Here is a 71,894-nt window from a genome sequence, read left to right as displayed (position 1 = left end):
AGGAGCAGGAAAAAGCCATCAACAGTCTTTGTCAGCTGTAAACCCTGTGAGCTACAATAATGACCATCATGGCAAGATATGCCCAAAGGTGCACAGGGGCATGGATGTTGTCTTAGTTAGAGTTTCTATCGCTGTGAAAAGACACCATGACAATAGCAACACTTACAAGGAAAACATTTAATTGTGGGGGCTCTCATACAGTTCAGAGGTTTAGTCCTTCATCCACATGACAGGGAGCATGGAGGCAGGCAGGCATGTGCTGGAAGAGTAACTGAGAGTCCTATTGATGGAGGAAGGTCATTGGTTAATAATAAAGAAATTGTTTGGCCTCAAAGATTAAAACATAGGTGGGAGGAGTAAACAGAACAAAATCCTCGGAGGAAGAGGAAGTGAGCTCAGATGCCGTGCAGCTCTCTTCAGGCCAGACACGATGAAGCAAGCCACCAGGTCAGACATGCTGAATCTTTCCTGGTAAGCGCACCTCGTGGTGCTAAATAGATTATTAGAAATAGGATAAGAGGCTGAAACTAATGGGCCAGGCAGTGTTTAAAAGAATACAATTTGTGTGTTGTTATTTCGGGGGTATAAGCTAGCCAGATGGCCAGGAGCCGGGCTGTGGGAAGAGGCCCACAGCTCCCACAACAGAATGGCGCCCAGACATATGGACAACTGAATCCACTGAAAGCCTGAGAAGGCTTGGGAAAGAATAGAGTAAAGCATGTTTTCTTGGTAGCAGCAATTTCTTGGGTCTGCTCTGCTTGCTAGAGGCAAGCAAGCGCTCTCATCTAAGAGAGGCTTACTGACTCAGCTTTAGCTGCAAACCTTGCAGCTGCAAGGTTTTAAGAGGTCCTGCCACGAAACACTTAAACGGTGTTGATGAAAAGCTGAACGTATGCTTTTCAGTTTTCAGCCGTAGCAGGAAAAAAGCTGTGCCATTTAAAAATGCCAGCTTTCTGGGCCGTCCCGCCAGGGCAAACTCTGATTGTATGAGGCAGGAGGGCCGGCTACAGAGAGAGGACTTGAATGTTGTCTGTTACAGCTCGCTTGCTGGCAGGGACTGTGAAATGCCATAGAGTTGTGGTTATAAACATGGCTACAGCCTGTATCTCCTCCATGAGGCTGGAAAGCTAAGGAATGGACTGGATCCAGCCATCAAAGCCATGGCTTTAGTCCTACTAATATTGCATGGTAAATTAAAGACTCATGTGGTCAAAAAAGAGAGATATACAGTAAAAGAAAGATTCAAAGAAAAAAAGAAAACTTTTAAATGATTTACAGTGTGTTAAAAATATATGCAGGCTAAAAGTTAAAGTTCTTAAAGTAAAAATCAAAAAAAGGAAGAAAGAGAGTAGTTGGGTGTGGTAGTACAAACCTTTAATCCCAACACTTGGGAAGCAGAGGGAGATTGACCTCTGTGACTTTAAGGTGTGGTAGCACACGCCTTTAATCCGAATGCCTGGGAGGCAGAGACAGGAGTATCTCTGAGAGTTCAAGGACAGCCTGGTCCACAGAGTAATTCCAGTACAAAGATATACAGAGTACCTGTCTCAAAAAGCAAAAGTAAAAATAAATGAAATAGAGGTTAAAATAAAGATGGTTAAATAAAGATGGTTAAAATAAAGAGGTTAAACAAAGATGGAAAATACACAGAGAATTTTGATACTGTACACTATTATGCTCTGTTTGAATTGTTTGAATGCTGAGGAAGGAGCAACAGCTGCTAAAAGATATTTGCTTATAAATGCTGCTGAACTAATCCAACATATATATTTTGAAAATACCTTGACTTCAGAATTTGGATCTAAGGATACGATACTTTGGAAAAGAGATTCTTCTTTTGTTTTCACAGACGATGAGACCCTGTGGATTGTTTCTATTCCAATATGGTATGACAGACCACGCCCTCCTGAAAAGTTGCTGTGAATACCTTCAAAAAATTACTTCACTCGACTGCTGACTGAGATGAACCTAGCACACAGGTTGTACCCTGAAATACCTGATTAACAGTGCCCCCATACAGCAGGAAGCAGTTTGGAGAGAAATAACTGCACCCATATTCCCAAATATTGTTTATAAATGTTCTTTTACATCTAAAGGGGGATATGATATAGGACTTTTCATGGCAATGAGACACTCTGCTCCTGGCAGCACCAATCTACTTCAAGAAGAAGATGGACATCGAAGAGGCTCCTTATGGAGTTTGATAGCCATTTGGGCAAGAAACTGCTCTTGCCTGGACTATTGCATAAACTGGACACAGAGAACCCGCAGAGAGAGGACTACTGAACTTGCCTAAAGGTGAGATGATCTTTCGGGGTTCCTGATTCATGAAGGAGTCTGCAAGACATTCTGCAGGACACAGCAGATAGTGACTGAACGACTTTGAAATTTCCTGCTTCATGGAAATGTCTCTGAATACTATGGGCCTGTAGGCCAAAGATGGATGCCCCAACGGTACAGAGAAACCTTGGGTGACTGTCCAGGCAGCAAGATGTCTCTGTCATTTCTAGAGTTTGAAAGTTGCTTATTTCTTGTTTACTTAGGTAATATTATGTCCTTCTGGAGTCTTTGATGGAGTTGAAGAATAGATAGTTATAGTTATAGTTTTCCTTAGTTATGATAAAGATAAAATAGATGTAAATATTGTAATTTTTACTTGATAACTGTTTTGTTCTATGTAATTTTGCTATGTTAAAGTTAAAGCCTTTCCTTTTTGTTTAAACAGAAAAAGGGGAAATGATGGAGGAAGGTCATTGGTTAAGTAATAAGAAACTGCTTGGCCTCATAGATTAAAACATAGGTGGGAGGAGTAAACAGAACAAAATCCTCGGAGGAAGAGGAAGTGAGCTCAGATGCTGTGCAGCTCTCTTCAGGCCAGACACGATGAAGCAAGCCCACCAGGTCAGACATGCTGGATCTTTCCCGGTAAGCGCACCTCGTGGTGCTACATAGATTATTAGAAATGGGTTAAGAGGCTGAAACTAATGGGCCAGGCAGTGTTTAAAAGAATACAATTTGTGTGTTGTTATTTCGGGGTATAAGCTAGCCAGATGGCCAGGAGCCGGGCTGTGGGAAGAGGCCCGCAGCTTGCCACAACATCCAATGTCTTACAGATATAAGGAAGGCAACTGAAACACTGGTCAATATCCTGAGCATAGGAAACCTCAAAGCCCCATGGTGACACACTTCCTCCAACAAGGCCATACCCGTTCCAAAAAAGCCACACCTCCTAATAGTGTCACTCCCTATGAGATTATGGGTGCCAATTACATTCAAACTACCACAGATATTATGGGGTAACCAACAGATTTCTGGTGGGAATTAAGGCTTCCATGGGAGGAATCACTTGTCTAGTATGGTAAATCTGGCCAAGAATGCAAGTCAGGGAGCTCCCAGGCCCCGGGAATAAGCTACTAGTGTTATTTTACTGAGTGAACACAGTATCAAATTACCCTGGAAATTCTCATCTCATTCTCCGTAGATCAGTATAGCTCTCAGACCCCATCAGAGATGTTTCTCTGTGTAGTGAAAAACAATGAATGCATTAAGTCACAACTGGTCAAGGAGCAGAGAAGTGGGAAGGGGAGAGGAGCCACAAATGGGACATCACATCCAATTGCCTCACCCCACGGCTACAAAAACATTAGCAAAGGAGAGACAAAACGTCTCTAAGATCCAAATATCAGAGAGTATCTTTCTAACATGACAGGGTCACTGTGCCCATGAATTTATAGCATCTATGGTTGTCTGTACAAGACCCAAGCAAGCCCAAGCCAGTCAATATTCTAGTGCAGGAGAGAGGGCCATTAAGTTCGTCCCCCTAACTGGCAAATAACGACAGTCAATGACTTCTGGAGAAGAGAGAAAGCCAGTTTTCTTTAAGGGGGTGGCCCCATTCTCCCGTGGATAGTAGCATGCCCATGACTATATAGGCAGGAAAATTTGGATTCAGTAGACTATTAAAAAAAACAAGAGGAAGTGGTGTTGGCAGAAAGTGTAAAGTTCAGGGACCAATCTGGAAAGATATAGGGAAAAGAGTAGGGGGGTGAATATTATTAAAATACATTATGTGCATATATGCAATTTTCAAAAACTTGATAAAGTTTTATATTTAATTTTTTTCTGCTAACCTATGTGGAGATATATGTCTGGGCTACATTCTTTTTCTTTATTTGCTTTTTATTTTTTTTCTATTTTCTCAAACAACTTTAGTAATTACATTTTAAAACACTTTGTTGATTACCTACACTTATTCGTCAATTTCCTGACATAGCTAAAGAAATTTTATATTTGAAATCTTTTTTTTATTGAGAAAAGGGAAAAAAAAGTTTCCCCCTCCTCCCAGCCTCCCATTTCCCTCCCCCTCCTCCCACCCTTCTCCCCCTCCGCCCACTCCTCTCCCCATCCCTCTCCAGTCCAACGAGCAGTCAGGGTTCCCTGCCCTGTGGAAAGTCCAAGGTCCTCCCCCCTCCGTCCAAATCTAGGAAGGTGAACATCCAAACTGGCTAGGCTCCCACAAAGCCAGAACATGAAGTAGGATCAAAACCCCGTGCCATTGTCCTTGGCTTCTCATCAGCCCTCATTGTTCGCCATGTTCAGAGAGTCCGGTTTTATCCCATGCTTTTTCAGTCATAGTCCAGCTGGCCTTAGTGAGCTACCAATAGATCAGCCCCACTATCTCAGTGGGTGGGTGCACCCCTCGTGGTCCTGATTCCTTGCTCATCTTCTCCCTCCTTCCGCTCCTCATTGGGACCTTGGGAGCTCAGTCCAGTGCTCCAGTGTGGGTCTCTGTCTTTATCTCCATCCATCAGCAGATGAAGGATCTATGGTGATATGCAAGATATTCGTCAGTATTGCTATTGGATAGGGTCGTTTCAGGTTCCCTTTCCTCATCTGCCCAAGGAACTAACTGGGGGCCTCGGCTTGGGCTCCTGGGAGCCACTCTATGTTCAAGTCTCTTGCCAGCCCTAAGGTGGCTCCCTTAACTAAGAATTGTGCTTCCGTGCTCCCCTATCCAGCCTTCCTTTATCCCAATCATCCTGTTTCCCCAAGTTCCCCCCATTCTCCCCTTCTCACTTTTCTCTCCCCATCTTCCCTTATCCCCAACCCACCCCATCCCCAAGATCCCACTTTCCTCCCTGGCAATTTCGTCTACTTCCCATAGGCAAGAGGACAACTGTATGTTTTTCCTTGGGTTCACCTTCTTATTTAGCTTCTTTGGGATCACCAATTGTAGATTCCGTGACCCTTGTTTATGGCTAGAAACCAATTATGAGTGAGTACATCCCATGTTCATCTTTTTGGGACTGGGTTACCTCACTCAGGATAGTGTTTTCTATTTCCATCCATTTGCATGCAAAATTCGAGAAGTCATTGTTTTTTACCGCAGCGTAGTACTCTAGCGTGTATATATTCCACACTTTCTTCATCCATTCTTCCATTGAAGGACATCTAGGTTGTTTCCAGGATCTGGCTATTACAAATAATACTGCTATGAACATAGTTGAACAAATGCTTTTGTCATATGATCGGGCATCTCTTGGGTATATTCCCAAGAGTGGTATGGCTGGGTCCATGGGTAGGTTGATCCCGAATTTCCTGAGAAACCGTCACACTGATTTTCAAAGTGGTTGCACAAGATTGCATTCCCACCAGCAATAGATGAGTGTACCCCTTCCTCCACAGAGGCGCTAAAAGTATACAATGGAAGAAAGAAAGCATCTTTAACAAATGGTGCTGGCACAACTGGATGTCAACCTGTAGAAGAATGAAAATAGACCCATATCTATCACCATGCACAAAACTCAAGTCCAAATGGATTAAAGACCTCAAAATCAGTCCGAACACACTGAACCTGATAGAAGAGAAAATGGGAAGTACCCTACAACAAATGGGCACAGGAGATCGCTTCCTAGGTATAACTCCAGCAGCACAGACATTAAGGGCAACATTGAATAAATGGGACCTACTAAAACTGAGAAGCTTCTGTAAAGCAAAGGACACTGTCACTAAGACAAAAAGGCAACCTAATGACTGGGAGAAGATCTTTATCAACCCCGCAACAGACAAAGGTCTGATCTCCAAAATATATAAAGAACTCAAGAAACTAGACTTTAAAATGCTAATTAACCCAATTAAAAAATGGGGCACTGAACTGAACAGAGAATTCTCAACAGAAGAAGTTCAAATGGCCAAAAGACACTTAAGGTCATGCTCAGCTTCCTTAGCAATCAGGGAAATGCAAATCTTTATTTGCTTTTTTTTCCTTAAAGGGATAGAGTCACACTGCTACTCACAGTGTCCTAAAATTCTGATTATCAAGCTATTCTCCCGCCTTCACTTCCTGAGTAGGTGGGATTCCATCTAGGAGCCATCACACCTGTCTTTTTTTGTATTTGATTTGTTTAAAATAAGAGTTCTTCTATGTAGACTTGGGGAGCGTGCGACTTCCTATGTAGATCAGGCTGGTCTTAAGTTAGTGTTGATTCTGATTGATCTCTACCAGGATCACCTGGTGTGAATGCCTGAAGCATTAGAATACATGAGTCAGGTTGTGTCTCATCCTCAATCCTTGTGCCTCTACTGTTGCTTTGACTATCCTGCATGTTTTGCATGTCAGTATGAACCTTACAATCAGTTTCTCAGTTTCATCAAACATCTTGCTAGTATTCTCATTGACATTACACTGGTACATGAACAAGTTTGTGGTAAATTTGCATTTTAACAATCTTTAGTGTGCTAACTATGGAATAATGTATGTCTCCATTTCTTTAAATCTCACTTCGTTTCTCTCAGTCCTACCTATTGTGATTTTGATTGTACATGTCATTTTTATTCTCACCTGTACTAGGAGGCTGCTTGTTCATTTTCCGGCTGTACAGACTCCCTAAAATAATCACACAGAAACTATATCATTTAAATCACTGCTTGGCCAATCACTTAAGCATATTTCTAGCTAACACTTACATCTTTGGCTAACCCATTTCTATTATTTTATATTTTACCATGAGGTTCGTGGCCTACCAGCAAGATTCCAGCTGGCAGCTCCTGTCTTTCCCCTCTAGCGGCTCCATGGCATCTCCCTGACTGGGGTCCTCTTTCTCCCATCATTAAGTTTAGTCTTCCCCGCCTAGCTCTGTTCTGCCCTGTTAATAGGCCCAAAGCAGTTTCATTACTAGTCAGTGGTAATCACAGCATACAGAGGGGAATCCCATGTCATTCACCTAAATAAGTCTTTGAGTGTATCATTGTATATTAATACTTAATTTTTAATTGCTTGAAAGTGGGATTAATTTTTCTATATTACTCATGTACCTTGTGTCAATGCTAGGGGTACTGGCTGAGTTTTAAAATTTTTATTATTTTTTTAGAGAATTTTGCACAATGGTTTTTGGTGATATTCATACCCTTTCCCCCAACTAATCCTAGATACCTCCCCTTTACAAATAATCCAACTTTGTGTCATTCAAAAAAAGCTCACCAAGGACTGACAAGATTGCTCAGTGGGTAAAGACACTTGCTGCCAAGTCTGATGATCTGAGTCCGACCCCTGGAATCTGCATGATGGAAAAAAAAATTACTGACTCCTGAAAGTTGTCCTCTGACCTCCACACACACACCATGACAAAGCCATGCACTCACACATACAAATAAATGTAAAATATAAAAATAAAAATTGGCTTTGTGGGAGCCTAGCCTGTTTGGATGCTCATCTTCCTGGACATGGATGGAGTGGGGAGGACCTTGGACTTCCCACAGGGCTGGGAATCTAGACTGCTCTTCAGACTCAAGAGGGAGGGAGAATGGAGTAGGGGGAGGAGGAGAGGAGTGGGAGGAGGGGGAGGGAAATGGGAGGCAGGGAGGAAGCGGAAATTTTTTCAATAAAAAAATAAAAAATTTAAAAAAATAAAATAAATAGTTCAACAAAAAATAAATAAAATAAAATAAAAAACCTCAAGACCAATTTGTTCTGCCCAAATATTCCCCCTGGAGTGAGTTTGACTTCCCAGGGTCTATACTATCAGAGAAAACTGCCTCTCCTTCTTCCAGCCACCTATTGTTCCTGGACTAGCAGCAGGACATCATGCCCAATTATCCTTGATTATACAGAAGTCTTGTGCATGTCTTAACAACCTCTAGGAGACTGAATGCTTCATCTTATTTTGTCATTTTTGCTATTATCTCTTAGAAGCCTTTTCTTTTCTAATGAGGACCAGAAAGAATGGATGTGGATGAGAGGGGAGGTGGGGAAGAACCAGAAAGAGTAGAAGGAGGGGAAATTGCAATCAGGACATATTGTGTGAGCAAAGAATCGGTTTTCTTTTTTTCTTTTTTAAATGTTGGGATGGATGTTATTAGGGCTTCTCACAGTGTAAGGGTCAGTCTATCTTCAGAACAATCACAGTACAAGATGTACATCACCCAGATTGCCCAAGAAGTCTGAGCAGCTGAGTCATATTGCTTAAAATACACATATTCACAATAACTGGCAGACATTGATTTGTCTCACACAAGAATGTGTTCGTGGCTGCAAAGCTGACCACAGCACCAAGTCTTCTGCCTACCCGCTTCTCCCATTTACCTGAAAACCCAACTCAGTCATGTCTTCCTGGCCCCTAACTCACTATTTCCGATGCTCTCTCTGAGCAGCAGGGGCTAGACTTTAGCTCAGTCATCATGGTAGATGCTTCACGGAAGCTAGTCAACCCCTAGGCCAGCTCCCTACTCTGTCGGGGGAAAGAAAATGAGAGGTCCTACCTCATGATCAGTTGACTAAAGAGGGGTTCATTTGGGAAAACTTATTCCCCTTTGAGAAGCTTCATTGTCTGAGATTCTAACAAGAAGGCTGCAGCTTAGGCCCCTCTGGCCTCACACCAACTGTCTAGACCTCCACAGAGGAGGTGCGCACTTGTGGCATCCAAGTGTCTGCCAGAGATTTCTAGAGATCCTGGGCAGGTTGATGGCTGGGCCTGTTGGAAAGTGGTGACTCACTCTCCTATACAACCCGGGAAATGAGTCTCTTGGGCAGGAGGTGATAACCATCTGCAGGAGGACCTCTGGGCCTTGTTATTGTCGTCTGGCTCTAGAGAACCAGTCGTGCTTTGATAGGAAAAAGGAGCACAGAAGGAGCTGACAGGAACATTTCCCACACAGTTCAGTTCATGCAAAGAATCTGGTTCTTTCTCTGCTCTTGAACAATGATACGTAGTCTCAGCACTGTCGGTAAGAAAGGAAAAGGAAGAAGAAAAAGTCAGGATGTAAACACACACAAACAAATTGGAGGTCATGAGATAATGCATGTCTAGGGATAGGGGCAGCCATGAGAACCACAGATAACCAAGGTATTCATTCTAAGTGGTAAGTTTAAAATGAACAACAGACTTAGTCAAACTCAAGAGAAAATAGTGTTTGAGAGACAGGCTATGAGGCTGCCTTACCCAGGTCACACAACTTCCTCAGTCCACCTGCTTAGGAAGGACAAGGAGTGACTGCAGACTGTGTTCAGGACTGGCAGTGACCATTGGTCACCTGTGTGCATAGACAAAGGGCAAAGGTGGAGGAGGCTACATATCAACCAGACGTCAGACTTAGGCCCCAGCTCACAGAAGGCCCAGGGCTACCACCACCAGGCCTGTTCACACTCTTTTCTCATGACCCAACAGTAGCCAGACTCTTGCAAACGCAACCTGGGGAACAGAGCTGCAAAATTCCCTTGTCCAGAAGAGAATTCCTGCCTGCCCACTAGCACGGTTCTTGTTTCCAGCTAGCCATTGTTATTTGTTTTTGTTTGTTTTTTAATTTATTTATTATGAATAGTATTCTGCCAGAATGTATGCCTGCATGTCTGAAGAGGACACCATTATAGATAGTTGCTAGCCACCATGCAGTTGCTGACACCAAATTCAAGACTTCTGGAAGAGCAGCCAGTGCTCTTAACCACTGAGCCATCTCTCTAGCCCCTTGTTATTTGTTTTTAAAGAACACAGCATAAGCTTATCCACCTGAACCAGGCTGAAGCCTGCAAAAGCCTACTGGGAAGGGCCCCCTCTACAATGCACAGATGTGTACTGTCCCCCGGGGCTTGCCAGATCTACAAGCCCCTCATCAACCTGTCCATTGGTTCTCACCCTCCCACTAGACTAACCTAATGTCAGCTCTGCAGACACTGGCAGCCACAGGTGACAGCCAGAGGCTCTGATTTCCTACTTCACTCAGGGCCAAGATAAACTGTCTCTCCCAGACTGAGACACAGTGACACTCTCTTCCAAATGCAGTCTATCACAGAGCACAGCCCCAACCTCAGTCCTTGAGGGCTTTCCAGACACACGGTTCTCAGCTAGGCAGGTAGGTGAGATATAGCTCAGAAAAGAGGGGGTGCAGAATGAATCCCAGAACTGCTATAATTAAAAAAAAAATGCGGGAGACTGAGAGACGCCATCCTGCAACAGGGCTCACAGAGAGGGCTTATTAGGGGAAGGGAATGGAAAAGGGGGGAGAGAGGTGCAAAGGTCTGTTTGCCTCTTCAGTGAATCAGCAGGAAAGAAAAGGGAAATGGGCAGAGCTCACGTTTAAAGGAGGCTTAGTGCGTGATGTAGCAGCCATAGAAACCTGGGCTGGAGCATTGTTTGTAATAGCCAGAATCTGGAAACAACCTAGATGCCCTTCAATGGAAGAATAAATGAAGAAAGTATGAAATATATACATATTAGAGTACTACTCAGCAGTAAAAAACAAGGACTTCTTGAATTTTGCATGCAAATGGATGGAAATAGAAAACACTATCCTGAGTGAGGTAAGCCAGACCCAAAAAGAGGAACATGGGATGTACCCACTCATATTTGGTTTCTAGCCATAAATAAAGGACATTGAGCCTATAATTAGTGATCCTAGAGAAGCTAAATAAGAAGGAGAACCCAAAGAAAAACATATAGGCATCCTCCTGAATATTAACCTTCATCAGGCAATGAAAGGAGACAGAGACAGAGACCCACATTGGAGCACTGGACAGAAATCTCAAGGTCCAAATGAGGAGCAGAAGGAGAGAGAGCACGAGCAAGGAACTCAGGACAGCGAGGGGTGCACCTACACACTGAGACAATGGGGATGTTCTATCGGGAACTCACCAAGGCCAGCTGGCCTAGGTCTGAAAAAGCCTGGGATAAAACCAGACTCGCTGAACATAGCGGACAATGAGGACTACTGAGAACTCAAGAACAATGGCAATGGGTTTTTGATCCTACTGCACATACTGGCTTTGTGAGAGCCTAGGCAGTTTGGATGCTCACCTTACTAGACCTGGATGGAGGTGGGTGGTCCTTGGACTTCCCACAGGGCAGGGAACCCTGATTGCTCTTTGGGCTGACGAGGAAGGGGGACTTAATTGGGGGAGGGGGAAGGAAATGGGAGGCGGTGGCGGGGAAGAGACAGAAATCTTAAAGAAAGAAAAAAAGAAAGAAAGAAAGGAAGAAAGAAAGAAACCTGGGCTGATCAAGTATCTGCATGCACACAGGGGATCCTCTTAGTGGCTATAGCTGAGGACCTTGGGGGCAGTGCATGTGCATAGGGAGTGATTGGGGTTGGTGACATATTCTGCTAGGTCACCAAGGGCAGGTCGACATAATGCCTGAATGCTAACAAGAACCAGTCTCTCAGTCTTCCACTGAGAAACTCAGGCCCCAGCAGATCTGTAGCCATAGCACAATCCCTGAATCCCTGAGCACCTGACTCTGAACCCAGAGCTGGTGAAAGAAACACACCCTGGATCTGGAATCTGAGCCAGCAAAAGAAACAACTTATCCCAGAACCCAGAACCAGAGAAAAACACCCTGACCCTGAAACCAGAGCCAAAGAAAGACACTTGCCCTCTAGAATCAGAACCAGTTTAAGAAATACGCCCTGACCCTAAAATTAAAGCCAACCAATCCTTGAACCGGAAAGTGGCTCCCTCTAGTCTATAAGCTTCACCTCCCCCTGATTTTAGCCCACAGGGAGAAGCCAATCAGAAACAGGCAGCACATCACTCTACCAAGAGAGACCAATCAGGAATGGGCAACACCTCACCCCCACAGGGAGAGACCAATCAGAAATGAGTAAACAATTCCAGGTGTCCTTGTGCTGAGACAACAATGTTGCAATTCCCCCTAGACCCAAGGCCGCCAATCAGCTCAGTCCGGATACCCTTCCTTAAAGTTTGAGCCAATCCCAAATCTGTAGCTATGCATGTTTAGAATTCCCCAAACCTGCCCCTTCTTGCATGGCCACTATAAAAAACCCTTCATCGTGCTGCCTGGGATCTCTCCTGCTCTACTGCTGCTTCAGATGGATGGACAGAGAGGCCTGAGTTAACTCGCAATAAAGACTCTTTGCTTTTGCATAGGATTTGGTCTCATAGTGGTATTTTGGGGATCTAGATTTGGGGCATAACACTACAGTTCTGTGCTTTTGTGGGGGAGATGAGGCATACACCCCAAGTTTGTGTATGGAGATGTGGAGAAAGTTATACAGGAAAGAAAAAAATAAAAGGACAAAGTGGTTGTTTTTTGTTTTGTTTTTGTTTTGTTTTTTGAGACACATAAAGCTGTTTAATTAGGTTATCAGCAATTTAGAAAACCAGTTTGTGAGGATACATCCCGTTCGTCAGAGAGAACTGAGAGCGCAGGTAACCCTGCAGCTGAGGAACAGCTTTGATCTTTGGCAGAATCTGCGAGTCCACTGTTTTCTGATCAGCCTTGCGCTGCTCCGTAATCTCGTATTTCTCCTTCTCTGTGTCAAAGATCTCGCCCTCCTGATGCCTGGGCTTACACAGCTGCTTTTTCTTGAAGTAAGCATCAGTCAGGTGTTTGGGAATTTTAACTGTGCTGATATCAACTTTTGTAGAGGTGGCGATGACAAACTTCTGATGTGTTCTTCTCAAAGGAACTCTGTTGAGGGCAAGAGGCCCTGTCACAAGCAGTAAACCACTGCCCAGTTGCTTCAGGAAAACCACTCTCTTGCCCCTGTGGTGCCCGGTAAGAATGATGAGGACAGTCCCAGGAGTGATGCTGGCACGCAGGCGTCTCACATGCTGACTGAAGGGCTTTTTGCCATGGCTCAGCAGCTTCCAAGGCACATCTTCGGTAGGATAATACCTGGGCATTTTTTGAAGCTTAACCACCGGGTACCACCATTCTTGTCACCACCAACTGGTTTTGTGACAGTGGCAATGACCTTTTCCTTTTTTTTCTTTTCAACCTTGGTTTTCGCAGCTCTGTATTTCCTTTTGTACATGGCCTTTCTGGAATACATAGCAGATCGGGAGTACCTGCCGATTCCTCTAACAAGGACTGGATTTCGGCTGCAATGGAGCTTCCCCTTCTTGAGCTTTTTAGCCTTAGGGTCACCCTTTTTGGCTGCACCAGTGGCAGGGGCATCACCGCCAGGCTTCTTGGCTGCAAGTTTCTTCTCTTTTGTATCAGGTTTCTCACCTTTTTCACCCACCATCTTGCAAGATGGGAAAGAGGACAAAGTGGTTGTTATAGGACCCAGTCATGACAAGCTCAATAGAGGCCTGAGTCTCAGTAGTTTACCCTGAGGCAATACCTGGTTTAGATAAAGACCACAAACTGAGATTACCCAGGTACCACTCAGAACAGAACATCCAAAGGAAATTCCTAGCGCCCAACCATTGTAGATGGGATCACCAGCCAGCACACACCCATTGCTTTTCACCAGGACACCCCTAGACAAATGTCAGTCAACTGGGCTCCTAAACCTTAGAAATCCCTCACTCCCACCTTTGCTACTGTAAAAACCCAACTCTAAGCTCAGGGCTTTCCAATCACTGCAATACATTGGACACATGGAAAGACCAAGTTTGCAAACTTGTGGAAGAAAAAAGGCTCTTTGTTTTTACATACAGGACTCAGTTTTCTGGTTTGTTTGGGGGGCACTCCGTGATCTTGGCATAACAGTTGTACCACTTCTAAAAGTCACTTAATGCTTCTCTTGTGGGTGTCCCCTACCCTGGTTGTTTGTCAAGCTCTCAGATACAGGCAGGGCATTGTCTAGCTGGGGGAGCTGCTGCACTGTGAGTGTGGGGAGGCCTGTTCATTGATGGCATTTAGCAGTAGGCATGAAGACAGTGGAGGCAGATGGGGGAGCCCAGGCTCTCAAGACTACTCCTCAGAGGACAGACAGAGTCCTTCAGTGACAACTGTCACAGAAGTCCAAGGGCCCATCCAGGACATCCTCTGAGTGTATTGGACTCTTTGAGACCACCCTCATGGTGGCTCCAGTTGCACACACATAACTTAATGCCTGAGTCATCTGTGAAGCAGTGATGTCTGCCAGGTGTCTTGTCATTGCTGTTGCAGGAGGAGGGGACACTACCATGCTCAGAACCTGAAACTTTCCATAGCTTCCTCCTACACTCCAAATCCCTGTCCAGCAAGGCCCCTGGGTCCAGCTCCCCATGGCCAGTCACTGAGGCACTGGACTCTATTCCTTCAAAGGGCTGAGGGTCAGCAACACTTGGGGGTCTTGTGCTGCTCGTGGGGTCGATTCAGACAAAGGACTGCTCTGTGCTCCCTGGGAGCCCTGGGGTGGGTCAGCCCCTGGGGCACTGCCACCTGCAGGGCCACCCTGAGGAAGCAGCAGCTGCTGCTGTTATGGCTGGAAGGCCCTACATGATGCAGGAGGAGTTGCATAATGGATTATTAAAAATTGTTGCAGGATCCCCAGCAGGGGCAAGCAGCAAAAACACTGCAGGACAACAAGTGGTGGCAGAAGGCCATGTGGTAGCAAGCAGCAGGTCCTGAGAAAAGCCAGGCCTAGACAGGGATGGTACATGAGCCCATGCTGCAGGTCTCCAAAGGTGGCTGGTCCCCAGCAGTGAGCCATGTGGAAGCAGGCGAGAGACAGACGGATAGGCACACCATGTAGAGTGAGGTTGGATATTTATTTAGTGGTTATGGAAGGGTGGGGAGAAGGGGAGAAGAGCAGAGAGAGACAGACAGGGAGACAGAGAGACAGAGAGAGAGGAGAGGAGAGAGAGAAGATAGAGAGGAGAGACCAAAACTGCCTCTCTGAGAGGAAGCCGGAAAAGAGAGAGACTAAGGCTGCAAGCAGGAAGGAAGACCTGCCTGCCTCAGTAGATGGGGGAGGGAGTGGGCGTGGCTTGTCTCTTAAAGAGACAGAACAATCATTACAAGTTGTAGGTGGGTTTCACCACTTCCTCATAAGGAAGTAGTAAATAGTTTGCCAAAACCCTAAAGTAAAATGGCAGCATTGAGTAATTGTTGACTTTCTGGTAGACAATCAGGTTGACTTCATATTGCCACTGCTAGGCTTGGCTCAGTGGTGGTGATAGTGGAGACACAGCAACAACTCAGGATGATGGTGATGGTCCACGCCAGCCATAACAGTAACTCATTAGGAATTGATGTCAAACTAAGTCCACTAAGCTGAGCAATAGTAGTAATAAGTTGCCCACTAGAGGTTAGGACCTACCTAGCCATAGGTTCTTGGCCTAAAAATGGTGACAGAAAAAGGGTTAATCTTGAGGAATTGAAATTAAATCCAATCAGAAAGTGGCTAGTTATTTCCATGATGTTTGTGCCATTATTACAACGATGAGCATGTCTTGCCAGGCCAACTGTTATCACAGCTTGCAAGTTTCCTAGCTTGGTAATACAGATGATTCTTTTTCTCTTCTGTTAGCATGCATGGAACTTGTCAGCACTGTGAAGATAGGATGGAGCTTCCAGGTCAGTTAGTACTTGATTTATCATTGTACATTTACCCATTATACTCAAGTGTATGCTGTCTTCTGAAATAAAGTGTTACCTTCAAGTTCTGTAGGATAGTCAAGAGTGTTGCCATGTTTGAGGTTCTATGGTACCTCACTGAGAAGCAATTCCTAAAGCGGTAATCCATTCCTGACACAGGGATTTTGTTAGACTGTGGTATCTAGTAGGAGCATTGCTGCTGTACTATAGAGTAACTCCATTTTTAAAGAAATTTATTTATTATGTCCATAGTATTCTACCTCCATGTATGCCTGCACACCAGAAGGCACCGATGATCTCATAGATGGCTGTGAGCCACCATCTGGTTGCTGGGAATTGAACTCAGGACCTCTAGAAGAACTGCCAGTGCTCTTAACCTCTCTCTGAACCATCTCTGCAGCCCTGAATAACTCCATTTTAACTCTTTATTGTTGTTTGTGTGTCTTCATATCTATCTATATCTGTGTCTATCTATATCTATAGGAAGCTAGATATAGCTATAGATATAGGTAGGAAGCTTTCATGGTAATGGGCTTCCATATGACTTTTTGAAAGGTCTTTAGTATTATAACTGCCTTTATTCCCCCATCTATCCTGGCCTCTCATAACTCACCCTAATTTAACCTTTCCTGTTCTGTAATTTCCCTTTAATCTTTTATAACTGTGCATTTTATCTCCCTTCCCTTAAAAGTCCCTCCCCATGGTTCCTTGTGAATTTCCCAATATCTATGAATATTCCAAATTAAACCCACATAATCAAAGCTAAATTCACAAATGAGAGAAAACATATGACATTTGTCTTTCTGGGTCTGTGTTACCTCACTCATAATGAGTCTTTCTAACTCCATTCATTTCCTTGTGCATTTCTTAATTTCATTTTGCTTAAAAATTAATATTCCATTGTGGAAATACAACACATGTTCATCATCTATTTCTCAGCTGATAACGTCTAGGCTGCTTCCATTTCCTGGCTATTGAGCAGCAGTGAATATAAATGAGCAGGTATTTCTGTATTAGGGTTCAGAGTTCTTGGGGTGTATGTCCAAGAGTGGTGTACCTAGATCATGTGGTAGATGTATTTCTAACTTTTTGAATATCTTACAGAAGGATTTCCACAGTGGATACCCCAACTGTAAACAAAGGCTCCCTTTCCACATCTCAGGCAACATTTGTGGTCATTTGTTGTTTGGATTTTAGCCATTCTGACAGGTATAAGATGAAATCATCTTTTATTTTCATTTTCTTGATGGCTAAGGATGTTGAGCATTTTTTTTAGTGTTTCTTAGCCATTTTTTATTTCATCTTTTGGGACCTGTCTGTTTAGTACCAAGTCAAGATTCATTTGTTTCTTGATGTTTAGTTTTTTTCTTCAGAAAAGGACAGGCCTCCCAGGGATATCAACCAAACATGGCATATCAAGTTATAATAAAATTAGGCACATCTCCTCGTATTAAGGTTGGATGAGGTGACCCAGTAAGAGGAAAAGGATCCCAAAAGCAGACAAAAGAGTTAGACACAGTCCCCACTCCCACTGTTAGATATACCACAGAAACCCCAGGTTATATAGCCATAACATTTATGCAGAGGATGTAGATCAGACCTATACAGGCTCCCTGATTGCCAGTTCAGTCTCTGTGAGCCCCTATGAGCCCTGCTTAGTTGGTTCTGTGGGCTGTGATCTTTTACTGTGTTGACCCTTTGACTCCTACAATCATTCCTTGCTGCTTTTAGTGCTGTTTATGTATGGAATCATCATCTGAAAATAAAGACATTTTGACTTCTTATTTGTATCCCCTTTCTCTCCATTATTTGTCTCATTGCTCTTGACAATACTTCAAGTATTAAGTTGAATGGAAGAGAAGAGAATAAACGTCCTTATCTTGTTCCTGATTTTAATGGCCTCTTTTTCTTTGTATTACTTTAATGGATTTTACATATATATGTACACACACACACACACACACACACACACACACACACATCCTTTGGTACACAAATATTACCTGATCAGTCTATGTGATATCACAGGTACATATATTTTCAGGGCTGACCATTTGGTATTAGATAATCAATTGGTGTGCCCAGCCCTGGGGAAGACTACTTCTCTCTCTGTCTCTCTCTCTCTCTCTCTCTCTGTCTCTCTGTCTCTCTGTCTTTCTCTGTGTCTCTTTCTCTGTCTCTCTCTCTCTCTGTCTCTCTCTCTGTCTCTCTGTCTCTCTCTCTCTCTCTCTCTCTCTCTCTCCCCCATTATTCCTTAGTTGCCTGTGGTTCTTTATGTAGAACTGAGACTTCCTGAGCCTTTCCCCTTCCATGTTAGCATTTATTTTGGTGTCGTCCTTATTCAACTCAGGTTTAGGCAACCATGTTGGTGAGCCTTCATAGGTGTAGCTTTTGACATTCCTAGGAAACACAGTTTCACAGCAAACCCCATTCTTCAGGCTCTTACAATCTTTCCACCCCCTCTCCTATGATCTCATGATCTCAGAGCCTATCAGTTGGGACTGGGTTCCAAGACCCAGGACTTCACTAGTCCTGAGTTGTTGGTCAGGTTTTAATACTAGGCATGGTTTCCTTCTTGTCTTATTGAGCAAATTTTAAGTCCAACTAGAGAGCTGTTGGCTACCATCAAGCAATGTATGTCACTATTGAACCCTTGTAGTTATTGTGCCATGCTGGTCATTGTGGTGCACAGGCACCAGAGCTGGGTAAGACTGTTGGTTGCTTCCCTCCTTTGGAAGTTTGCATGATGCCTTCTGGGACCATAAAAGCTAGTCCTCAGGGAAGAGGCATTCAGGTCAGCTCTAGCTCAGGAGCCTCTGGGCCCTTTATCTTACATACATGGTGTCTTCAGCAACAGGGACTTTCCTTCTGTCTCTGGTGTTGGGGGGTTGACCTAGGGCAATAACTTGCGATTTTGACTGGGATAAGATGAATTCTCAAAGTTGTTTTGATTTGCATTTCTCTAATTGCTATGGATGATGAATATTTTTTTGATATTTCTTAGTCACTTTTTCTTATTTAAAAAAATCTATTCGGATCCCAGGACCATTTCTTGAATGAGTAATTCTTAACTTATTTGTTGTTGTTGTTTTGTTTTGCTTTATTTTTTTAATTTATTTATTTAACATTTCCACCTCCTCCCATCCTCCTTTTTCCTTCCCACTCCCCCCACTCCCCCTCCCCCTCGCTCTCCAGTCCTAAGAGAAGTCAGGGTGCCCTGCCTTGTGGGAAGTCCAAGGCCCTCCCCCCTCCATCCAGGTCTAGGAAGGTGTGCATTCAAACAGACTAGGTTCCCAAAACGCCAATACATGCAGTAGAATCAAAATCCAGTGTCATTATCATTGGCTTCTCAGTCCACCCTCATTGTCAGCCACATCCAGAGAGTCTGGTTTGATCACACGCTCCATCAGTCCCAGTCCAGCTGGCCTTGGTGAGCTCCCATTAGAACAGGCACACTGTCTCAGTGGGTGGATGCACCCCTCGCAGTTCTATATATATTCTAGATAGTAATTCTCAATATATAACTTGCAAAAATTCTCTCCCATTTTGTGAACTTCCTGATCACTCAGTTGGTTGTTTCTTTAGCTGAACAGAAACTTTTTAGTTTTAATGAAATACCACTTGTCTATTGTTTGCCTTATTTCTTGGGCAAATTGTGTCCTTATTCAGAAAGTCCTCTCCTACACCTATATCATGTAGGGTACTGCCTATATTTTCTTCCAAAAGTGTTTCAGGTTTCACATTTAGGTCTTTGATCCATTTGGAGTTAGTTTCTGTGCAGTGTGATGTTACATGTCTAATTTCAATCTGCCCCATATGGACATCCAGTTTCCCCAGCACCACTTGTTGAAGTTTTTTTTGTTGTTGTTGTTGTTTTGGTTGTTTTTTTTTTTAGACAGGGTTTCTCTGTGGCTTGGAGCCTGTCCTGGAACTAGCTCTTGTAGACCAGGCTGGTCTCGAACTCACAGAGATCCGCCTGCCTCTGCCTCCCGAGTGCTGGGATTAAAGGCGTATGCCACCACTGCCCAGCTGAAGATGTTTTCTTTTCTCCAGCTTATTTTTGGCATCTTTACCAAATACTGAATAGATAAAGTTACGTGAACTTATATTTGGGTCCTCAATTTTGTTTCATTGGTATTCACGTGTTTTTCTGCCAATACCATGTTGTTTTTATTACTATAGCTCTGTAATATATTTAAGAATTAGAATGGTAATCCTTGCAGCATTGTTCTTTTTGCTTAAGGTTGTTTTGATTATATAGGTCTTCTGTAGCTCCATAAGAATTTTAGAATTTTTTCTATTTCTATGAAGAGTGAGATAGAGATTTGGGTTGAGATTGCATTGAATCTACAAATGGCTTTTGGTAAAATTGTCACTTTCACAATATTAATTCTACCAATCCATGTGCATGAGGTGTGTTCCCATTTTCTAGTCTCTCCCCCCCCCCATAGGTTTAACGTTTTCATTGTAAAGGTATTTTAATCTCCTTGGTTAGACTTATTCCTAGATATTTTATTTTGAGGCTATTATGAATGACAGTGTGTCCATAATCTCTTTCTATGGATGTTTTTGTAGAAAAGCTATTGATTTGTGCAAGTTGACTCTCTATCCTGCCACACTGATGCATTTGCTTGTTTCTAGAAGTTTGCTGGTAGAGGTTTTGAAGCTCATATATATAGTACTATGTCATCAGCAAATAGGGACAGTCTGATGTCTCTTCCTATCTGTATCCCTTTTATTTCCTTCTCTTGCCTTATTACTCCAGCTAGTGCTTTGATCACAGTGTTGAAAAAATGGAGCTAGTGGACAGCCCTGTCTCATACACAATATCAGTGGGATTGCTTCAAGTTTTTCCTCTATTTAGGATTATCCTAGCTGTGGGTTTATCATATTTAGCTTTTATTATGTTGAGGTATGTTCCCTTTAGTTCTACTTTATCCGGGATTTTTATTATAGTGGCATGTTGGACTTTATCAAAGGCTTTTCTGCCATATATTGATATAATCATGTGATTTTTGTCTTTATCCCCACTTTTTATTACATTTATTAACTTGCATTTCAGGGATAAAGCCAGCTTGATCATGATGGATAATCATTTTTATGTAAGTGAAGCATTTTGAATTTATAGGGATATTGGCCTGTAGTTTTTGTGTTTAGTTTTGTCTTTACCTGTTTGATTTTAGAATTATACTGGCTTTGTAAAAGGAGTTTGGAAGTATTCTGTGTACGTGCACGCACGCACGTGTGTGTGTGTGCACTCATGTATGTGCACATAATTAAATCGTTCATGTGTGTGTGCACTCATGTATGTGCACATAATTAAATCGTGTGTGTGTGCACGCACTCATGTATGTGCACATAATTAAATCGTGTGTGTGTGTGCACTCATGTATGTGCACATAATTAAATCGTGCATGTGTGTGTGCACTCATGTATGTGCACATAATTAAATCGTGCATGTGCGTGTGCGCGCACTCATTTATGTGCACATAATTAAATGTATATTTATTATTGTTTAAAATAACTAGAATTTTTTAAATTAATTTATTTATTAAAGATTTCTGTCTCTTCCCCGCCACCGCCTTCCATTTCCTTCCCCCTCCCCCGATCAAGTTCCCCTCCCTTGTCAGCCCAAAGAGCAATCAGGGTTCCCTGCCCTGTGGGAAGTCCAAGGACCTCCCACCTCCATCCAGGTCTTAGCTAGAATTATTTTAAAATATATTATTAATTTATTGTTTATATTTAATGTTAATAAACATATATTTAATTTTTTAGTCATTTGACTTATACTTTATTTTTTCTTTTTTTAATTATTTATTTATTTATTAAAGATTTCTGTCTCTTCCCCACCACCGCCTCCCATATCCCTCCCCCTCCCCCAATTAACTCCCCCCCCCTCTCATCAGCCCAAAGAGCAGACCAGCAGACTGGGTTCCCTGCCCTGTGGGGAGTCCAAGGACCTCCCACCTCCTTCCAGGTCTAGTAAGGTGAACATCCAAACAGCCTAGGCTCCCACAAAGCCAGTTATATATTTAATTTTAAGGATTGCTTATAGATCTTCTTTGAAGACATGATAGAATTCTGCTGTGAATTCACCTGTGCCTGGGATTTTTTTTTAGTTGGAAGGCTTCTCATTACTGTTTTGATCTCATTTGTTATGGATCTGTTTAGGTTGTCTTCTTCTTGTTTTAATTTTGGTAGTTTAGCTGAATCAGAATTCACCTATTTCTTTTAGGATTTTCAACTTAATGGATTACTGGTTTTTAAAGTATTCCTTTATAATATTCTGAATTTCTTTAATGTTCATTGTAATTTTTTTCCCTGCTCACTTCTGATTCTGTTAATGTGGGTCCTGTCTTCCTCTTTCAGTTGGGTCAACAGCCTGCAATCTTTTTTTAATTAATTTATTTATTTATTAAAGATTTCTGACTCCTCCCCGCCACCGCCTCCCATTTCCCTCCCCCTCCCCCCAATCAAGTCCCCCTCCCTCATCAGCTCGAAGAGCAATCAGGGTTCCCTGACATGTGGGAAGTCCAAGGACCAACCTCCCCTTTGCCTGCAATCTTTTTTAGTCTTCTCAGAGCACCAGCTCTTAGATTTATTGATTATTTGTACTGCTTTCTATTTTATTGATTTCTGCTCTGATTTTTATCACTTCCTAAAGTTTTGGACTTGGTTCTTTTGTATTTTTCCAAATGTTTGAGTTGCGTCATTAAGAAATCATTTATTTATATATCAGTCAGTGATTTAAAGGACTTGAGAAAGTTTCCTCTGCCCTAAAATTCATCCCCTGAACACACAAAGTAATTACCCCTCCTGCAAATGCACCTTCATAATAATTATCTCACTACATTTTGACACAAGAAAATGGGAAACTTGTCTGATCTTTTGCTGTATTGTTCACAAGAACATCAATGTCACAGTAAAACAGATCCAAACACATAATTACACACATGTTAAAAGTCTACTCAAGTAAGTACACTGATGTGACAGTAACTTTTACAATTCATTGGCAGTTAATTCAGTAACAATGAAAGTAGCCAGGTTCTCCTGAAGATTTGTTCTAAATAGTCTCATTTAAATATCTTCCACACTGAAAAATCAAGTTCTTATGTTTTTGTCTTCAGGAAAAGGCATGGGAACAAAGACAGAAAACAAGGGAGCAAATAACTTAGTGTAAACTATCACAGAGTTGTCTCTAGCTCTGCTAAAGCAGGAGATTTTACCTAGTAATTGACAGTGACACAAAATTCCCCAGGCACTTCACTTTTTCACTCACCCAACCCCCAACATAAAAGAAATCTGACTTCTGATAATTCATTGCATATAAAGGCAAGGATGTAAGAAGGAAAAACAACAGCATACACAACAGTTATTTTTTTCAAGTCAAGCGGGCCAAAATTCCCCAGTCCAAGACCCAAATTTGCTCTTTAGTTTACAAGTGTGGCCCTGAACCAGTTCATTCAACCGTTTTAAGTCCATCTAGATTGTTAGTTTCACAAGACAAAACGAAAACCCGTCGTCTTCCTGGCTCACTAGTGTGAGCCATCTGTAAACCTCTGGAGCGTCCGTTGCTTGTTGAATGCAGGAAATAGTAACGGGAGTTGTCACAGAGCATCAAATGGAGGAATCCATGAGATCTGTATATATAAAGCTTTGATACAGTGATTGATCACGGTGCATGCTTAATTGCAAGTTATTGGCACTAACTAGCAGCTATCAAACCTGAAAACAGTTTGAAAACGTTCAAACACCAGTATGTAAAGTTGTTACCCACCAAATAAAATTGCTCAAATGTGCATATATTTATTCCACAGAAATCTAATAGTTTCTATATCAGGATTTGCTAATGCAATGAATGAATCCTGAATTGTGAGAACAGATCTAATCTACTACAAGGCATTCAGCAGACTCCAAGCTTTTCTACTTCAAAAGGGGCCTTAAGCACAGGGCCTAGGGGCTTCCCAGTCTCCCCTTCAGGCATCCCCGGTTGCCTAGAAACCCTGCTCCTCCGTGCACAAGGGGGCAGGGGTGGGGGAGGGGAGAAAGCCGCGGGAGGGCAGGGGCCGGGGATGGGGCGGGGGGCTGGCATTGCTGGACCTAGTCATCCAGCTCCACGTCAAGCACGATGGACCCCGGCAGCTGGTTAACATCTAGGGCTTCGGGGAGCGGCTCCCTACGATAGCTGCAGGGATTTTCGGGGATCTTCTGACAGTCCGCGTCGCGGGCTTCAGACTGCTGGGCGAGCCAGTGGGCGATGCTTCCAGCTCGGAAGTTGCTCCCGGCGGCTCCAAGGAGGTCACACTCTGAGCCAGGAGAGGTGGGCCTGGAGCCGAGTGGTGACAGGGGCTGCTCCAGGGCCTGGCAGCATCCTGCATCCAGCGGCTGCATCAGAGAGGCACCTCCCCCGCCGCCGCAGAGAGGCTGCTCGCAAAAGCTGTAGTCGGGAACCCCAACCCCCTTACGCTTGCACACGACCTCAGGGGGCATGGGGTACTCAGGCTGCGATGGCAGCCCCTGGAAAAGCTCCGCGGCGGCCGGCGGCCCCAGGAAGCACAACGGCCCCATGCTGGCCAGGAAGAGGCTCCGGCCCTGCTGCTCCCAGGCGGCGGCGGCGGCTAGCCCCAGCTCTTTGCAATGGGTGGCGGGCGACGAGGCCGAGGAGGCGGCGGCGGCAGCGGCCGACGACAGCAAGAAGCGGCGGGCAGCGGCGGCGCAGTCTTCGGGCTCCAGGTTCGCATAGCGCGGCTCCAGGTGCTGCAAGGGGGCGGCAGCTTAGGCCCCGTCCCGCAGCGGCTGCGGCGACAGCGGCGGCTCCTCCTCTGGGCCGGCGGGGGCGGGCCCGCTGGGGCTGTGCAGGATGAAGCACAGCATGCAGGGCCCGCGGAAGAAGCAGTCCCGGTTCCTGGAAGCCGAGGACTGCGGGGACGCCTTGGCGGGGGTGCGGCCTGGCAGTCGGATGAGAGGGCGCCGGCGGCGACACCAGCTGCAGCAACGAGGCTTCTTCTGGCTCGGGCGGTTACGAGGCTCTTTGGACAGAAGCTGACCCATAAAGACGGTCCCTCTGGAGGGACGAGCGGGACCTGGTAGAAAGGAAGCCCGAGAGACGGGCTCTGCTGGCCAGGTAGGCCGCTGGCTGATGAGGCCTCTGCTCGCCGCGAGCACCTGGCACAGGCGACGACTCCAGTGGGCGTCAGCTGCGGGGTAACCAGGCGGCCAGATGCGGGCTACATAGTTTGGCCCGGAAGCCAAGAGAAAGATGAGCCCGAGCTGTGGAAGCTCGAGGGAGGAAGCGAGGATGTCGCTCGGCCAGGCGGTTCAATCTGCGCAGTGCTGGGGGCAATGCGGGTCCTGCTCAGACCACTGTAACTGCAGCTACGCCAGTGGTGCGTGTGCCTGCGACACGACTGGAGCCGCAGGAGCACACCACCCACTCCAAGAGGGGGCGGAGCCGGCCTTGGGGGCGCGCCGGAGGGGGGGAGGAGGGAGAAGGGAGGGGGGCTGTGGAGGAGGTGGGGGGGGCTGTAGTGATGCTGGCTCACCTGTGTGAGTCGCCAGACTGACCAAAGGCTGGCTTCTCTCCCAGCCTTCCTGTCAGAGGTTCTTTAGGGGCTTCAGTCCACACCTCTCTTTTGAGGTGGGCATTTTTTCTGATTTTTTTTTAATGTACGCACTACTTTCATTGAATCCCAGAGATTTCATATTGTTCTCTTCCAAGAAATTTTTTATTATTTTTTGATTGCTTCTTTGACCTATGCATCGTTCAATAATGTATTGTTTAATCTCCATGAGTTTGTATATTTACTAGAGATATGTCTGATGTCAGATTTAAGGTTGATTGCATTATGATCAGATTGGATACACAGTGTTATTTTAATCTTTCTGAATTTGTAAAGATTTTTTTGTGGTCTGTTTTAGAGAACCTTCCTTGTGCTGCTTAGTAGAATGTGTGTCCTTTGGTGTTTATGTGGAATATTCTGTAGATAACTGTTAAGCCTATGTGATGTATGATTCTCATGTTTCTCTGTTTCTTTTTGTCCAGCTGACTTAGCTGTTAGAGAAACTGGGGTATTGAATTCACATAGAATTAACAGGTTAGTGCTATTCTGTCTCTTTAAGTCCACTAGGAATTTTTAAATGAAATTGGGTGCGCCAAAGTTTGATGCATATATGTTGAGGATAGCAATGTCTTCTTGGTTAATTGTTTCCTTGATTAGAATTAAGTGTCTTTCTTTATCTCGTCTCAGTAATTTTAGTTTGAAGTCTATTTTGTCATGTATGAGGGTAACGATGTTAGTTGCTTTCTTGTCCCCTGTCTCATTTGACTGCAGTACCTCTGGCCATCCTTTTACTCTAACTAAGGCAGTGCCTATCTTTAAAACTAACATGTGGCAGGGCTGGAGAGATGGCTCAATGGTTAAGAGCACTGACTGCTCTTCCAGAAGACCTGAGTTCAATTCCTAACAACCACATTGCAGCTCACAGCTGTCTGCAATTCTAGTTCCAGGGGATCCAACACCCTCACACAGACATACATGTGGGCAAAACACCAATGCACTACAAATAAATAATTTTTAAAAAATCTAAGATGTGGCAGTAGATTTTGCTTCTTGATCCATTAAGGCAGTCTGTCTTTTAATTGAAGAATTGGGCCATTGATAGTTAAAGTTAATATTTAAAGTCAGTGCTGACTGTAGTCATTGTGTTGTTGATTTTGGTGGTATTGTGTTCTCAGCAGTAATTTGTGTTATGTGATTATGGCTTTGCATTTCTTTCTACAGCTCCTATGCTCATTTCTCTCTTCAGCCTGAAATACAGCTTCCTGTATCTTCCTTAAGTTTTGTTTGTTGGATATAACTTTTTTATGCTGTCTCTCTTTCACTGGGCAAATTAGCTCAGGTTCTTTAGCACTTGGGGTGCATTGTTCCAGGATCTTCTGGCTTTCTAAGTTTCCGTTGAGAAATCATTTGCTATTATGATAGGTTTTCCTTTATTTGTGACTTGCTATTTTTCTCTTGCAACTTTCAATACACTTTCTTTGTCCAGTATACTCAGTGTTTTAACTATCATATGCTATGGATATTTTATTTTTCAGTTTTGTCTATTTGGTGTTCTGTTGAGCTATTTGTAAGGTATGTCTTTCTTTTTATAAGACTTGCCATGGTCATGGTGTGTCTTCATAGCAGTGGAACACTGACCAAGACAGAAGTTGGTACCAGAAAGCATGGTATTGCTATGACAGGCCTGACCGTGCCACCTGCTGGTGAAATGAAGACTGTGGGCTTTGGACTAGAAAAGCAGTTGAATGCTTAAGGTGGGGCGTAAAAGGCCACATGGAAGACAGTGGTGCTAAGAGCAATGTAGATTATGATGGCCCAGCTCAAAAGGTTTCAAAGGAGAAAATATTACAAAGTGTCCTCCTAGAGACCTAGAGATAGTTCTTGTGATAATTTGGCAAAGAATGTGGCTGCTTTCTGCCCTTGTCAAAAAAATCTGCCTGAGGCTAAATTGAGTTTTGGCTTAATGTGGTAGCAGAGGAGATTTCAAGATAACCTAATATTGACTGTTTCGTGTGGTTTATTAGTGTTCATTCTTCTGCAGGTCTATAATGAAAAGGAACAAGATGAGCAAGGAAAACAGAAAATGACAGTTTAAGAAGAAAAGAAGCACTGGGAAGTATAATAGAGCTAAGTCCTGTGCTCAAGGAGATAAAAAGTTTAAAGAGAAACCTGATCCTAAATGGAATACAAGGAGTGGTAACCTCAGAGCAAGACCCCACCCAGCTAAGCTTCCAGTTTGTAAAAAGGAATTAAAGAAAAGCTTAAGCAGCAAAGGGAATCATCAGAAACAGAAGGCTGTTGCACATGCAATTGAAAGAGGGGCCCATGTTCCAGCCCTGGCAAGAAGCAGAACTTGACAATGTTGGCTTTGCTGTTCCTTTCAGAGACAAGGCTGCACATGTGCAGGATAATTGGCCTACAATTCCCAGAAACAGTAGAGGACTACAAATCCCAATTCAACGAAAGCCATGCATGCGCAGGACATTTTCCCAGATGCACCTGGATCCCCCCATAAAAACGGGGAACGCCATAACTCGCCTTTTTCCCTTTGGTCTCTTCACCCCTGTCCCTCACCTGTCGTCACCCCCCCATTAAAGTTCACCCACGTGGGACCGCCGTGTGTCTCGTGTTTTCTCTCCAACCCCACAGAAAGAACAACAGTTGGTGTCGTCTGCTCGGGGACCTTTCCTCCCGGTCACCTGAGGCCGCGGCTCAGCTTTTTGGTGCCTCCCGGGACAAGGTCAGGACCGAGGACAAGCGACCGCCCCCACATGTTAAACGCAGCCATCTGCAACCAACAGCAGCTAATTCGAGAGTTCACCTGGGTTGGCTTACCATCCCCTCTCACCCAGAGATCATCCAGTGGAGCTCCTGGCTTTCTTTGGCGTGTCCTGGGTGGAGCTCCTGGCTTTCTTTGGCGTGTCCTGGGTACGGATGCTGACTCCTCCCCCCTCCCCCCCAGCCTTCCACCCTCGGCTAGACCTGTTTTTTATCCGTGCCTGGAAGCTCGGAGCTTCCAGTTCTCTCTTTCTGATCTTTTTCTGTCCTCTTTACGTATGGGCTCATTACGGTATGAGCACCTCGGCTGCAACGGGCGGCCTTCAGGCCTAACTGTTCCCTCTTGCCCAGGACCCCGCTTCCCGTTGGAGGCTAGGATCGGTTCAGTAAGGTCTTTTAACACTGCCCTCTGGTCACTCGGACACCTGTGACTAGAGCTGCCAACGTTCGTGGCACCTCCCGGTGCCTTCTGTGGATATTTCCACAGTTCTAGCCATGGGTGCTAAGCCTTCAAAGACAATTCCCCCGTCCTCTCCCCTAGGACGGCTGTTGGAGACACTACAACCTCACGCCCTGATTCCTTCTGTTAAGTTATCTACACTCATCCGTCTTTGCTCTAAGACCTGGCCAAGATACAGTTTACACGGAAACTTTAAATGGCCTCCTCATGGCTCCTTTGACCCCGATATTTTACGGGAGCTAGCTAACTTCTGCCATCGGTCTGCTAAATGGAAAGAAATGATGTACATTATGGCGTTTTTTTACACGGCCATTAAAACTGACCCCTCTGCTGCTTCTCACTGTTCACCTGCACATATGTTCTTATCAATGCCATCCCTCCAGGAACCCTCTGCTCCTGCCATGGACCCTGCAGAAGAACCCCCTGGCCTTGAGGGGCCACCCCTCTCGCTCTGCCCAGTTGAGTGACAGCCCACCCATTCCTCTTTCCTCCAAGGTTTCTTCTAGGCACAGAAAGGACTCACCTACATCTCCCCATAGCGCCTCTAAACATTCCACTTCTAGGTCTCCGGGAGTCCCACGTAAATATTCTTCCAGGTCACCTAACCGTTCTCCTTCTAGGTCCCCAAGAAAGTCCCATTCCAGATCTGCAAGGGCCTCGCCTAGGCCCTCTGACAGAGTCCCACGTAAATATTCTTCTAGGTCACCTAACCATTCTCCTTCTAGGTCCCCAAGAAACTCCCGTTCCAGATCTACAAGGGCCTCGCCTAGCCCCTCCGACTCAGCTTCACCCCATTTTTCCCCGCAGCAGGTCACGCAGGTAGCTGGAAGCTTCCCCCTGTCACAGGTCACACAGGCAGCTGGAAGCTTCCTTGGACTCTTCTCCATCTTCTTCCCGCCCTACTCTGCCCCCTCGATCTTCCAAAGCCCCTCTGGACTCCCGCTGTCACTAATCACCATTCCCCCTTTGTTATTCACTTAAAACACCCACACCTGAGGATATCAGGTTCCTAAAAGCTACCATGGCCTCCTGTCAGATCTGCCAAAAGATAATGGCCCAGAGTTTACTTCCCAGATTTCTCAAAATCTGTCTAGGGCACTTGGAATCCCCTGGAATTTTCACATACCGTACCATCCTCAGTCTTCAGGTAAGGTAGAACGGACTAACCGCTCTTTAAAGGAAGCCCTCGTTAAAATGTCACAGGAACTCCACCTCGACTGGGTAAGACTTCTGCCTCTGGCTCTTCTCAGGCTTCGGGCTCTCCCAAAGGGCCCCCTTTTCATTTCACCCTTCAAACTCATGTATGGGCAGCCGGTTTTAACCCCCCGCCTCTCATCGGGAACCTCTCCCATTCCTGATCACCTGCTCACTCCCCTCCTTTCCCACTTACGCTCACTACTGTGGGACTTCACAGATCACTCACTGCCTCAACCATGTGCTACCACATGTCCACCGCCGGTTAAAATAGGGGATAAGGTATTACTCTCACCTCCAGGCCAGCTCCCTTCACCTCTTTCCCCTAAATGGCAGGGTCCCCTCAGAGTAATCCTTCTAACTCCCACAGCTGCCAAGCTTGAAGGGATTCCTCACTGGATTCACCTGTCACATCTTAAACCATTCATCTCCACAGCTCAAGATAATCCTTTATACATGGTAACTCAGACAGGACCTTGTTCTCTTAAGTTCCAAAGGATACCAGGTTCAGCCCCCTCTACTCCAGTCTAAGGAAAACAGTGGTCCCATCCTTCACTTAATCCTCCTGTGTTAACACACCCTCCCTTCTTTAAATTCCTAAATAACCATCCAGCTGTCATTACAGAAATCATCATCAAACATGGAGTCAAAGGCTCAGGTGGTAAGCAGATTCTTTTTTTTTTATTCATTTATTTATTATGTATACAATATTCTGTCTGTGTGTGTGCCTACAGGCCAGAAGAGGGCACCAGACCCCATTACAGATGGTTGTGAGCCACCATGTGGTTGCTGGGAATTGAACTCAGGACCTTTAGAAGAGCAGGCAATGCTCTTAACCGCTGAGCCATTTCTCCAGCCCCTGGTAAGCAGATTCTTAACAAAGTTCCTTGACATAACAGGACTGTCACTGACTGCAGCAGTGACCCCTAAAATGTTAAGGAATATACGGTTAAAATCTATTTCTTTTAAGACATTTTCTTTAAGCTCCAAGAAGCCAGCCCAACCCACCTGAACGAAGTAGACACAAACGGATCATTAACGGAATAAGTACCATCCAATTAATGGAATAAGTACCATTTAATTTTTTTACCATTCTTAACCCCAGACCTCCTACGGCCCCCCACCCCAAATCTCCCCTTTAATTTCCCAAACCCATTCTCCACTTTAATTTTTTCTCTACTAATGCGACTTTTGTTTTCCAGCATCTTAACAATGATCCAGCTACTCAAGAGCCAGACAGACGTGATTTCTTCAATCAGCCACCTCAAAACACCAGCGGACAGGACATAATCAACAAAACATCATCAGAACAATCGGACACTCTCCGGATCCCTCGACGCCCAAAGCCAGCAGGAAGCAGTCATGAGAGACCGAGCTATGCCCCCATTCCCTACCTGTTAAGACCCCTCCCAATTTTTTTAAATAAAACCAAAAGGGCGAAATGCTGTTCCTTTCAGAGACAAGGCTGCACATGCACAGGATCGTTGGCCTACAATTCCCAGAAGCAGTAGAGGACTACAAATCCCAATTCAATGAGAGCCACACATGCGCAGGACATTTTCCCAGATGCACCTGGATCCCCCCATAAAAACGGGGAATGCCATAACTCGCCCTTTTCCCTTTGGTCTCTTCACCCCTGTCCCTCACCTGTCATCATCCCCCCCCATTAAAATTCACCCACATGGGACCGATGTGTGTCTCGTGATTTCTCTCTAACCCTGCAGAAAGAACAACAGGCTTTAAAGTCAAGGATAGAAGAAAGAGGTTATGGAATTTCCCTCTGCAACTAAAGAAGGTCACTGAGGCCAGGTATATGTCAGGGGTGTCCCTGCATGGAGTCTCAGAGAGGCCTTTGCATATGAAGCTGTGAAGATGGAGCCTGGATTGCGTTGGAGACCCCCAAGATGTTGTAGATGCCAGAGCCGTGGGATACCTGACAAGGAGAGCTGCAGACTGGGTGTGGAAGCAGCCCTAGAGAGAGAAATGTGCTGCAGTTAACAGACCTGAAAGGAGTTGGAGATCAAAGAGTGCTTTGACATCAGACATGAAGATGCAGAGTTTGAAGTTTGCCCAGATGGTTTTCTGTCTTTTCTGGTTCAGTATTTCCTCACTATGCTCCTTTCCCTCCATTTTTTAATAGTAATGTATATGCTGTACCATTGTATGTTGTAAGTATGTGACCTGCTTTTTGATTTTGATTTTACTGGGGGATTACAGTTAAGAGACTGCCTTGAGTCTCAGAAGAGATTTTGAACTTTGGACTTTTAAACAGTGTTGAGACTGTGATATGATGGAGGAAGGTCATTGGCTAATAAAGGAACTGCCTTGGCCCATTTTATTGGTTAGAAGATAGGTGGGAGGAGTAAACAGAACAGAACGCTGGGAGGAAGAGGAAGTGAGCTCAGACTCCACAGCTCTCCTCTCGGGAGCAGACGCCTGAGAAAGATGCCATGCTCCGCTCTCCCGGGCAGAAGCACGCCATGAAGCAAGCCGCCAGGTTAGACATGCTGAACCTTTCCCGGTAAGACCGGTGCTCATCGATTATTAGAGATGGGTTGATCAGGATAACAGAATTAGCCAGTAAGGGCTAGGACTAAAGGGCCAAGCAGCGTTTAAATGAATACAGTTTGTGTGTTGTTATTTCGGGGCATAAGCTAGCCGTGCAGGCGGCCGGGGTGCCAGGGACACAGCCCCGCCGCTCTTATTACTACAGTGATAGACTATGGGGACATTTGAAGTTGAACTAAATGCATTTTGTATTATAATATAGCCATAAACTTATGGGACCAGAAAGAGGAATGTGGTGGTTTGAATAAGAATGGCCCCATAGCCTTATAAACTTCAATGCTTAGTCATCAGAGACTGGCACTATATGAAAGGGTTAGGAGGTGGGGCCTTGTTGGAGGAAGTGTGTAATGGGGGGATGGGGGGCTTTGAGTTTCCAAAAGCCTAAGCCTGGATGGACCAGTAACTCTGTCTTCCTGCTGTCTTCAGGTCCAGAACTCTCAGCTGCCTTATATGCCTGTGTGCTGCCAAGTTCCCCACCATGAGGATAATGGACTAAACCTCTGAAACTGTAAGCCAGCTTCTTCTTTTGTGAGTTACCATTGTCATGATGTCTCTTCACAGCAATGGAACATTGAATAACAACATTGCTGTTGTTGGATTTTTCCTTTAATTAGTAAGAAGTATTCCTCCTCATACCTGCTGATTGGTTTTGGTTTAAAGTCTATTTTTTTCCTAAATATTAGAAGAACTACACTTGTTTATTATTAGTTCCATTTAATTTGAATACCATTTTCATCCATTTATCCTAAGGTAGTGTTTATTGTTGTTAATGAGATGCATTTCTTTGACTATTAAAAAAGATGAATCCTGTTTTCTAATCCATTTGTTAGTCTGTGACTCTTTCTTTATTGTGGAGTTAAGACCACTAATATTAAGAGTTATTATTAAACAATGTGTATTCTTGTCATTTTCTTGTTTTGTGGAGTTTCATTTGACCTCTTTTGATTCAGTTTTCTGAAACTGTTTGTTTCTTCCTTGTGCCTTCTTGGGCATATGAAACCTCGCCAGACCTGAGGATTCCCTTCATCATCTTCTATGGAGCTAACTTAATGATCATAAATTCCTTTATCTGTTTTTAGGATAGAAAGTTTTACTTTCTTCTTTGGTTACAGTTGAGTTTTCCCAAATATAGTATTATGGGCTGATGCCTGTGGTCTTTACCAATATGTGTAACAATGGTCTAATCCCTTCTGGATTTCACGGCCTACATTGAAAAATCAGTTCTTATTATGACAGGCCTGCATTTGTATGTGAATCTCTTCCATCTTTTAATATCCTTTGTTCTGTACACTTAGTGTTTTAACTGCTATATAATGTGAGGAGTTTCTTTTCTGGTGTTCTGAATATGTCTTAGACATTGATAGGCCCCTCTTTTCCTTAGTTTATCTTTTTATGACTTTATTGAAAATATTTCCTGTGCCTTTGACCTGGGTCTCTTCTTCTCCAGATATTAGAATTATTCTTTTTATAGTATTCCAGAATTCCCACATGTTTTGTATTTATTTATTATAGATTTGAAATTTTCTTTGAATTTGACATTTTTCCAATACCTCTACCTTGTCTTTAAGACTCAATATTGTCAGGCCAGAGAGATGGCTCAATGGTTAAGAGCACTGGCTGCTCTTCCAAAAGACCTGGGTTCAATTCCCAGCACCCACATGACAGCTCACAAGTGTCTGTAACTCCAGTTCCAGGGGATCATACACCCTCACAAAGACATGCATGTAGACAAAATACCAACACACTTTAAAAAATAAAAATAAAAAACAATTTTAAAAAGACTCAGTATTGTCTCTTCCACTTGATCCAATCTATTGGTGGGGATTTCTGCTGAATTTATATTTGAATTGCTGAAATTTTCATTTCACATTTTATTTCATTTTAGCTTTTATTTAGAGATTCTCTAATGCTCTATTAAATTTTATTTTCATATCTTGAACTGTTTTAATTATTTTTTTCAATCATGTTTAAGCAGTCTTCTGAAATTTATTCATATCCTTTTTGAGTTCCTCTAATTATGATTATTACTGCTATTTTGAAATCATTGTATGTCATTCAAGTCATGATTGTGGGGGAACATTAATGTTGGAGTGCTAATTTTTTATTGATTTTTATTGAAATCTACATTTTTCTGTGTACCCCTCCCTGACTCTCCCCACCCTCCTCCAACCCTCCCCCAAGGTCCCCATGCTCCCAATTTACTCAGGATATCTTGTCTTTTTCTACTTTCTACTTCCCATGTAGATTAGATCTATATATGTCTCTCTTAGGGTCCTCATTGTTGTCTAAGTTCTCTGGGATTGTGGTTTGTAGGCTTGTTTTCTTTATGTTTAAAAACCACCTATGAGTGAGGACATGTGGTAAGTGTCTTTCTGGGTCAGGGTTACCTCACTCAAATTTTCTAGCTCCATCCATTTTCCTGCAAAATTCAAGCTGTCATTAGTTTTTTCTGCTGTGTAGTACTCCATTGTGTAAATGTACCACATTTTCCTTATCCATTCTTCGGTCAAGGGGTATTTAAGTTTTTTTCCAGGTTCTGGTTGTGACAAACAAAGCTGCTATGAACATAGTTGAGCACATGTCCTGTGGCACAATTGAGCATCCTTTGGATATATACCCAAAAGTGGTATTACTGGGTCTTGAGGAAGGTTGTTTCCTAATTTTCTGAGAAATCACCATACTGATATCCAAAGGGGCTGTACCATTTTGCACTCCCACCAGCAATGCAGAAATGTTCCCTGTTCCCCAAAACCTTTCCAGCATAAGTTGTCATCAGTGTTTTTGATCTTGGCCATTCTTATAGGTGTAAGATGGAATCTCAGAGCTGTTTTGATTTGCATTTCTCTAATTGCTAAGGATGTTGAACATTTCCTTAAGTGTCTTTCAGCCATTTTAGATTCCACTGTTGAGAGTTCTCTGTTCACGTCAGTACTCCATTTTTTATTAGATTATTTGTTCTTTTAATGACCTTTGCAGCTCTTAATATTCTTTCTTTACTCTGTATGTTTCGTGTTTTGATTATTATGTGGTGAGAGACTTTTTTTGGATCTAGTCTATTTGGTCTTCTGTAAGCTTCTTGTATCTTCATAGGCATATCTTTCTTTAGGCAGAAAAAGTTTTCTTCTATAATTTTGTTAAATAAATTTTCTGTGCCTTTGAGTTGAACTACTTCTCCTTCTTCTATACCTATTATTCTAAGATTTGGCCTTTTCATGGTGTCCCATATTTCCTGGATATTTTGGGTTAAGCTTTTGTTAGATTAATGTTTTCTTTAACTGATGAGTCTATTTCCTCTATTGTATCTTCAGCGCTTGAGAGTTCCTCTTCCATCCCTTGTATTCTGCTGTTCATGCTTGTGTTTGTGGTTCCTGATCATTTTCTCATGATTTCTGTTTCTATAATTCCCTCAGCTTGTGTTTTCTTTATTGTCTCTATTTCAGTTTTCAAGTCTTGAATAGTTTCTTTCATATGTTTGGTTTCTTTTTTGTGGTTTTCGTTGAGGGATTTGCTGATGTCTTCCAATTTTTTGTTTGTTTTTTCCACCATTTCTTTGAGGGAATTTCTCATTTCCTCTTTGTTTCAAACATTCTCCTCAAGTTAATTTTTAGGTCATTTTCTTCTGCTTCATCTATATTTGGTTGTTCAGGTATTTCTGTTGTAGGGTATTTAGGTTTTACTGGTGTTGTGTTACTCTTTGTGGTGTTGTGTGTGTTCTTACCTTTTCTACTCATCTTTTCCTCTAATAGTTGTGGTTGTGGCTGTCTGAGATTCTGTTGAATAATCTAGGTGCCAGTGAATCCAAAGCTCAGATGGTTGCTCCTCGTGGTACAACCAGTGTCACAGTTCTGGTTACTCCGTGTTCCTGGAGATAGCTCAGTGCTCCTGTGCTTTGCTCTGCTCCCTTGGAGTTTGCTGTCTCAGGCCTACATTGGCCTAGGTTACTAGCTTTGACCTGTTTCTGTAAAGCCTGGTCTGCATCCCCTCCTGCAGAAGTCCCTGGCTTGGACTTGGTCCTGCAGAGGTTTCTGGCTCTGGTCTACTGCCTTAGAGTTCCCAGGCTCAGATGCACCCAGAACCACAGAGGACCTGTCTCAGGCTTACTCCCTCAGAGGTCCCAGACTCACGTTCAGACCCACAGAGGTTCCAGGTTCCTGCCTATTCCCTTTGATGTCCCAGACTAATGGACAGACCCAAAGAGGTCCTGGCTCAGGCCTACTCCCTCTGAGGTCCCAGACTCACACCTGGCCCCACAGAGATCTCTGATTCCTGCTTACTCCCTCAGAGGTCCCAGAATCATGCCCAGACCGGTAGAGGTTCTGGCTCAGGCCTAGTTCCTGGGAGGTCCTAGACTTATGCCCAGACCCACAGGGGTCCTGGCTTAGGTCTACTCCCTTAAAGGTCCCAGATTCACGTCCAGACCCTCAGAGGTCTCTGGCTCTGGCTCACTCGCTCAGTGGTTACTCCCCAGCCTGGAGTACTAATTTTTGTCAGAGACTGTTTAGCCTGTTCCTGTTGTGTATTTATGATCAGACTTAAGTATCTGGAGTTAGGTCATTGGTATTGTTTCTTGGTGTAGGCGACATAATGACCAGGCTAGCTTAATATGAAACAGCAAATTTTAATGAAGGAATAGCTTACAACACCAGGGATCCAGCGATGAGCAGAAGATACAATAAAGAGACCGGCGGGGCTCACACCACCAGATTTATATGTAAACATTAGCCCGAGGCGAACATGCCCCCCATTGGGCAGAGTTTCCCCTACATCTCCCCTTTTTGTCTAAATAAGACAGAACTAAACCAAATACAACTATATACAATAGTAACATATAATAAATATAACAAACAATATTGAGCAAGAAACATATAACAAAAATTTTGCTAAACATTCTATCTCAAGGAGTCTAAATAAGGTAGAAAGTAACTACAATTATCTAATCTTCAACTCTGCCAAAGATCTGAGAAGGGAATTAATATTACTTAACAAGCGAGAGATATCCAAAATGTGCAACAAATGACAGAGACAACTGATTACCTGGGCAATCACCCAAAGTCTCGTTTGCAATGTTGAGTCAACCAACTTTGGCTAAGGCCTAACATAACTGACATACCATTATTAAAGGCAAGGCACTTTCTTAGAATTATCCTACCCTGTCTTGGCAAGGTAAGACAATCCTGTTTCATCCACTTATGAATATTCTGTATCTTTGTCAGTAGTTGAGGTATGGACTTTTCTTAACCCAAAGGCCAGTTTTGCCAAGAAGACAAGCTCCCAGTGGAGTGTCTTTGGTGCTCAACGTTCTCTCAGGAGTAGAGTGGTGTCGCCAGGAGTGATTGTGTCTCGTTGGCACAGAATTCTAGGTTAGATTAAAGGCCATTTTCTACAGCTCTTCGAAGAGGCTGAAGATTATACTATCTATACTAAATATAATCTCTATGTATCTAAAAGACCTGATTAATTCTCAATACCTATCTAACTTGAAGACTAAGAGAATAAACAACTGTGCAATATATGAAAACAATGATCTTCAACTGTAAACAATGTCATTACATATCAAATGTAAACAATGTTATTATATAAATAATATCAGAGGTAGAAATGTACACTGCAATATAGTAGATGTATCAATACAATATAGACAAAGTTATAAGCATACTCTTATACAAAAATAGAGGTAGGAACACTCACATTCAATATTCAATATATCAATATACAAGAAACAGTACCAATACAATTTTCTAAAAACAGTAAATCACAAATACCAATCATCCCATCAAACCAGTTAATCCTCACCTTTTTTTAAAAATACCCCTAATTCCATAAAATATCTCCCCATCCCCTCAACCCTAAACCAACCATTAAATGATGTCCCTAACCCAGAGGGCAAACTCTGTTGGGAGAGGGAACGTCATCCTCTAAGATTGCTTCTAGCTGACATAGGGGCGACGTTCTTCTTAGGGGGTCCTGTGAAAGCAAATGAGGGTAAAACTCCCAAATTAACCTTTGACCTAAGAAAATTGTAACTAGCCTCTGAGTATTTTGAGAAGGTCCGGCCAGAGTGTTGTCAAAAATGTGCACCATTCGAAATTGTCTCGTGCAGTTGGTACCAAAAAACAGGTCTAATATTAGCGCTTTAAAAAAATTTCATGACATTATAAAAACCAGATTGAGTTGATGTCGTGGGGCCCCATCTTCATCCTGGAAATTTCAAAGATTACTGTAGGAAAGTTTGTTGCTTGTTATGGGAAATTTAAACATTAACAACAAGGACATATAATGACATGTAAAGAAAGACACAGATATGAGGAAAGGCAAAGAAAGTTTATCAAGTACATAATTATTCTTATTCTGTCCCATTTCATGGCTCCTAACCTAAGACAGAAACTCTGAGATATCTCTTATCAACAGGCTTGGAATTGAAGAGGGACTGAGCCATAGTCCAACTCCAAAACCAGCTCTACATATTAATAAAGAAATGTTTGATAAGACATATATATATATATAATCAATACTTACATTACATATATGGTTTTATTGCTGATCCTTAGTGGGTCATAACTAGTTTCTATCCATCAGTAATTAAATATTCAGGGTCCCTTAAATTCTTTTAAGATGAGTATTTTCCTGTGGAGATAAAAAAGATCCCTGTCCCCAACCTATCTGTATTTCTTACCATCAGTATGATCACCATCCTTGTGAATGAATTGTTATTTATCTTTTCCAAGTGGCTTCTCTTCTTCAAACCAAACCTTTATTAATTTTGATGGTATCCACAATTTTTCCTTACCTGTGGAGACAAGAGCAAAACCCCTTCCCCAACGCAGCACATCTCCTGGCTTCCATTGTTAGGTCAGCACGTCCTTGAAATAAACTGGTTGATTTAGTTCAGTAGACTTTTCCATTATCCAATGTCTTTCTACAGCCGTTGTTCCCGTCTCATTAGCGTTGAGAAAATTCAAGGTTAACAAAGCATTATGTAACCTATTTCTGGGGGTGTTTTCCACCCCTTTCTGTTTGTTCAACATATCCTTTATAGTTCAATTTGATCTTTCTATGATTGCTTGACCTGTAGGATTGTATGGTTTACCTGTAACATGCTTGATATTGTAATAATCAAAAAACTGTTTCATTTTCCTAGAGACATAAGCAGGACCATTATCTGTCTTTATTTGTGTAGGTATACCCATGATAGCCATGACTTCTAATAAATGAGTGATTACTGAATCAGCTTTTTCTGAACGTAAAGCGGTTGCCCATTGAAAGCCTGAATAAGTGTCAAGGGTGTGATGTACATATTTTAATTTGCCTAATTCTGCAAAGTGGAACACATCCATCTGCCAGATTTCATTCCTTTGGGTGCCCTTTGGATTAGCCCCTGCAGGCAGTGGTGTTTGGTAATAGAAAGAGCAAGTAGGGCATTTCTTTACAATCTCTTTAGCTTATTGCCATGTAATAGAAAACTCTTTCTTCAAACCTTTGCTATTAACATGATGTTTTTTATGAAATTCAGAGGCTTGTAGCACACTACCAATCAATAATTGATCAATTTCTGCATTACCTTGTGCTAGAGGACCTGGCAGACCCGTATGGGATCGGATGTGTGTTATATACATAGGGCAAAGCCTGTTCCTGATCAAATCTTGAACCTGGAGAAACAATGAGGTTAGTTCTGTATCATCGGGTATAAATTCAGCAGTTTCAATATGTAAAATAACTCTTTCTGCATATTGTGAATCAGTAACTACATTAATAGGTTCTTTTTTTTATTTTTTTCCATTTTTTTATTGAGAAAAGGATAAAAAAAACAAGTTTCCACCTCCTCCCAGCCTCCCATTTCCCTCCCCCTCCTCCCAATCTTCTCCCCCTCCTCCCACCCTTCTCCCCCTCCGCCCACTCCTCTCCCCCTCCCTCTCCAGTCCAAAGAGCAGTCAGGTTTCCCTGCCCTGTGGTAAGTCCTAGGTCCTCCCCTCTCCGTCCATTCCTAGGAAGGTGAACATCCAAACTGGCTAGGCTCCCACAAAGCCAGCACATTACATAGGTTCAAAACCCCATGCCATTGTCCTTGGCTTCTCATCAGCCCTCATTGTTCGCCATGCTCAGAGAGTCCAGTTTTATCCCATGCTTTTTCAGTCACAGTCCAGCTGGCCTTGGTGAGCTCCCAGTAGATCAGCTCCACTTTCTCAGTGGGTGGGTGCACCCCTCGTGGTCCCGACTTCTTTGCTCATGTTCTCCCTCCTTCTGCTCCTCATTGGGACCTTGGGAGCTCAGTCCAGTGCTCCAGTGTGGGTCTCTGTCTCAATCTCCATCCATCACCAGATGAAGGTTCTATGGTGATATGCAAGATATTCATCAGTATTGCTCTAGGATAGGGTCATTTCAGGTTCCCTATCCTCAGCTGCCCAAGGAACTAACTGGGGACCTTGGCTTGGGCATCTGGGAGCCACTCTAGGTTCAAGTCTCATGCCAACTCTAAGGTGGCTCCCTTAACTAAGAATTGTGCTTCCGTGCTCCCCTATCCAACCTTCCTTTATCCCAATCCTGCTTTTTTCCCCATATTCCCCCCATTCTCCCCTTCTCCCTTTTCTCTGCCCATCTCCCTTTACCACCAACCCACCCCACCCCCAAGATCTCAAATTTCTCCCCAGCAATTTTGTCTACTTCCCATAGCCAAGAGGACAACTATATGTTTTTCCTTTGGTTCACCTTCTTACTTAGCTTCTTTGGGATCACCAATTGTAGACTCCGTGACCCTTGTTTATGGCTAGAAACCAATTATGAGTGAGTACATCCCATGTTCATCTTTTTGGGACTGGGTTACCTCACTCAGGATAGTGTTTTCTATTTCCATCCATTTGCATGCAAAATTTGAGAAGTCATTGTTTTTTACCGCAGCGTAGTACTCTACTGTGTATATATTCCACACTTTCTTCATCCATTCTTCCATTGAAGGGCATCTAGGTTGTTTCCAGGTTCTGGCTATTACAAATAATACTGCTATGAACATAGTTGAACAAATGCTCTTGTCATATGATAGGGCATCTCTTGGGTATATTCCCAGGAGTGGTATTGCTGGGTCCAGGGGTAGGTTGATCCCGAATTTCCTGAGAAACCGAAACACAGATTTCCAAAGTGGTTGCACAAGATTGCATTCCCACCAGCAATGGATGAGGGTACCCCTTCCTCCCCAGCCTCTCCAGCAAAGGCTATCATTGGAGTTTTTTATTTTAGCCATTCTGACAGGTGTAAGATGATATCTCAATGTTGTTTTGATTTGCATTTCCCTGATCGCTAAGGAGGTTGAGCATGACCTTAAGTGTCTTTTGGCCATTTGAACTTCCTCTGCTGAGAATTCTCTGTTCAGTTCAGTTCCCCATTTTTTAATTGGATTAATTAGCATTTTAAAGTCTAGTTTCCTGAGTTCTCTATATATTTTGGAGATCAGACCTTTGTCTGTTGCGGGGTTGGTGAAGATCTTCTCCCAGTCAGTAGGTTGCCTTTTTGTCTTGGTGACAGTGTCCTTTGCTTTACAGAAGCTTCTCAGTTTTAGTAGGTCCCATTTATTCAATGTTGCCCTTAATGTCTGTGCTGTTGGGGTTAAACATAGGAAGCGATCTCCTGTGGCCATCTCCTGTAGGGTACTTCCCACTTTCTCTTCTATTAGGTTCAATGTGTTCTGACTGATAGTGAGGTCTTTAATCCATTTGGACTTGAGTTTTGTGCATGGTGATAGATATGGGTCTATTTTCATTCTTCTACAGGTTGACATCCAGTTATGCCAGCACCATTTGTTGAAGATGCTTTCTTTCTTCCATTGTATACTTTTGACTCCTTTATCAAAAATGAGGTGTTCATAGGTTTGTGGGTTAAAATTCGGGTCTTCTATATGGTTCCATTGGTCAACTTCTCTGTTTTTATGCCAGTACCACACTGTTTTCATCACTGTAGCTAGTAATAGAGTTTGAAGTCAGGGATGGTAATGCCTCCAGACAATCCTTTATTGTATAGGATTGTTTTAGCTATCCTGGGTTTTTTGTTTTTCCATATAAAGTTGATTATTGTCCTCTCAAGATCTGTGAAGAATTTGATGGGACCTTGATGGGGATTGCATTGAATCTACAAATTGCCTTTGGTAGAATTGCCATTTTAATAGGTTCTTTAAAATCCCTTAGCACCATAAGAATGGCATATAATTCTGCCTTCTGAACAGAATCATAAGGACTTTGTTCCACCTTACCCAAGTCTTCTGATTTATAACCTGCCTTCCCTGATTTATTGGCATCAGTATAAAATGTATGGGCTTCAGTTATTGGAGCATCACAGACAATTCGAGGAAGGATCCAAGAAGTTCTCTTTATGAAGTTAAGCCTCTTGCTTTTTGGATAGTTGTTATTAATGTCTCCAAAAAAATTAGCACAAGCTCTTTGCCATGGTTCATTATCTTCCCATAATTTCTTTAGTTCATCAGCAGTGAAAGGCACTATAATTTCTGCTGGGTCTATGCCTGCTAGTTGACGAAGTCTCAACTTGCCTTTTATAATTAACTCAGAGACTTTTTCCACATAAGTTTTCAGTCTCTTACTTGGTTTATGTGGTAAAAAGATCCATTCCAAGATAATATCATCTCTCCGCATTAAAATTCCTGTAGGAGAAATTTTTGATGGTAGTATGATGAGAATACAATTGAGCTCTGAATTCACACTGTCCACATGTGCCTGTTGTAATTTTTCCTCAATCACTGTCAGTTCCTTTTCTGCTTCAGCTCTTAATTCTCTGGGACTATTCAAATATTTATCACCATCCAAGGTTTTGTTCAAATGAATTATTAGATCAGGTGTTATCCCAATAGCTGGTCGTAGACTGGAAATGTCTCCTAACAGTCTTTGAAAGTCATTAAGAGTCCTTAGGTGATCTCTCCTAATTTGTGCCTTTTGTGTCTTAATTTTTTGCAAACCTATTTTATAACCTAAATAGTTAACAGAATCTCCCCTCTGAATCTTTCAGGAGCAATCTGCAATCCCCATGTAGGTAAAAGTATCTTTATTTCTTCAAACAGTCTGTTCAAGGTATCCATGTTTGAATCAGATAACAAAATGTCGTCCATGTAATGATATATTATCGATTTGGGAAATTTCTTGTGTATTATTTGCAATGGTTGATTCACAAAATATTGGCACAGGAAGGGGCTATTTAACATACCCTGGGGGAGGACGGCCCAGTGGTACCTCCTCGAAGGTTAAGAATTGTTATAAGTAGGCACTGTGAAGGCAAATTTTTCTCTATCTTCTTTTTGTAAAGGTATAGTGAAAAAACAGTCCTTTAAATCAATAACTATGAGAAGTCATCCTTTTGGTAATAAAGAGGGCAAAGGAATTCCAGATTTCAGAGGGCCCATAGGTTGAATAACCTTGTTGATAGCCCTGAGATCTGTCACCATTCTCCATTTACCTGATTTTTTCTTAACCACAAATACAGGAGAATTCCAAGGACTGGTAGATTCTTCTATATGTCTAGCATCTAATTGCTCTTGTACCAGCTGTTCTAAAGCCTGTAACTTTTCCTCAGCTAAAGGCCATTGCTTTGTCCATATTGGTTTCTCAGTCAACCATTTTAGAGGCAAAGCTGTTGGTATCTCTGAAGGGACATCAATTGTTTTTTCTTGTACAGCCCGAATGGCCGGTTTTCTCCGTTTGTAATATCTTTTAATATTATTCTCAGAAATATAAGCTCTAGAAGTAGCAGGAATGTTAATTTGTGTATTCCATTGTTGTAATAGGTCACGACCCCATAAATTCACTGCAATATTGGCTACATATGGCCTTAATTTTCCTATTTGTCCCTCTAGCCCTATGCATTCAACCCATCTCGTGCTCTGCCTTACTCGAGATAGGGTTCCAATTCCCAGGAGCTGAACATTTACATTCGGAAGAGGCCAATACGGATGCCTTGATTCTGGGGTAATGATACTTAAATCCGCACCTGTGTCCATTTACACACACTCTTAGCTTTGGTCTTTGATCACTTATAGGAGTTTGCCAAAATACACGGAACTCATCCTTCTAATCATTATTGCTTGTAACAATAGGCATGGGGCTTCCTAATTGTCCTGATGAGGCACGTTCTCTGCAGAAACTGGAAATGACGGAACGATGTTTGCCATGGGGGCCTGTGAGGCCCCCCTCTCATGTTTCCAGTCTGTATCAGGTTGCCTTGTCTATCTCTTGTAGACCTGCATTCATTCGTCCAGTGTCTGCCTTTTCCACATTTTCTACATAAACCTGAAGGCTGAGTCCTCCTATTTCTGTTATTTCTAGAAGATGCAGTATTATTATTATTTTTTTTCTGAAAATCCGTTGTCTAAAATTCCTTTTCATATGACCCATTTTGCCACAATTAAAACATTTGGTATTCTGGTGTCTCCTTTTACCATTGGAAATTGCTTCTTCTACCAATGCTTCAGTGCCATAGTCAAATGTATCAACATTCAGTGTATGCAAGACCCATTCTTCCAAGGGCGCTGATCTGAGCTTTAAAGGCCCCAAGATCCTTTTGCATTCCACATTTGCATTTTCATAAGCCAAAGATTCAATCATTATATGTCTTGCTTCTGGGTCAGATATCCCTATTTGTACAGCTTTAGTTAGTCTTTGTAAAAAAGTCACTAAAGGGTTCTCTCTGACCCTGTTTAACTCTGACAAATGATTCCATTCTCTGTCCTGGGTCTTGTACCCTGTCCCAAGCCCTTAAGGCTGCTGTAGTACATATAGAGAGTGTGTTTTCGTCAAAATTAGCTTGTTCCTGAGAGTCAGAAAAGAGCCCTTCACCTAGAATTTTATCTAGGGAAATGTCAATTCCCTTCGCTCTTTCCTGCTGTTCTAAGAGTCTAGCCTCTTGCCTGAATAAGCATTTCCATTTCAATTGTGGTCCACTCTCAAGTACCACAGAGCTCAGCTGGAGCCAGTCCGAGGGGGTTGCTCTGCTTGGCATGGCCCAAGATCTTAGCATCTCTTTAACAAAAGAGGCTTGCATCCCAAAAGTCATGACAGTCTGTTTAATTTCTTTGAGATCATTCATACAGACAGGCTCCCATGTATCTTCCTTGATGACCCTAGGGTTTCTGGAACCAACCACTTTCTCTGTTGTTATTACTGGAAAGGCAGGTAGAGCTGTAGGTAGAGCTTTGTGGGAATTGTCCGGAGAGATTTACCCACAGGTGGAGTTAAAATTTGCCTTTCTACCCTTTGCTCTTCTTCATCAGAATTTAGAAATTCCTCAATCTTTTCAATTCTATTCACCATTGCCTTCTGCAATGTCTGAATCTCCTGTCCAGAATTATGTTCCAAAGCCTTCATTGAGGATTCTAAAGTATGAAGTTTGTCCATTAGAGATAACATCTCATCTTTGGACATAATTTTTATGGCATAAACCTTTCCTTCTTTTATTGACAATCTTTCCGTCAATCTGTCATAAGCTTTAGACAAAATCCGATTGTCACATTCAGCAGTTTTGATTCTCTCAGTTAATGTTTCAGTTCCTACAGAAAGGGACTGAAGCTTACGATCCAAATCAGCTGTTCCCTCTTCCATAGTAATGAATTTCTCCTTAATATCAGCCATTAATGTTTCAGTTCCTACAGAAAGGGACTGAAGCTTATGATCCAAATCAGCTGTTCCCTCTTCCATAGTAATGAATTTCTTATTAACATCAGCCGTTAATGTTTCAGTTCCTACGGAAAGGGACTGAAGCATACGATCCAAATCAGCTGTTCCTTCTTCCATAGTAATGAATTTCTCCTTAACATCAGCCTGTACCTTTTCTAAATTTTGCTCAGTCGATCGAGTCATGTTAAACAAAGATCTGTTCTCTTCCTGGAGAACTTCAAACTGATTCTTGAGAAGATTGTTGTCATTCTCAATCATTTTTAAGCATTCAACCTCTGCCTTAAGAATCCTGGATTCATCTCGTAAACACTTTATCATATTTCTATTATCAAACCATATAGTACCAAGGAAAACTACAAATCCCAGAAAGATCCATAGATGTGGGGTGACAGACACCTCTTGTAAAATCTCCCACATGGTACAATCAAAAAGGCTGTTAAAGTCTTGAATGGTAACGTTTTCAGACATTTTCAATCAAATCAGTATTTATTTTTATATATAAAAGAAAATTTTTTACCTGTAATAACCGTTTCCTGCCAGTGGTGGCAAAAGAAATTCACCTGAGTCCACGTGGCCGAAGTCAGAGCCGGTCTGAAACAATTAACTCAAAACCGAAAGTTAAAGTAGACTGTGTACTGTGTGAATTAGAGCGGACACTGGGCTGATAAATAGCAGTTGGGGGGAGGGCCAGGAAGCCTGGCAGAGCCAAGGCCGGATTCAGCCTTGAATTAAACATTGATTCTTGCACCTGAGGAGTTAAAGTGGTCGCTGAAACGGTCCCTTTGTATCAGACCAAATCTGCTGCTGTGGCGGCTGTGGTGGCGCAAATGGGGAACCGCCCTGGTGCTGCAAAACTGCAGGCACCTGAGCTTCCGCTAATTCAGGCAGCGTGGTTCCGTTGCAAACTTAGCCAAGGCAGGCAGGGAGGAGTTAATGTGCTCCGGGCGAGTAGATCTGGCGGGCGGGGCGGAATGGGCCCCGCAGGCTATGGCATGCATAGCCGAGTGTATCTCGGACTCGGCACTGGGACCCGAGTCACGAACTAAAAAACTGCTGTGTTTTTAGGACCGAAGCAGAGGGCTACGAGATTGGGGCGTGTAGCTCTCTCAAACTAAAATTCAAGCCTATGTCGGGGCAGGGCAAAAAAGCCCAACATTGGCGCCAAAATGTAGGCGGCATAATAACCAGGCTAGCTTAATATGAAACAGCAAATTTTAATGAAGGAATAGCTTACAACACCAGGGATCCAGCGATGAGCAGGAGATACAATAAAGAGAGACCAGCGGGGCTCACACCGCCAGATTTATATGTAAACCTTAGCCTGAGGCGAACATGCCCCCCATTGGGCGGAGTTTACCCTTCATCTTGGTATGAAGATCCTGTCTCTCCTCTGTTGAAGCTTTCTTTCCTGGCATCTGTGTGGGATTTAGAATTCAGTCTTTGGGCATCTTAATGTTGATATTCAAATGGGTATCAGAAGCAATTTTTACTCAGCCCAGACTAAGTAAGGTTGATGACTTTCAAATTGGAATATTCCCTCAGGCAATCTTCAGTAATCTGGGAGAGGTGTTTGGACTTTCCTCCAGTAAAGGGGTCTAACTGAGATGGTGATAGACTAAGATCTCTACATAAAGAAGAGGGGCAGAATGGGGGCTGAAAGGCAAGCATGTGATCCTACAGTAAGTAGAGTCAGTGGAGTTGTAGATATGGGCCTAATGCCCCCCTCTGGAAAGGTTGCAGGGATGAAGGTATTTGGCAGCATGAGTCTAATGTCTCTGCCTAGAGAAGGGACCAAGTGTACTTGGAAGTATGGGTCCAGTGAGTAGGGTAGATGAAGTTGACAACATAATTGTAGGCTTTGACTATATATGGAGAACAAAGGGGCCTAGTGGGGATAATGGCAGGAGTAAAATGGAGTTAACAGCACAAGCTTGAGTTCTGTTATTCAAGGAGAGCAGGTGCACATGCACAGAACACATTTGTTGAGATCTTTAATGAATTGTCACATTGCCTATGCAGATGATCATGTCACTTTTTTTAAATTATTTATTTACTTATATTTTACCTATATGAATGATTTGCCTGCCTGTATGTATATGCACAATGTGTGTGCAGTACCTGTGGAGGCTAGAAGAGGGAATCACAACCCTAGAAATGGAGTTAAATACTGGGTGAGATCCCATGTGGGTTCTGGGAAGCAAATCTGAGTCTTTTGTAAGAGCATGTGTACCCTTAACCACAGAACCACCTCTCCATCCACTGATCAGATCACTTTGGACTTTACTGTTATTCTTTGCAGCTCTACAGATCTGTCCCAGGACCTGGCCCATGCTAAGAAAGTGAGTCACAAACCCACAATTCTCACACACTGCAAAGAGGTAAGTTGCAGTTGTTTTAACCTCTTTTCATTGGGATGTTTTAACACAAGCATATAATGTGTTTTGATCGTGACTATGTCCTATGTCCCATCACCAAGTTGTGTCCTCTTCTCACTCCTCCTGGTCTCAGTATTTTTCTCAACTAGTCTTATTTCTATTTTTTTCATGGGGTTTTTTGTTTGTTTGTTTTTATCAACCTGTAACCTCAATTAAGGTTACCTAGAGAACCATATGTGGAGAGCTTATTTAACAGATTCTCACCCATCCATGTATTTTTTTTATCCCCATCATCTCCAAGTACCTTACTTTTTCTCCCTACCACTACTCCTGATCCCAGTACCCAGGTAGAAATCCTCCAGTCCCCAGGTACTTTCTTTTATATCTTCAGAACTCTTTTGGTCAACACATGTTTTTCATTTGTTTCCTATAGTGGCATGTGCTGGGGGTTAGAATCATGGGCACCTTACTAGTGGCTACACCACTGAAGTAAATTTCTCTTACACTCTGAAAGCATTAACTGCCTAGAGATCCATAGGGAGGGGTAAAATTTCCCAAGCCCATCTCCCTAGCAACTGTAACTTCCTACCAATCCTCAGGAATGTGTGAAAGGCTCATGACCTTTCTACTCTCTCCATGACAGAATGATGAGGGCCCAGTCTTCTGCAACTAATAACAGCTACTGAGCTTTCAGGCATGCAAAGGCTATGTCATGTCCTAGAGAACTAAAGTCCACACCACTCCACCCTGTCTTCTACTTCTTGTATTGTTTCTCCACCTTCTTCCATGGAGTCCCCTGACCCATGGAGGGGATGGTATGCATGTCTCATTTAAGACTGTGGATTCAACAGTCACATGTTCTCAACACTTTGGCTACCTAAGAATCTTGGGAGTAGTCAGATGGTGGTGGTGGTGCACACCTTTAATCTCAGCACTCGGGAGGCAGAGGCAGGTGGATCTCAGAGTTTGAGGCCAGCCTGGTCTATAGAGGGAGTTTCAGGACAGCCAGGGCTGAGAAAACTTTCCACAGAGAAACTATGCCTCAAAAAGTATCTCTGGAGTAACTGCTACCAGCCACTTCTCTGGACAGTTCTGGCAGCAATAACTTATGGGCATAAACATAAATACTTAGAAGGAAATTTGACCTTATACCCAAATTTGGCATTTTAATGTGCTAAATACACAAAATTAGACACAGAAGCCACCCACAGGAGCCTTTTTTCATTACTTGTTGTCATTGTCAAGCTGGGTCAAATGGGTAACTTGGAACCAGATTCTCCACTCAAGTAGAGTTTCTAGGGGAAAGGGCTGGTCCAGACACACTAAAGATTAGAGTGGAAGTGAAGAATATCTGGGCAGAGCCTCTGAAGGGTAGCCAGATGAGCTGGCTGAAGATCCCAGTTTACCAGGATCTACGATGATAACAACACAGCATGCAGTGACTATGCTTTCATTTCCTTGTGCCAACAGTTTCTTCAGTGCATAAAGTCATAAACTATAGATAATGGCTCAGAATCGGAGCCTAAAACTCTGGTAGAACTCATTTGTTAAAGAGGCTGGGTGGATTTAGTCCTTACAAGAGTAGCCCATACCAGCCAACCTAGCAAGCAGAGTACCATTTAAGGCTGGCAGCCACACCCAGATTCAGTGTCCTTTCCAGGTGGATAGATATCTGCTGAGTATCTCCAGGGAACAAAATCCAGATGTAAACCCCGACTGAATTCTGAATACCTTGGATAAAGAACTTCCAAATTTCTCCATTGGCACTTGGAGCATTTAAGATGTATTCATTATGTATTTGGTATTTTCATAAATAGTTACTATTTGGGGGTACCTAATATGCTCAAGGCAAATCATATACATTTTAATCCCTATAGGTACATATAAAGAATACTTAAATATCCATAAATCAGTTGAGCCATGGATATTTTTCTTCCATTATACATGAATTCAGTACAAAATGTTTAGGCCATTTTTTCAGAAACCTAGAACACAAAGTCCATTGCCCAGACCTCTGAGCATGGTACTACAGCTGGAAGGCATCAGTCTGCCACTATTAACATTTACCTTGGGAGTAGTCTTCAGTTTCTACTTCACATGTGTTACAGTGAGTGTTAGTGAGACAGATAACTGGGTAAGAGCATTTCTAGAGAGTGACAAGAATGGCCAGTTTTCATCTTTCATTTTCGTGGATCCCAGTTTCCCCCAAATATAAGATTTTTTCCACCAGAAGATCACTAACTCTGCTTCAGAAGTAGACTCTTTTCTCTTTGCATTTCATTCTCAGGACTCTGTTTACTTAATGTTTTAAGGTAGCATACAAAGTAATGGTTTTCAGAATGACATATCCCCATGTTATTGGTTTTTAACCAACAATCACCTTGTCCCCCTGTCTATCCCCTTTGCTAGCCCTCTTCTTCCTCCCCAATTGTCCCTGTTACTTCCATGCCCCTGTATACACACTTTTTCCCTCTTTAAGGACTCAGCCTCCCATCTTATGGTACCCTTTCTAGTTTCATGTCCTACACACAAAGTTACACAAGATTTCAGATTTAAATGTGGTTACTCATTAAAATTAAACTTGAACCATCTGCATTTCTGCACTTACTTGTTTTGTTGAACATGATCATTTATCAGCACCTCTGCATCCTCACATGATGCTGAGGCAGAGATCTCTTGTCTCCTCCCTTTCCACAAGGCCAACATGCCAGTTCATGAGAGCCATAGCTGTAGGAACCTGCATTACCTCTATCACCCCTAGGAGAGCTACACTGGGCATTATAGCTCCTACATATGAATGGCGTGTGAGATGGGTGTATGACACAGCTCACCTCATAGCATCTGCCAAGTAATATTAATGAAGTCTAGACCTGACTGTGGCACACACAGATTATGTGTCCCTTGTCTACATTGGTCCAGAGCCCTAGGTCTCATTTGTACCATCTGTGTTCTTCAGATATGAGCCTTAAATCCATTATTCTCTGAACTCTTCTAACTTTGGTGCCATTCAGGTCTGACCTTGTCCTTGGCATCTGTTAATCTTTTTTTATTTTTTATTTTTTAATTTATTTATTTATTAAGGATTTCTGCCTCCTCCCCGCAACCACTTCCCATTTCCCTCCCCCTCCCCCGATCAAGTCCCCCTCCCTCATCTGCTCGAAGAGCACCCACACACTGAGACAATGGGGATGTTCTATTAGGAACTCACCAAGGCCAGCTGGCCTAGGTCTGAAAAAGCATGGGATAAATCCGGGCATCTGTTAATCTTTCTGCCTCTAGTCACACACTTGTTGGGCCACCTTTCTTAGATTTCTGTTAAGTTACTACTTCACTATCTATTCATGTTCATACAAAATCCTAAATGTCAGTGTGTCTTTTTTTTTCTAGAGTGCCATCTTGACTCCTGGTCCTGTTGGGTATGTTAGTCAGTCAGAAGGGAGGAACATCCTCTCCTACATGTTGTATGGATGGGAAAAGCATCCATCAACGGAACCCACTGAAACTAGCAGCCAAAGGAACATTTCTTCCTTTATTTTTATCAGGCATTTAGTCAGCAATAAAGCAGTAACTACTCATCCAGTATAGTCGAGAGGTAGAGCATTATCCTTGCATGCATGAGGACCTGAGTTCAATCCCTAGAATCAGGTGTTACAACTTTCTTCCAAAAAAGTAAGATTAGAGGGTAAAAGAATAAGTTTTAGGGGCTGGAGAGATGGCTCAGTGGTTAAGAGCACTGCCTGCTCTTCCAAAGGTCCTGAGTTCAATTCCTGGCAACCACATGGTGGCTCACAACCATCTGTAATGAGGTCTGGTGCCCTCTTCTGGCCTGTAGACATACACACAGACTGAATATTGTATACATAATAAATAAATAATTTTAAAAAAGAATAAATTTTAATCTTCATAGAAGCAAATATTGGTCTACACTGAGCCTTAGGCTCTTGGGTAAATGAGGGTTACCTGTGTTGTCAGGCAAATCCAGATTCTCCTACATCACAGAATTTGGATTTGTCACCTGTGTGCAACCAGGGGTGAAAGTACATACTGACCAGAAAATGGAATAAGGTGGTTGTGACTAGACACAGTGCTAGTGGAGCATGGCAGGTGACAGCTGACCATAGTGATGACATGTACATGTGCGTTCACATACAGAGAAATGTGCTAAAGTAAACAATACAACTCTGCTCAGTAGTCCTGGGCAAAGGAAAGGGCAGTATGCTTCAGTGCAAAGGATGATTGATAGCTCATGGTCCCTAAGACAGGTACAGGACAGACAAGCAGCTGTTTGCACTAGGAATATGTCTCACTGAGTAGAATATTGATAGACTTATTTTATCTTCATATATATATATGAATATATATGTTGTGTATGTACAGTCGTGAACATCAAAAGACATTATCAGGAATCAGTTCTCTCTGCCACCATGTGGGTCTTTAGGATTAAACTCAGGTCATCAGGCTTGGAAGCAGGATCCTTTACCACTGAGCCATCTTGTCTGCTTGAAACATTGATATTCTACCAGAGTGCTTTTTACACAGTAAGAATATTAACAGAATGATTAGCATGTAGTATGTAGTCTCCCCAGTGTGACCAGATGCCATGTAGCAAGATTTATGCTTAAAGATGGCCTGGCAAAAGGAAGAACATTCTAATGGGACTTATCACAGTGTCAATAGGGAGCAAAGTCCTGACAGAGTGCTTGACACATCCTACAAAATTGCTAAGAGATCACTTGACAAATAATATGAAAACCGATACTTCGAATTTTAGTGACTCTTTATAAATAAATATATGCATATATCTATAAAGAGAGATAGATATATTTGATATTTAGTCTTTCAAAGTCATGGCAATGATCCAGAATTCCCACCACATTCTTCTTCTCATCCTGGGATTATTTCGACTCTATGGTTGAAACAAGAAAGAAAAGAAATGGTAGTGAGTTCACACTACCTACTCACTGGTCTGTTTCCTCCCATCCTTCAAAGCCTACATGCTTCCCTCCAGCCAAACCTCAGAGCCTCTGCTCCACAGCTCAACCCTCTGCTCAGAGCACAGTGACTGCCTCACATTCTCTTTGAATTCCTAAACCAGAGGAAGGCATGGCTTGTACTTTGAGAGCTGACCTGGGTTTTGGGAGCCCACAGCATCCTGGGTAGGGAAGGTCTCCAAAAGACCCAGCTTTGAAGTAAAGGAAGCATGGCATAGTACTTCAGGTTCAGTGTAGCACCCCCAAAGACTAGAAGTGGATGACTGATCCAATACCATATGAGAAAAGTGTGTATTCTGGGGTTTGGGAGATGTGTCAAAGGACCACTTACAGATTCCGTCATCATCTATTTGGGATCCCTGATCTCTTCATGGATCACTCGCTTCTTCCTTTTCCTCAACCGGTTACTCCAGACATTTACCTGAATGTCACCAGCTCCTGAAATAGGGAGGGATTAGTACGTGAGCGTTAGATGGTTTAGGGCCTTGTTTTGTCAGAAAAGAACAAGGCTTGTTTCTTCCATGAGCCTATAGGCCTTCTCCATTGTCTGATTTTTACATCTGCTAGCTCACAAAGACTGAGCTATTAACCATACAGCAATACAGACCAAAGGCCACTTCAGGTTATACCATCCAGTATACTGTTTGGTTCCCCTCCCCCATCATCTAGTATAGCTTTCCTGTTTTATCCTTCATTAGAAACACAACTTATTGCCTTTTATTTTATATTTATATTTTTATTTATGTGTGCACGTGTATGCCTCTGCGTATGTGTGACATATGTATGGATTTGTCAGATCCTCTGGAACTGGGGTGACATAATAGTGAACTACCCAGTGTGGGTGCTAGGAACTGAACTCCGGTCCTCTGGAACAACAGCAGATACCCCTAACCACTGAACAGTCTCTCCATACCCACTCTTTATTTCTTTTGGGTTTTGGTTGGTTGGTTGGTTGGTTGGTTGATTGATTTTGGTTTTAAGACAAGATCCCTTCACGTACCCTAGAAAAGTCTTAATATAATGACCCTACAGAACTTTGCAATTATAGGCATGCCCAACACACCCAAATGGAAACACTGTTTAAATGATATAATAATAAAACTGAATACTTGCTCTTCTTTAACTGTGCCTTCACTGGCCACGAACTCTCAGCTCCCTAAACTTTCTACACTAGACTAGAACCTGCAGCCGTGGAAACTACCATTTCATAAATTGTCAGGTATCTCTCAGGGTCCCTGGGTCTGTGAGGCAGACAGTTTCCAGGTGTCGATATGTCCTGGAGTCGATAACAGTGAGAGGAGTCCACAGTGAAAGCCCTGTCATTTCCAGTCAGAAGAGTACATGGGCCATTTACAGAGCAGAGGCCAGTTGGTGATTCCTGGTTGGACAGTGAGTGTCAGGATAAAAGAACAGACTATGGGAGAATGCCTGACTAAATTTCAGAAATGAAAGAAGACATGAATGCATTTCAGTGGCTTGGGCTATGGACTAGAGAACCAATGAAACTGCTGTTCGGGCCAATAATTCGCACAGTTGTGCTGATCCTCATCTTTAATTACTAGAATGCTGTGATTGAAGACATGCAGTCCTGGTACTGTAAATCTGACCAAGAACCTGTGGTTGCACAGGCCCCACGGGGAAAACCCATTACTATGATTTTGCTAAATGAATGTAGTACAAACTAACCTCTAAATCCATATCTCTCTATGCATAGATAGCTCGCAGTCATTACCAGAGAAGTTTTGTTGTACAGTGAGTGGTGGCTAATACAGAAGCTCCCAACTGGTTAGACTGCAGAAAATAAGTGTCTATCGATTGTTTAGATAAACACTGAACATAAATGTCACACACATTCCTCCCAAGCTCAAGTACCATTGCAGAATAGGGGATAGAGAGATTGTAATAAGCAGAGGACAGGGAGGAACAGAGCATATAGTGTCTTATGGACATGGCAGGAGTGTCAAACTCAAGAGCTCACAGGAGTTGTCTTTTCCTACATAAGACTTGCGTAGAATCAAGCCTGTCAGCTTTCTAGCAAGGAGTAGGGACTCATGAGCTTCCAGACCTCTATGAGCAGCTGTTGACAATAGATGACTTTCGTGGGAGGGAGAGTCGGTTTTAAGGGTATGGCCCCTATTAGGTCAGCCCATACTCTTGTGGATGATTGCACATCACTTAGTATATAGACAGCACAAATGGGGCTTGGCTGGTTATTTTTAAACAATAACAAACAAGACATGAATTTGAGGAATGTGGGGAAGTGAGGAAAAACATCTAGGAAAGATGTTTTATGTTAATTAGGTGAAAGAGTGGGGTATGTGTGACTATGGTCAAAATACATTATATAAAATCCTCAAACTTTAAATAAAATACCATATTGAAAAAGAATGAAGAAATTATGTTCAAGAACAGGAATTAGTGTAAGAGGTCACTTGTTCATTTCCCAGCCGTCCAGACTCCCAAAATAAGCACACAGAAACTGTATTAATTAAATCACTGCTTGGCCCATTAGCTCTAACTTCTTATTGGCTAGCTTTTACATCTCAATTTAACCCATATCCATTATTTTATATTTTACCACGAGGCTCGTGGTCTACTGGCAAGGTTTTAACATGTCTATCTCCAATGGCAGCTCCATGGCTTTTCCATGACTCCACCTTTCTTCCAGCAGTTAGTTTAGTTTTCCCCACCTACCTCTACTCTACCTTATCACAGGCCTAAGACAGTTTATTATCAATGCTATTCACACATACAGAGGGGAATCCCACATCAAATTAGATTGCACTCAACCTGGCAGATTGGAAGCAGTGGAAGCAGTGGAAGCAGTGGAAGCAGTGGAAGCAGTGGAAGCAGTGGAAGCAGCAGCATCTTCAGAGGCAAGTCCTTCATTTTCATTATGAGGATCTAGATTCAGTGATGTCAACTATAAAAGAGAATCTTGGATAAAGCATTTTGGCAAATAGTAATCTACAGGCAGTATTTCTGCCATGTGATTTAGGGTATTTTAATTCACTGGGTATTATTTAACACAGGATCTTGCAAATAAATAATTACCCAGGCCCAAAGTTTATACAACCCAGTGAATTTCCATACAGTTAGAATTGTCATTTGAAACAATATGTGATGCTTCACATTAAATTTTATACTTTAAGTATCAAATATATTTTATACACTCATCCACCACCAAAAAGAAAACTATCCTCAACAATGTGGGCGTGAACTGAAGGCAAACATGGAGCATTCCTACAGAAATAGGTGATACTCACCTTTATGCGTTTTTTTAGTTTTATGCCAGAAGTCCCTTCGGAATGTTTGTCTATGGAAAGTGAGAAGTCAGAAGGTTTTGTTTGTTAGTAAGTATTTCAAAAGTTCAGAATCCTGCCAGTTTAGGGAATGCTAGAGTGGAGGGTTACAGCATACTCATGGAGGAGGAATGGGCGGAGCATGGCTCTCTTTCACTTTATTAATGACAAAGGCATTATCTACAGTATCAGTTTCGAAGTCTCCTTGTGATTGTTTATGAAATGTTGTCCCGGTCTCATAACTGCCTCATCCTATTCCAGGACATTTCTTTTGCCTCGTAATATTAAGTTGATTTCAGGAAATTTTGAACTGTCGATACTTTCAGATGTGAAATAATAAAAAACTTACTTAACACATGAAATGATTTGAATATTCAAGGGTTAACTGCATGAGGAAGTATAAGTGACTTAGCTCAGTGTTTTGGGGGGCTATCTAGGGTAATAATTCTCCTTTGCTCTCAAAAATTGTGCATAAACTTCAGGCCTAGAGTTTAAGAACAAGTAAAGTGCTTGTGGGAGCTTGTGCAATCTGGCCTGCTTTCCTGGGAGTTAGTGTGTGTGTGTGTGTGTGTGTGTTGAGTTGTAGCTCTGTGTCAATGACTGCATGTATGTGTATAGGGTGGATGCCTATGTTTAGGATGTGATACAGTACGGTGTGCATTCCAATGGAAGTTGTTACCCATTTGTCATTTACTTATTATCCAAAATAATGTGTGTTCTTTTTAACCTTTTAGACTTTTATATGACAAGGTCTTCTACATAATCCTCTAAATGAACCCTTTTCCACACAGTCCTAACGTGAATAAGCAAAGACCTGCCTGTGACCTTACCAGGCATCATGACTGACCTTGACCACTCACCTTTATTCTCATGGCCATGAACTTGAATACATTCCACCAGGATTTCTTTGGACTGTTGCTTGCCACGCATGAAAACTGGTTGGTTGACTGTGACCCCTAAGAAGAAGCAAAGTGCTTGTTCTTTAACCGACAGCACAAGAGGGGAAATGAAAGCAGAATCTGGGACGCAGCACACAAGAGTCCCCAAGAACAAGGGACTGCAGGAAAGAACAGTGCAGACTGCAGGCCTGAGCCCTGCTGCCTGTGTGCTATACTGTCAGCCCTGAACAAGATGGAAGAGAGCAGCTTGCTCAGCAAGCACCTTGATATTTCTTCAGGAAGAGAGTATAGTGTGGGAGAGGGACATGCTATATGGTGAGAAGAAACTGTGGCATAGAAAATAACTGGGAGACACCCAGGCTTGTCTGAACCCAGAACTTCCCGTTACCTAGGGCCGTCATTCTGATGTAGTTTCTTTTCATATACACATAGACACTTTTCTGCCATGTGCTTCGCTTCGCCCACTCCTCCTCAGAAAAGTATGTAGAAATATCCTGGAAAGCCTAGAAAAGGAGGAAATGTAAAATCTGGCAGCTACTCTGCTGGACATGTGTGCCATTCATCCCAGAATGCCCTCTGTGTTGGAGGACCTCAGTGGTACGCCTAGAAAATCAAGATAATTGATCCTGGGAAATGCGTGGGTCAAATGAGAGATGTGAACAACAGCCATTTCCCAGTTACGCTGGAAATGCTCACTGCTGGTTATTTGTTCTCCTCCCACACTTACAAGGGACTGAACGTCACTAAATGCGTTTAGGACTAGATCACCAATCTGGTTTTCAGGGATGGTTTAGAAGGACATATTGAGTGTGCGTGTGCATGCATGTGTGCATGTGTGTGTGTGCGTAGAGAAATCCTGAGATTTATGGAGGTCCTATGGAGACTTTGGTCCTTGTCCTGAGTGCCTCTGGTTTCCACCTTCTGAGAACTCTTTCTTCAATGGCTCTTGGTCACTCAGCTGCTTCTGCACACCCCCTGCCTGGTCACCTCACCTTACACATCTTCTTTGGTTCATGAGTGTCTTCCACAGAACTCTTCACACAAGAACTCCCTGTTTTCATGTCGGTGGAATCAGTGAGACTTTGAAAAGACACCGTCCGATTTTCTTCCAGAACAAAACAAGGTATCCTGTGAAGGAAGAAGGTGTGGATGGTTAGTAACTCTCAGCACATGGCATCTTCTGTCCTCCTCTTTATCCTGATTAGGTCAACAGGAAAATTAGTGCTTAGGAGTCTATGAACATATATGAAGTTAGATTGAGTCTCAGAGAGTGGGGCAAGCATCTGTCCTGAATAGTCACCCTGGAGTGTTCGTTGAGATGAAGAGACCAGAGAAAGATGTTGAATTGGGCAAGCACAGGCCCATATCCTCACCCATATGAGGAAAGTGAAAACTGATTTCACAGGTGCTAAGAATGAAACATTTGTCACTGGAAGGCAAGTGGTGGGGAGTCCAGAAGAAGAAGGCACAACAAACACCTAACAGCTAAAGAGGAAGGCTAGATGCAAGTATTTCGCAGCACACTTTTAATGACTACAAATTATAGCTCCATATGGTGAATTTGTAAGGGAGGAAACGAGAAGCCAAAGTTCCATTCCTATGCCTGTAATACAAGATAGTTGGAAGGCTGAGGTAGAAGGATCCTATGTTCAATACCTGCCTGAGCTACAAAGTGAGATCAAGGCCAGGCTGGACAATACATGATTAAATCCTGTAGGATTCCTACCTACCATGTAAGAGGCCCTTGCTTTAGTTTCCCAGCTTTATCAGAGTAGAAGAGAGAGTTTATAAAGCTTCACTCACATAGAAATGATGACTACATAAGGACAGAGAAATATTAATTACCCATATTTGATAAGCACACACATATGTGTATCTTGAATAGCCATACTATATTTTAATTGTATATGCACTATTGTTGTATATCAATTAAAATCAATCATGGAAAAAACTCAGAACAAATTTCCTTAGGAAGCTAGACTTGGTGGTGAATACCTGTGTCCCTAGCACTTAGGAGAATGAGATAGGAAGATGGGAGGACTTCAAGACTATCCTGTACTACATATAAGAAACTTTGTCTCAGAAAAAAAGAAGAGCAGTGGAAAAACTAACTTATCTGTGTTAAAGAGTCAGCAAAGGGACTTCAAAATATGTTTGAACAATTGGTTACATTTTTATTTCGTATGTATTTGTATGTGTACCCATTATATGTCTGTGGAGGTCAGAGAACACCTTACAGGTGTCCATTCTCCTCTCTACCATGTGGATCCTGACTACCAAACTTGAGCTTGGTGGCTGGCACCTAACAAAATAAGAGTGCTGTCCTCTTCATTAAGCTACTTTCCTTTGTAAATGTGTTTGTCTTTTAAATAGCTTTTGTGGTTTATTTTCAAAAGCTGGCTTTCATGCTGATCTACTCATACATGTATATCATTATACTTTTCTTATATTTCACCTCCCATGCTCCTTTACCATAGTCTCTGCCAGCTTCAGATAGTTCCTTGACTTCCCACTCTTAATACACTTCTTAGCCTCAAGGCTGTTAGGTACATACTGCTTATTTGTAGAATTTTTTCATATTGAAGACAATCTTAGATATTTATCAATCTTTTTTTTCAATTTCAGTCACTTGCTTACCTCTCAACCCAGCAGAATTTTTTCCTTCATCAATAAATAAATGTTTTAACCTTTTAGTTTATTAAAGAAATTAAGAGGCATATTAAAGAAGTTTTAAATAAAAGACACATTTCTGGGACCCTACTGAAATTTAAATCCATGCATCTACATCATTACCTACTCTTGATTTTTTTTCCCCTTGAGACACGGTATTGATATTATGATGCTAAGCTGACGGAGAAACTCTGGGCTCAAATAATTCTCCTGTAGCCTCCTATTAAATAATTTAGATTGATGCTTTGTGGTACAGTGTCCTGCAACATGTGTAGATGTTTTGTGGTGTATTCTGAGGTAAAGTCAGTGAAGGTTTAATGGTCTCCCCGACTTATGGTTTTCAGAGATCAAAGAAAGGAATATATGGCTTTGCTGTGCTGAAAAGAGGTGGATCTATTAAGGAGAATGTGAATTACTGGACTAATTTAGAAATTCCTGCCAAGATAAAAGAGCTGGAATGCCCACATCTACTGGAATGTCAGTGAATTTGCTTTGTCTCAAGGGGGTCCACAAACTGAAGTCATCCAAAAAAAATTTAGTGAGTGGACATTGAGGTATCTCTGGAACCTTGAAGATTCAAGAAGAGAAAGTTGAAAAGTAGCCCCTCTAATGGAGGCTATTTGGTGTCATTGAGGATGGAGGAAATCTCAGGCATACAGGTAATTTCTAAGTTTGTGAAGCTAAGAGGGATACCACTGCTTCTCTCCAGAATAGTGTCACATGAGTCTCTTATAGTTTCTAAGATCTTTAAGGGATTGCCCAGTAAGGGTTTAGTTCAAAGCATGGACCTAAGTGTTGAAGATTGCTGGAGACACAAGAAAGGCACAAGTACTTGGTTAATCTACACAGGCTCCTAACCTTTCTGTCTGCTCAGCTTTAACTTATTGGAGCATCCTTCAGAAAGAACCTTCCTCTACACAGGAAGGGATGAGGGAGCCAGAGCCTTTCTCCAGAAAGAAACCAAGTACCTTGATTCAGTTGACCCTAGAGCATCAGCCAACCACAGCTGTCAGTGCCTTCGAAAGTCTCAGGAAATGGGTGGGAAAAGTGAGATAAGAATGGAGTATAGGGGCCCCAAGTTCTGGAACAGAAGTACATCACAAAGGGGTTGTACTCCAGGAATGTACTACTCCAGGACCTGCTGACCCATTGAGATGTACGTTTCTATGGATACCTGGGCTTTTCCTATGTCTAGACTATAATTCTACCCTCTACTGTGTAGTTCATCCAAAAAAAATGACTTGCCATTTCAAATCCTTCTCCTCAGTCTTCCTTAATCAGTCTAACCTGGGATCTCTCTACAATAAAGAATAACATTTATTACACAGTGGGTAAAAAAATGATATCTTGTAATTTGCAGGCAAATGGATGGATCTAGAAAACATCATATTGAGTGAGGAAACCCAAACCCAGAAAGACAAATATCATGTGGACTCACTCATAAGTGGCTTTTAGACATAAAGCAAAGAAAAACTAGCCTACAGTTCACAATCCCAAAGAACCTAGACAACAAGGACCCTAAAAGAGACATCCATGGATCTAGTCTACATGGGAAGTAGAAAAAGACTCTCCTGAGTACATTGGGTGTGTGGGTACCATAGGAAAGGACAGAAGGGGAGGGGGAAGGAACAGAGGGGAGTGGAGAAAAATGAAAAAATAAATAAATAAAAAGAATAAATTTAAATTACTAAGGAAAATATTAAAGTTGAAATTTCTATATGTGCTATTTCCCCCCAAAGACCCAAGAGCTTGTTTTGTATTAATATTCTTATGAATAGTAGTGTACAGTGTGCATGTGATTAGTGTATTTTGCTCTTTAAGGGCCTCCCAAGTGCTTCTGTTAGGAAGGTTTTTCTAATAGCATATGCTTCTACTGGCCCCCCCAATGCTTTCTAGCCTTTCCACCCAGAGGACTGCTCTATCAGTAATGCCTACTCAGAATGACTAAGACAAATCCAGGCAAGGAAATGGACCATGAACCTTGGGAGCAGCACTAAAACTTTCTTTGCATAGTCTCTTTGTGTTGTGTTTTCTTCTGACTTATTTTTAAAAACTAATGCTAAGTCATGTTACAAAGCAATGGCTTCCCCACATCCAGCCTTGTCCTAAGTGGCAAAGAACAGGAAAAGAAGTGATCCCTCTAAAAACAGAAACAAGTCAGGGCTATATGCTACCCCCACTCATTTTCTTTTCTTTTCTTTCTTTTTTTCTTTATTTTTTTAAGAAGGTAACTTTACCTAAAGCATCGGAAAACACATTCCTAAGGTCAGGGGTGAAAGATGGGGACGCAGAAGGTGGAGAAACCAAGAGGAGGTATGTGTGAAGGGGACGTCACAGGGACTCTTACTCATGCAGGGAGGTTCATAGAGAACAAGGCTGCTGGAGCATGGGTGAAGCTGGTACAGCGTCTCCCTGGCGTGGGTTCGCAGGTGGCGCAGTAGGTGCAAATTGCAGCTCAAGCCACGGCCACACAGCGCACAGGAGTAAGGCCTTGCACCCGTGTGACCCATCAGATGGCGCAGCAAGTTGCTGCTGCGACTAAAGCTCTTGCCACACTCCAGGCATTCCTGGGGGTCTTCCATCTCTTGCCTGGATGTGGTGTGTGTGATCTGGTGGCGCTGCAGGTACGCATTGCGCCAGAAACTGCGGCCTCAGGTTGGGCAGCTGTAGGGCCCTTCGCCAGTGTGGTTGCGGCGGTGATGGGCCAAGTTGGAGCTGTTGCGGAAGCAGTGACCATAGGTGTCACAGGCATGGGGCTTCTCCCCCCCCCCCCCCCCCCCGTGTGGATGCGTTGGTGGCGTGCCAGGTGGGCACTCTAGCTGAACCTCTCTCCACTCGCTGCATCGGCAGGGCTTCTCTTCTGTGTGGCTGACCAGGTGGCGAGTCAGGTCTTGCATTTGGCTAAAGCTTTTGCCACACTGGGCACAGTGGTAAGGCCAGAGGCCATCGTGGGTCAACAGATGGCGGGCAAGGATCACACATCTCACAAAGCGTTTGTTGCACTGTGGACAAGCGTGAGGCTTCTCACCTGTGTGCACCTGCTGGTGGCTGATCAGCTGGGAACTTTGGGTAAAGCAGCGACTACAGGCCTGGCAGGAAAAGGGTTGTTCGCCAGTATGGGCTCGCTTGTAGCTCATCAGGTGCTCACTTCGTCGGAAAGCCTTGCCACAGTCACTACACACATAGGGCTTGCTCTCCTGGTGAGAGCTAGGGCTGCCGGGGTCTTCTGAGGACTGCCGATCCTTGCCCTTTGCATTGAAAGACCCCCGCAGTATAGACAAACAGCTAAGCAGCAGCAATGCCAGGCTTAAACTTTGGAGCAGCACAAGTAACATTAGAACAGGGAAGTTCGACTTGAGAACAAGGGCGGAGAAGCCAGGCAAGATATCTGCGGTCAGCCGGTCAGCCATCTGGCCCCCAAGCGATAAGGAACCCGCAGCTGGCCTGCTCTAATGAGAACATCCCGTTTGCTTAGGGAAACAGGATGCCTATAGTCAGCACATGTGCCCAACTTAGAATATCAGTAATTCACAGAAGAGACAACTCCCCCTATGAAAGATCCCAGCTTGGCTGCTGTAACGTCATTTCACAAAGCTTTTGACGAAGGACTGTAAGTGCAGAGTAAGGTCAGGGTCCCTGGCTGCAAAACAGGATATTTATATCCATAGATTCGGGCAGGACATCAATTAACAGGATATCTGTTCCCATACATATGTGCTGGGAAAGGAAAAACCACCTGTGCCCCTTGCCCCATTCCAACTGACCACTAACAATGCATTTGCTTCTGTAATCTGCTTCTGCTGTCCTCTTTCCTATAAAAAGACCTTCCCCCAGTCTGCAGGCGCGCTTGTCTCCCGAGAGACTAAGTCGCCCCAGGTACCTGTGTACTGAATAAAGCCTCTTGCTATTTGCATCCGAAGAGTGACTCGCTGTTCCTTGGGAGGGTCTCCTCAGCCTGAAAGACTGCCCACCACTGGGGTCTTTCATGCATGAATCCGCAGGTGACGCTTTAAGCTAGAGCGCGGTTGGAAGGTCTGCCCGCAGTGGGAAAAGAGGACAACCGCCTTCTCTGACACTTTTGTCTTGTCTTCTGGGTCTGGTGTGGGATTTTGTTCTTGGGCATGTGCCAGCAGGTGCTTCATGAGGTTGGAGCGACGCTGGAAGCCCTGGTCACACTCAGCACATCTGAAGGCAGGTTCAGAAGGAAGGCGTTAGCAAGTGCTTTGGCAGGTGTGAGCTCTGGCAGAAGCGGTGACTGCAGAGGTAACAGGCATGGGGTCTCTCATCTGTGTATATGCGCACATGCAGCTTGAGGATAGAGCTGTGCCCAAAAGTCTTTCTGCACCACAGACATCGGAAGGAACGAGAGCTTGGCTGAGATTGAGAGCCCGGGTGGGCCTGTAGCTGGTGGGCCTGTAGGCCGGACAGCTGCAGGAAGCTGACTCCATACTCCATGCATATAAACTATGACTCTGTCTCGGACTCTGGGGTGCCTACTCTGACCTCCACAACTTCACTGCTGTCAGCAGGGGTCCCTCCCCCACCAGTACCGCTTGCCTCCTGCTCTGTTGTCTGGGACGGAGGCTCTACTGTGACTCCAGGGCCCTCTGCCTGGGACTTGGATAAAATGATGACAGGCCAGATAGTCGATTTAGGTTCTTCAGCTTTAAGTTCCTCTTTGTCAGGCATTCTGCTCTTAAGTCCAAGAGGGTTTCCAGGCCAGGCTTTCTTTTCCGAGGTGTCCTCAAAGCTAAGGGACTCCAACACAGCTGCCAGCTCTTGGTCTCTGGAATCCTCCTCAGACCTTGAGGGGCCCTAAGAAGGGTGGCTTTCTTGTGGGTCCTGGAGCATCCCCCTGGGGCTCTGGACTCACTGGCCAATTTCAACTTGGTGCAAGTCTCCACTCCTCAGGTCCAGCAGGCCTGGTGGGAACTGGCTGAGATGGGGGTAATTCTTTCAACGGGGGCAGGGCTGAAGTCTTTTCCAAAGGCAGCTCCCTTTTAGGGCTTTGACTGGGGAGCTGGGAAGGGCTATGAGATGATGTCTGCAGAGCATTCTTGCCAGCACTGAAGCTAAAATCCAGTGGCCCCACGTAGCTGGAGTCTTCGGGCACGCCCTCCAGCAGCTGTACCACCTCCTCTCCATCCCTGAGTGGCTGGCCCTGCAGGTGGCTCAGCACGTGCCCCAACTGCAAAGCTAAACACATGCATTAAACTCTGGTGCGCTCAATTTCATAAAAGCATATTAACAGAATTAAAGACCCGGGTTAACATGAACCCAGTAATTGTAGGCAATTTCATCACTCCAATTTCTTCTATATATAAGCCATCTGGACAGAAAAACAAAGAGAAACTTCAGAATTAAATGACCTCTTATATCAAATGGACCTAAGAGATCTATAGAACATTCAACCCAAATACCAAGAATATACATATATACATTCAGCAGCACATGGAAGTGTCTCCAATATAGGAAAAATGCTAGAACAGAAGCATTAATAAATACAGAAAAAATGAAATAATTCCATGTATCCTACCCAACCATTATGCAATAAACTTAACAGCAAACAAAACCCTACTAAATGTATAAAATCTAGAGATTAAACAACTAATTATTAAATGATAAATGGATCAAAGAAGGAATCAAAATATTCTGGAGCTAAATGAAACAAAAATACCATAACAAAACCTTTGAGGAACAATCAAGGCATTTTAAGAGGGAAGTTAATAGATCTAAGTGCCTACAAAAACAAAAGCAGTACAAATAAATTACTTATTGATGCAACACAAGAATTTGGAAAAACAAAACAAAACAAACTCGGTAGATAGCAAGAAATATTTTTTTAAAAAAAAGATGGTAGTGTCTGGTACTGGAAACGTAGCCAGCTATTTAGGCCTAATATCATCATGGATCTCAGAAGAGAACCTATATAACAGCTTTATTAAACCAGCATAAACCCTAACTACATTCTCTTTTTTCCTAAATGTTTTTATTTGAAACAAGACCTTAGTTTCCCCACTGCAAGGTAAAACAGCACAACATTTGGTAGCATAGCTCCAGTATGTGGACATTATCCAACTCACCGTCTTGGGGTAATTTTATTCAGAAAGTTCTTACACAAAATATTAAAATGTCAGATACAAGAAGTGGTCTTAATTCTCTGTGGGGCAGGCAGTATTTCCTATAAGTGCTGCACGATGGGAGAAGCACAAACATAACCCATTCTTTAAAAAAAAACTAATCCAAAGTAGAATATCCTCCCCCCCCCCCATCTCCTGGAATAAAAAGTAGTGCTGGGCTCTCCCGCCCAGATTTGGTTTTTATCCTGATGGTTTACGAAGGGTTGGTTTCCCAATGATCTGCATCATCAGGGTCTGAACAGAGTCCACTGGCTTTCAGGAGAGGATTGCTTCTTGCCTTCGTGCTCATGCTCCTTAGGGCGACTGCTATCAGAAGGTCTTTTAGAACCACCATGCTGTTTGGCTTCTTCCAAAAATTTGTCCAAACCAAAAGGATCTTCCTCAAACTGAACTGGTCCCTCTCGGTTTCTCTGTCTACGGTCTGAACCAGAAAACTCCTTATCAGTAACAAATCTGTTTGTCTTTATCCTGGTTTCTAGGTCATCACCATACATATCCTTGTCCAGATTTTTACTAGGCCTGTAGATGCTTTGAGCCATATCTTTACCACCTCTCCAGGCCTGATCATAAACATTATAAATTTCATCTTCTCCACCTGCAAATCCACTGTCCATTCCCTTGGTTTGGTTGAAGAGCCTCTAGTCATACTGAACTTCATTGGAAGTTTGAGGATTGGGCACACCAAGAGCAATGACTTCACTGATATCTCGATTTTCATTTCTCTGTAGTTTTGACCTCTTATCAGGGGCTGCCCTGGAAAGGTTCCGGTCATGCTGTCTCTCTTTTCGCCTGTCATGACAGATTTCATCCCTTTCGCGAGCTTCTCCATCCTCTTTTTCCACGTGGGTTTTGATCCCAGCTCTCCTCTCTCTGGCTTTCTGGGCCATTTCTCTAACTTTCTCTTCATGCTTCTCCTTTTCTTTCTGAGCCATCTTTCTCTCCACTTGGGCTCGCATTTCCACAGCTTCACGAGCCCTCCGATCAGCAATGTATAGAGCTTCAGCCAGTTTGGCAAAATTTTCGTTTATGTGCATGGTCTGAAGTCCTCTTCCATCAGCAGCCAGCCGCTTCTCCAGAGGAATTGTATAACCTTTTGCGTTCTTCCAGTTGGAAATACACGGGGGGATCTTCCACTCTTGCTGTTCCTTTACAGTCATCTTCCGACTAGGAGAATGCATCACAGGTGCAGGAGGAGACGGTGGTCCCCGAGGAATTTTCTTATTAATCTTGAATCTTGGTGGCTCCATTGGATCTTTCTGCATTTCTACCATCCGAATAACTCTCTGTTTAGCTCCAGAGTTGAATGCTGCACCTTGTTGAGATGGTGTATAGCGGATATACTGAATAGGAGCCAACTTGTCAGCTGCACGAACTGGCATGGCTGCAGCAACCTTCTGCGATACGGACTTCTCCAGGGCTACTCTTGTCTTCTCTGTTATCTCCTTAATAGCTTCTTCATCAGGCCTTTGCAGGTCTGGGTCATCTGCATTCGTAACCTCCTTTGGAACCAGGTCAGTGTATTTGCTGTAAATGACCTTGTCTTTGGACTGCCCCTGTCAAGCGATAGCATCGTATTTGATTTTCCCTTCAGGATCCACCTGTATGGCCAGTGCATTCGACATTTTTTTCTTTCGCCCCATATCCAGGGGATACTGGGCCACATGGATTTCTGGGAAAGCACCTCCATCTCCAAAATCCTCTAACAAGCGCGGAATCCAGCCTTTCCCGTACCCGTACGGGGGAGGCTCCCTTCGTGAAGAGACCAAAGAGGTCTGCCGCGATCTCTGAGATCTTGCTCTTTCTTCAGCTTCAGGTTGGTCCTGAGATAGCTGAGTGGGCGCAGGTAAAAAGCTGGTGAGCGCCATCTTCTTCCACTCCTTCCCCCTAACTACATTCTTAATATTTGTCCTTATACCCACAGATGAGTGTGATCCTCACCCCCCAATCAAGGTAACTTATTTTTACAATAGAAGACCATTATTACAGAAAACCACAACCAATGAAAGTGCAGTGTAGCGGAGCTAGTTCCGCCTACAGTCACAGAACAACTCCTGCACCTAATGCTTAGGGAGCATTAAGGAATAGGGAACAGAAAGATTATAAGAACCAGAGTGACAGGGAGTTTACTGTGATATTGTGCCTCCTAGAAAAGTCAGAAGCTACACCTATGAACTCTCACCACCATGACTATCTAAACATGACCTGAACAAGACAGATACCAATGGACATGATAATGGGGAAGGGGAGAGTTCAGGAGACCTCAACCACAGGCAACTAAGGACAATCTCTCTCTCTCTCTCTCTCTCTCTCTCTCTCTCTCTCTCTCTCTCTCTTAAACCACAAGAACACAAACATGAAAATTAAATAACAAAACAATAAGACGAAAATGCCTAAACAAAATGAAACATTCCTCAAAAGAAAAACCCCATAGAGTTCATTTTGTGTTGGCCAACTCCTTACTTCACAGTATGCCCTGGACTATGCTTGATATGCCCAGTGACAGTCCATCTGAGAAAACTGACTTTCCTTTTGCCAGCAGATACCAATTACAAGTAGGTTTTTGGTTTGGTTGGTTCGGTTGTCCACTTTTTCCTCTCAGTGCTGAGATCCCTTCTGACTTGGGCCTGTGCAGGTCTTGTGTGTTCTCACTCAGTCTCTGTGAGCACATATGTGCATCAATTCTGTTGAGTTTCCTTGGACTCATTCATCACCTCTGACTCTTAAATTTTCCACCTCCTCTTCTGCATAGATCCATGAGCTTTGGGAGATGGCCCTGGGGAAGACATGCCACTTAGAATTGGGTGCTCCAGAGTGGCTCACTCTATGCACATTTTCCAGATGTAGCTCTCTGTGTTCATTCCCATCTACTCTAAGAAGTGTCTGAAGAGCTGTGAGTGGGACACTGGTCTATGGTATAGTGGTATGACACTAGAAGTCATTTTATTGCTAGTTTCTTTAGGTTTTCCCCTAGGCCAGTGACATATCTACCCTCAGATTTTTGACCACTTTAGCAGTGTCAAATATGGATTCCATCTCGGGGAGTGAGCCCTAAATCTATTCAAAAAGTAGCCGGTTACTCCCATAACATTTGGACCCTTATTGCATCAATATATCTTGTATGCAGGTCATTGTTGTAGGGCACATGGTTTGTAGCTGGACGATAATGGGGATCACCTTTCTCCTCCAATAGCATACAGAGCACCTTCCAGCACCACAAATGCTAGTCAGTAGGGGTAAAGCTTCTAGTTAGCCAACTCGACTTCTCTATCATAAAAGTTGTCTTCTAGTCGAATCTTACCATCATGTTGTGAAGGAAATAACCGAGAACCATGGCAATAGCCTGTTGTATCTGTGAGGTTTCATGGGGCTCCCTTGACCAAAGATTCAATAAGATATAACCTGTTCCTAGCACTGGGGACTCTCCTTTTATGTGGTGACTCCATTTAGTCATATGTATGTATGTATATATGGAATGAAAATATACATATATATATACATACAGAGGTGTGGCTCAGTAGGAGGGAAAGAGGGTGGAAAAGAGAAAAGGAAGAGAGAATGAGAGACAGAGATCAAGGATTTATAAGAACATGTCCTGAATGACCTACATCTTCCAACCAGGTAGGGACCTCCAAATAACCCATTCATTTGTGACCTTATAATAATTAATGTAATGATGAAGTTAACCCTTTAATTAGTCATTAGTCATCTCAGCAATGTCACAGGCTGGGTACAAAGCCTTCAAAGCATGAGTCTTTAAAGGACATTCCTGATCTACAACATGACAGGCTATCTATCTCCAGCCCAGCTGTCTCCTCTCTCTCTCTCTCTCTCTCTCTCTCTCTCTCTCTCTCCCTCCCTCCCTCCCTCCCTCCCTCCCTCCTTCCCTTCTTTCTGGCCTCCAGAAAATTTACCTCATGATATGTTCCTAACATGAGGTTCTTCCTCATCTCAGGCTCAAAGGTCATGGCCAAGGGACGACAAAATGAAACCTCTGCAATTATAAGCCAGAATCTTTTCTCATCTTAATTTTTCTTAGGTATTTTGTCACAGTGATAGTGGGATGCTGGTTCTGAAGTTGATGTCTTAAAGCCTACTTGAACTTTCCCTGTAGGGCTTCGGGAGTCGAATAGTCCCATGGACACAGTGGGAATGTTTACTCTGCTCAACATTTTTGTGTGTCCTTAACCAAAAGAAATGGTAGGAGGTTTTTTTGGAGCCTCAAAGCCAAAACACACCTTCTCCAAGAAGACAATACCTCCTGATCTCCTAATCTTTCCCAAACAGTTCCACTAACTGAAGACCAAATATTCAAATGTAAGAGATTATGGGGGCCATTCTTATTCAAACCTCCGCATACACATTACATTGCATGGCATCTATAGGCTCCTGGCCATATCATAATGCAAAATGCATTTAGTCCAACTTCAAAAGTCTCAATATTCGTTAGAAATCCAATATCCAAAGGCTCTTCTGAGACCCAAGGCAACCACTTTTTCAAAAATTAATTCTATTTTTTGAGATTATTAAATGATTAACATCATTTAGCCCTTCCTTTTCCTCCCCACAAACCCTCCCACATATCCTCCTTGCTTTCTTTCAAATTCATGGCCTCTTTTTTCATTGACTGTTGTTATATTTATGCATTTATACATGTATATATTCTTAAATATGTACATTAAACCAGTTCAATCTATATAGTGTTACTTGTATGTATGTTTTCAGGGATGATCATTTGGTATTGGATAAAAAATATTAGTATACTCTTCCATGGGGAAGACTATTTTCTCTGCTCTCAATATACCTTAGCTTGGTTGTTTGTTTTATTGCTTGTAGTTCTTTGTGTAAGGTTAAGACCTTGTGGCCTTTTCCCTATTCACATTTACATATCTATTGGATTTTTTCTTTGCTCAGATCATATGTAGGCAATCATGTTGGTGATATTTTATGGGTATTGTTTCTGACATTACTTGGAAGCACTGTCTCACATCCAATTCCCTGTTCCTCTAGCTCTTACACTCTTTCTGCCTGCTCTTCCATATATCCCCTGAGCCTTTGCTTCAGGAGTTATTTTATAGATGTATCCTTGGACCTGGGCTCCACAAATCTGCATTTATATAGATTGGCTGTTTTTCTGTGCCAGTCTCTATCTTTTGCAAAGAGAAGTTTCCTTGATGAGGGCTGAGAACTACACTTAACATGTAGATATAAGGACAAATATTTAGAATGTAGTTAGGGATTGTATTGGTATAGTAAAGTGGTGGTCATGTGTTTTCTGAGATCCATGACTTCATTAGCCTTGGGTAGTTCAAAAATTTCTATTACCAGGCATGATTTCCCTGTTATTGACTGGGTGTTAAGTCCAATTAAAGAGCTATTGGTTAACACCAAGGTAAATGTGTCACTTCTACATCCTTAGGGTTATTGTGTCATGATGGTCAATCATTGTTGTGGTTCATTGGCATCATAGCTAAATGGGATTCTTGCTTGCTTCCTTCCTGTGGAAGCTTGCATTGATGCCTTCTGATACCATGAAAG

General features: G+C 43.0%; 1 protein-coding gene, 1 long non-coding RNA gene and 4 pseudogenes across 2 annotated transcripts; 1 reads left to right on the top strand and 5 right to left on the bottom strand.

Moving 5' to 3' along the window:
- Window positions 1-12,601: 12,601 nt before the first annotated feature.
- On the bottom strand, window positions 12,602-13,479 carry LOC121442614 (annotated as a pseudogene).
- A 563-nt stretch (window positions 13,480-14,042) lies between these two features.
- On the bottom strand, window positions 14,043-15,858 carry LOC121442629 (annotated as a pseudogene).
- Window positions 15,859-32,229: 16,371 nt separating this feature from the next.
- On the top strand, window positions 32,230-48,332 carry LOC121442618. The gene is made up of 3 exons (XR_005973578.1): window positions 32,230-32,253; window positions 32,751-32,832; window positions 48,282-48,332. It is a non-coding gene; the product is annotated as an uncharacterized LOC121442618 (long non-coding RNA).
- A 5,362-nt stretch (window positions 48,333-53,694) lies between these two features.
- LOC121442651 (protein SSXA1-like) lies at window positions 53,695-58,690 on the bottom strand. The gene is made up of 4 exons (XM_041644250.1): window positions 58,542-58,690; window positions 57,938-58,052; window positions 57,511-57,606; window positions 53,695-53,783 (listed from the first exon to the last, which is right to left on the bottom strand). The coding sequence occupies exons 1-4, from the start codon at window positions 58,608-58,610 to the stop codon at window positions 53,695-53,697; spliced, it is 369 nt and encodes a 122-aa protein (XP_041500184.1). The 5' UTR covers window positions 58,611-58,690.
- A 3,766-nt stretch (window positions 58,691-62,456) lies between these two features.
- LOC121442628 lies at window positions 62,457-65,425 on the bottom strand (annotated as a pseudogene).
- Window positions 65,426-66,586: 1,161 nt separating this feature from the next.
- On the bottom strand, window positions 66,587-68,224 carry LOC121442627 (annotated as a pseudogene).
- Window positions 68,225-71,894: the final 3,670 nt, after the last annotated feature.

The sequence above is a fragment of the Microtus oregoni genome, unplaced genomic scaffold (assembly GCF_018167655.1).
Source record: "Microtus oregoni isolate MIOR12 unplaced genomic scaffold, Mior012 000092F_ref0000046, whole genome shotgun sequence".
Taxonomy (NCBI): Eukaryota; Metazoa; Chordata; class Mammalia; order Rodentia; family Cricetidae; genus Microtus; species Microtus oregoni.
Note: the sequence above shows the minus strand (reverse complement) of the source record. Positions and strands in the feature narration are given on the sequence as shown.

Coding starts and splice junctions, on each gene's coding strand:
- LOC121442651 (XM_041644250.1), bottom strand. CDS start 58,610: ATGAAAACAGGGAGTTCTTGTGTGAAGAGTTCTGTGGAAGACACTCAT. Junction 57,607..57,937: donor CATCAGAATGACGGCCCTAG/GTAACGGGAAGT, acceptor GCTTCTTCTTAG/GGGTCACAGTCAACCAACCA. Junction 53,784..57,510: donor TCATGGCCATGAGAATAAAG/GTGAGTGGTCAA, acceptor CTATTTCAGGAG/CTGGTGACATTCAGGTAAAT.